The following is a 72,089-nucleotide window of genomic DNA, read 5'->3' on the forward strand; positions in this document are numbered from 1 at the left end:
GAGGGGTCTCAGACACATAAGCAGAGTAAGAGACCGCTTAGAGTCTCCCAATTTTAAGGGGCCCACCTATATTTTATTTTCTTACTTTTTAGGTTATTGAGTTTAGATGGAAAATACATTTGTTGATCCAAAATTTTTGTTGCTAATCTATATACTTTTTTTATTCTAGTTCTATCTTTTGTATGTCTTAACTATATACTTCTTTTAAGTCTAAGTTGTCTCCTTACTAAAAATGAATATAACATCTATGTATTCAAGAAAGTTAATTCATTTTTCAACTATTTTAAATAGAAAAATTAAGTTAATTATTAATAATATGAGATAAGAGATCCGTTTTATATTCATATAGGGCCCATGTTTAATGCATCGCTCATGACCCTTAAATTGCCTGAGACGTCCCTGCCCGAACTTGTATACGTCTCTGTGCAACCTAGCTATTTATATCCATCACTTTGTTCATCATTAGTTAATTAATATGTAAGGAAAAACTTAGACATATTCGATCTTCTTACTTTTATTTCAACATAGTATATTTTTAAATAATCATCATTTTACATATTGATAATTATAAAAAAAAAATTATAAGAATTGATAATTACTAATATTAATGGTTAAATTTATGCATTAATTGAAAAACATGGGTAATATATATAGTGTCCTAAGAGTATTCTCTCTGTTTTTTCATCATTCTCACTTTCCTGTGCGCGTCTCCCAATGTACAACTTTGAACTTCAATATCTTTCATTATATATTAGTAAAAATTACAACGGTTGAATATTCATAAAGTAGTAATTGAAATAAATCAAACAAGACCCCACATGATTATATTTTCTCTTATAAATTGAGAAAAAAAATTCAGAAGATTCTCTTTAAGTATGAATGGTGTCAATATTCTCTTTAATTAGAATCTTCAATCAAAGAAAGTTAACGATATATCGAGACAACATAATACTTCGTATTTAATTTATAGAGTTCAAACAATATAGTTGATTAACATTTATAATTGTTAAAGAACTATATTAAAGTCGCTGCTAAGGAACTATTAAATCATCGACCAAATTTTGCAGTTACGGTATTGAACATTTAAAAATCTGTCACCTTCAATTTAAAAAGATAATAACATATACAAAAGAACCTCAATAATTTACATCACTACCAAAATAATCTTAGATAAAAAAATTATATCAATTCGTATATATTTCTATTATATAAGGGAAGGAGGAGCTATGGTATTTTTATCAATTAGTAATGAATATTTTATAGGAAAAATTGACAATAGAGGTCTGAACTTTGGGCGATAATTTTTAAAAGGTTTGAACTATTGATTAACCTGTGTAGGTCCCAACTTTAGGGGGTCTTAATTTTTAGCGGGCCTCGGTGACTTAAAACTGACGATTTTTTAAAAAATCTCACCTAGTTTCTACTTTCCTCCCTCAATTAACCCTTCTGGTGTGACCCAATTTTTACAAGTTATGACCTATTAAGCCAGTTTCAAGTCACTAAGGCCCGCTAAAAGTTAATACCCCCTAAAGTTGGGACCTATACAGGTTAATCAATAGTTCAGACCTTCTAAAAATTATCACCCAAAGTTGAGACCTCTACCCAATTATTAAAAAATAATAAAAATATTGTATAATAGTGGTGTGGTGATGAGAGAGAAAAAATAGTTGGGTAGGATAAAAAAGTAATTGGGTAAGAAAAATTTGTTGAGATTTTTTTTTTGGTTCATTGTTAAGAAGAAAGTGGGAAAGGATTGTGGGATGTAATTTTTTAGAGAAAGAAAGTTAGAAAGAGAGTAGGATATTATCTTATTTCTCAATCATCAATAATGGTGCTCTAACAACCCAAAAGTACACCAATTCGAACAAGATTTAACTTAATTGTTAATGTTGTTTACTGAATTATGAAAGATATATGCCAGTAATTGTTGATGAATTACAGTGTTTAATTACTTTTACATATTTCATATGATAAGTAAGCACTTTTTCGATACGAAATATACTTTTTTTGTCCCTAAATATAGTTCCAATCCTTCCATTTATGTCAGTCCAAAATAGATTTTTCATTTTCTTTTTTAGTATGGATCCACTAATTAAAATATTATTGAGCTTTTACTTTCTTATATTACTCATTTCCCCACATTCTGTCTTCTCAATAAACAATTCATGAACAGTGTTCCAACTTTAATTTTTGATTATAAATTAGTATAGCTAAGGTCTTCTCACTTATTATTTATCCTTAATACTTGTGCCAAAAAAAATTGAAAACTCTATTTAGAGATGAAATGAATATTCATAAAACTTGTAAAATGTGCTATTTTTGTGAGAGTTGTGCACTAAAAGCAAAATCACATTGCAAATGGGCCAATAATTATTTATGAAAGAAGATTAAGAAGCTCTTTGCATAAAAAATATGATGGAAAAGTTTCAAAAAAATATGATGGAAAAGTTTCAAAAAAATATCTTTTGTAACCAACTTTTTCCAAAAAACTATATTTAAAAAATTTTCTTTAAAAAATGGTAATATATTGAGAGAAGTTTGTTATGTAAGGTAATTTTTTACAAGAGAATTTTTAAAAGGTAGTTTTTTGAAAAGAATTAATTATAAAAACTAATGTTTTTGAAAAACAAATTGATTATAAAAATTTATTTTATGATTTTTTTCAAAATATTACTCCCTCTGTTTCATTTTAATTGTTACACTTTGGTATTTTACACTATTCACAAATTTCACCTTGACCATCATTTGTGATTTATACGCGGATGAAAATATAGTCATGTAGGATCTTGTTAGATTCATCATAACATGTATTTTATTAATATGTACTTTTTATATTTTTACAAATACAAAACTAAAGATATGTATCCTCAAAGTTTTGCATCTGCAAAAGGAATGAAAAGTGTAAGTGTGTAGATTAAAATTAAACTGATGGAGTATTGGTAAAACGTACTATTTTTGTATGTGAAAATTGTGCACTAAAAGCAAAATCACATTGCAAATAGGCCAATAATTATTTATGAAAGAAGATTAAGATCTTCTCATCAAAAAATATTATGTAAAAGTTTCAAAAAAATATCTTTTATAGCCAACTTTTTCTAAAAACTATATTTAAAAAATGGTAATATATTGAGAGAAATTTGTTACATAAGATAATTTTTGCAAGAGAATTTAAAGGTAGTTTTTTAAAAAATAATTATTAAAAGTAATTTTTTGAAAAAAATAAAATAAAATAAAACTTTTATGAATTTTTCAAAATATTACTATTGGTAAACTTTCAAGGAAAGCTAGAAATGTTAGGTGAAGATCTGCAAAAAGAATGAAGTGGAAAATGGAGATGCGGGGTATCGAACCCCGTACCTCTCGCATGCTAAGCGAGCGCTCTACCATCTGAGCTACATCCCCTATTTATTATGATTTCCGAATGTTAATTATATTTCCTTAGAAAATAATCCAATCAATGACTAAGTCAAACCAAAAGCGTTCTAGCTTGCCTCGTACTGCTTCCTGTACATTCCTTTCGAGTTTCTTGTACTGCTAACATGCGACAAATTTATGAAAAAATAAGGTGAGTGCTGATGAAATTTAACATATGTCTATAGCTTTTTTAGAATGTTGAAAAGGGCCAAGCTTAGCAGATTGTCTCATCCATGAACAACTCTAATTGCGAAATTTGATTATATATATATGGTTAAGAGGAAATATGGTGTTCGGATATGAATTAAATTGCCTTATTGAAGACCTCTGAACTCGAAAGGGGTCAAAATTATTAAGATTAAGCTTGTTTCTTATCTTGCTAATTTGCTTGTTGTCATTACAGCGCTCCAATATACAGCAAATAGAGCCGAAAGGCCAAACCTAAGTGTTAAAATAAAGCCCATATGTGAGTTAAAAATAATTGTGCTATATTAAAAAATTAGAGAGAGAATGACTAATATATAGATTCGTGGTTTACTCCACCTATCATCAATTGGTTTAAGGATGAAACCCTACCAATCTTGTATGTGGTCACTCTTTCCTCTGACATGGGCTTGTGTATCGGCCCAATGAATTTTATCACTAAGTATAACGAGCAGCTCACGCACAGAATACCAACCTAATACAATATTTTTTGGTAAGTTCGTGAAAGATTGGTTTGGCAGTGATATGAACAACCACAATTATCACAAAGTGGACTGCCTGACTGTAAAAATCCCCAAGAGAGCTGCATTACCAAATTTACCATCTGATAACCGAGCTTGTTTGGTGTATAGAACTCACCTTGTCACTTTGAGGTAATAAGTTCGAACCCCACTAACTACTTGTACTTGGTAGTGGCGATTCCCTTATATACTCTACTCTTCAAGCGTTAACCTGTGTAGCTAGACTGGTTGACCTGCAAGAAGCCTTAGTCCTATAGGGTCCTTCCTCTTATCAAGGGGTTCCCAGTGGGAGCTCAAAAAAATATTACCATCTGATTTTGGCACAAGCTGTCAAGGGATCAACTCAACAAGAAGTTTAAGCTAATGATCAGATTTTTTAGATTGATTGTGTATCTATCACAAGTAACAGCAATAGACCAATCCTCCACTTCTGCAGAAAAATGGGACAGTAGTGCTTCTTGGTTGTCTAGCAAATGGGAGAAGACCCAACCCAAGCATATGTTATAAACTTCTGCCTGTTTGAACAAGCCATGTACTATAATAAATGAACTCTATGAAACATTCTTTCTGTTCTCCCTTTGCTAGACGTTTATATATGCAAAAGCAAATGTTTATCAAGTCGCTTATTGCAGGACATGAGATTTAACTTCATAGAAACCTACAAATTGAGGGGTCAAGTTTGTATTTATGTTGTTACATAGCAATAATCTAACCAGTTACATGAATCTCTTATAGGATGTCACTCAAAACATTTATTCGGATGCTTCATTGTTACAGTTAATACATTGTTGGATAGCTGCAATTGTTGAGATACATTACAAAACAGTACTCAGAGTGCTCTATATGTTGCAAAATCTGTCAAAAACAATATGAAATCTAGATTAACTAGCTTGATCTAACCTTTCTATCTATTGAACTTGCGGCAATCTAACAGGACGTAATAGTGTAATACTTATGTACATCATTCGCAAACACGTATTTTTCTTCATAGATTTTCATTATCAATCGAAACCACCTCTAAGTGGTAACGGGTGACAATTAAGATTTGGGAAGAAAAAGAGGTATTCGAGGATGGACAAGTATTACCATGGACATCAATACGTGATTTTTTTCACAAAGTTCCTTATAACTATAACCAAAAAAATTAGTGCCTGCCAATCAAGTCGTTAATGGAGATAATCTTCTGCTTCTGATTCTAAGATGATTCTTTCAGAAATTCCTATTCCTTACAATTAATTTACTTCTTACAACCATTTGTAGAAAGAAGCAATTTAATTAAGTCAGTACCATACTTCTTTTTTACCTTGAATCTACACTCTTCCTCTTAAACTTCTGTGCATTATCCTGAAGAAAAAAAGAAGCAGAAACCACAATACTATTTTAGCTTCCAATGAACAGCATAATGTTTCCTGAATGTCTGCTGATCTTCATCTTTTTTCGACCTGTGGGTTCTGAATCATGAATAATACATACATACATACATACATACATACATACATACATACATACATTCATACAATTTTAAAAAGTAGTTGGTTCCATAAAATAGTATGGTTCATCTTACAAAGATACAGAACAAAAATTTCTCATTCAGAATCATCACCTTGACGAGTTGGACTAGCTGATGATTTCATAGGAATTTTAATCTCTAAGATTATGTCATTTTTAGCTGTTACCTCAGTCTTCTTCCAATCTGCATTTTCTGGTAATTCGATCCTTCGAACAAATCCAATTTCCCACCAATGATGACTTCTCCAATCCCTCGCCTTAAGATCAGTGTGTTGCTTCCACTGCCCACTAATCTCAAGAATCTTTCCTTTTTCCACACATACCTGTACAGAAGATTCTTCTCCTGTTCCTGTATAAGCATATCAGTTCTGTTATAATGGCTTCTTCTCCAACTTTCTCTATGCAAGATTAATAGTGTATAGTATTACATGAGCAAAGTTAAAGTACCAGGCAGCATCAGCATAGTTATCTATGTGTTTGGTAAATTATCTAATTTGTTTGGTGTTAGTAGTTGAGAAGGAGCTAAAACTGAAAAGAACTCAGAAATAGCTGAAGCTGATAAGTGATAAGTTAACCAAATGCTTGAACAGTCTGGTAAGTGGTAACACTAGCTGTTTAATAGCTGAAATTTAAGATGCAAAAGAGGATAACAAACATATAACGCCAAACCCCTAAATTATTTGGTCGTCTGCATTAGTTAAGATTATATCTCCCGCGGTTGTCCACAATCCACATAGGACTTTCGTCTCAAGTATCTTTTGTCAAGTGTTATATGCTCTCGCAAACCTAATTTCTTCTTATCATTCTTGATGTTTCGCCTATAACTTACTCTTATCCATATTAACGTATCATCTAGGCAACATTTACCATGCCCAAATTAAGGTAACTAGTTCTATCTTATCTTGTTATACTCCAACTTTAATATATCCATGCCAAATTCTACTTTCTCAAAGTGCTCTTGCACATCTATCTCAAAATTCACACCTCTTCGACTCCGATCTTCCTAATATGATCCTACCTAAACGCCCAACACTCAGACCCATGTAATAACAGTAAGTGGTCTAATAACCGTCCTACAAAATTTTCCTTCTAACCTTAAATTTTCGCTAGTTGAACACTAGTTATCATGAATGAGAGACTATTTATTGTGTATACATGTCCATGTTTTACATTGTTGGAGATTTAGAGTATAAGATTAGTGTATTTCATGGTGCATAGTTGAGTTACTTGGTAATGGTGTTTGTGACTCAAGCTATACATACATTGTACCATGCATTCAAGTCTCGCACAAGACTCTTAATCTCTCTCGCACTCGCACAAGGAGAGAGGAAGTTACTGGTCGCGACTCGCGACCTACGTCGCACCTCGCGACAGTACTGGAACAGACGAAGCAAGACAGACGCACCTTCGCGACTCGTGAGCATGATCGCACCTCGCGACCGTACAAAGTCGCGACTCGCGATGGTTAGCTCGACTCGCGACGAGCGTCTGTTGTTCGCTGCGTGGTTTGTTGATGCTGCGTGTTTTTGGCGGTTACTAAGTAGCGATTCAGTTTTATGCCTTGGTATATATATATATGATACTTCTCATATGATGAAAACAGAGAGAAAACTGATTATTCTCTATTATACAAACTCTTAAAACATTAAATTCCAAGAGATTCATCATCATCATAAATTCTCACAAATTCATTTTTAATTTGATAGTGTTCATAGTAAGCGTGACCACTATTGTTTTTCTTCTTTGTATCTCGAAGGTGAATTCCGTGATACCCGTGCTTTACGAATAGGGTCGGAATATTACTTTTGGGAAAGTGATTCACGCCTAGAAGATTGTTCATCTTGTGATCCTTGTTTCATTTCGTAATTTATTCTAACAATCCAAAAGTAATATAATTCTTCAAGATGACTACAATTCGTGAAATGTCTGCAAATTTTCACAAACTTGACAAGTTCGAAGGTGTTGGATTTAGAAGATGGCAAAAGAAGATGCATTTTCTTCTTACTTCGTTAAATGTGGCATATGTTTTGAGCACTCCCAAACCCGAGGAAGTAGATGATGAAACTGTTGAAGAAATTCGAAGGAGAAACAAATGGGGAATGATGACTATATATGTCGTGGCCACATTCTTAACGGTATGTCCGATGCTTTGTTTGATATTTATCAATTTGTTGAATCCGCTAAAAGTCTTTGGAATGAACTAGAAAGTAAATACATGGCCGAAGATGCTTCTAGTAAGAAGTTTCTTGTTAGTAATTTCAATGCCTTTAAAATGGTAGACACTAGGCCGGTAATGGAGCAATTCCATGAAATTCAAAGAATTTTAGGAAGTTTTAAGCAACACAACATTGATATGGATGAGACCTTTGTTGTTTCCTCAATAATTGACAAATTACCACCCGGTTGGAAAGATGTTAGAAATTCTCTTAAGCATAAGAAAGATGATATGAATGTTGAACAATTGGGTGCTCATCTTCGGATTGAAGAGGGCATTCGGGTCCAAGATGGACAAAAGGATGTCAATCCTAATCCTTCTACCGTTAACATGGTGGAGGATGGTAAGTCAAAGGAGTCTTCTAATCCTAAGAAGAGGGCTAACAATTTCACCAAAGGCAACAATTGGAAGAAGCCTAAGTTTGGTGGAGGTGCTCAACGAGGTTGTTGGGAATGTGGCAAGCCCGGTCATTTTAAGAAGGATTGCACCATTTGGAAAAAGAAGATGAACAAAAAGAATGGTGGGAATGGCGAGTCAAGCCAAACCCATGCCAAGCAAGGTATGAGTACACAAGTTTCACTTAATTCAAATCTGAATTTTGTGTGTATGATTTCTGAAATCTTTTGTGTACAGGATGATTGTTCATGGTGGATCGATTCGGAGCATCAAGACATGTATGCAAGGAGCGATCTCTATTTAAGACTTTCAAAGAGGTTGAAAATGGAGAAGTTCTTTACATGGGCAATGATTCTACGGCTAAAGTTCTAGGTGTAGGACAAGTAGAATTAGTGTTTAGTTCCGGAAAGCCTCTTATTTTAAGAGATGTATTGTATGCTCCGGAACTTAGGAAAAATTTAGTCTCCGGTGCTACCTTGAATCGATTAGGATTTAAAATGGTGTTTGAAGCTGATAAATTCATATTATCTAAGGGTGGAACATTTGTAGGACTTGGTTATCTTTGTAATAGTATGTTTAAACTTAGTATTTCAAATGCTTTGAAAGATACTTTGTTTGTTGTTAATGACAATTCTTCTCTATGGCATAATCGACTTGGTCATGTTAATTACAAGAAGTTATGTTCAATGTCTAAACATGATTTGATTCCTTCTTTTGATCCAAGTATAGAGAAGTGTAGAACATGCATGTTAACAAAGATAACTAGAAAATCCTTTCCAAACAATGTGGAAAAGGATACTTCTTTGCTTGATTTGGTGCATAGTGATTTATGTGATTTCCATAGCACTCCTTCCTTAGGGAACAAGAAATACATGATAACTTTTATAGATGATTACTCTCGATTTTGTTATGTATACTTGTTGTTTACTAAGGATGAAGCCCTTGATAAGTTTAAGATCTATAAAAACGAAGTTGAATTGCAACTAAGTGACAAACTTAAAAGATTTAGAACCGATAGGGGTGGTGAATTCTATGACCCAAGTTATTTTCAATCAACTGGCATTATACATGAAACACAGCGGCGTATACACCACAACAAAATGGTATAGCCGAAAGAAAGAATCGAACTTTGCAAGAAATGGTAAATTCGATGTTATCCTATTCAGGTTTAAGTGATGGTTTTTGGGGTGAAGCTATGTTAACAGCTTGTCATATTTTAAACCGAGTTCCAATGAAAAAGAACGAGGTTACCCCATATGAACTTTGGTATAAAAGAAAACCAAACTTGAGTTATCTCAAAGTTTGGGGATGTCGGGCCATTGTAAAGTGCCGGAACCCAAACGTAAAAAGTTGGGTGAAAGGGGAGTTGAGTGCATCTTTATAGGGTATGCTCTTCATAGCAAAGCCTATAGGTTCTATGTTATAGAACAAAATGACTATTGGTCAATTCACACAATTGTGGAGTCAAGAGATGCCATATTTGATGAAAATAGATATTCATCAATTCCTAGACCAAAGGACATTACTCCTAATACCAATGTTCAAGAAGTTGATCAATCAAACATGGATCAAGGAGTTGAACTTGATCAAACTAACATTGATCAAGAAGTTGATGAACAAGCTCTTGATGAGAATGTTGCATCAACATCATCACAACCTAGGAGAAGCAAAAGGGCGAGAAAAGAAAATCTTTTGGCCCAGATTTTCATGTATACTTGGTTGAAGGATCAAGGAGTTCCATAGTGACTAAGTTTCCATATATATTTAATGTGGAAGAAATCCTTTAACGTTTAATGAGGCTATGAGGTCTCAAGATGCCGCTTTTTGGAAAGAGGCAATTGATGATGAGATGGATTCCATCATGGGAAATAACACTTGGGTTCTAGCTGATTTACCTCCTAAGTGTAAACCAATTGGGTGTAAATGGATTTTCAAAAAGAAAATGAAAGTAGATGGGACTATTGATAAGTTCAAAGCCCGTCTTGTAGCTCAAGGTTTTTCACAAAAACCGGGCATTGATTATTTTGATACATATGCACCAGTTGCTAGAATCTCCACTATAAGGTTATTAATAGCTCTTGCAGCTATTCATAAGCTTGTGATCCATCAAATGGATGTTAAGACTGCTTCTTGAATGGAGAACTAGAAGAAGAGGTTTACATGCGACAACCGGAAGGGTTTGTTGTGAAAGGTCAAGAGCACAAAGTGTGCAAGTTAATTAGATCTTTGTATGGGCTAAAACAAGCACCAAAGCAATGGCATCAAAAGTTTGATGAGGTTGTGTTGTCTAATGGATTCAAGTTGAATAATTCAGACAAGTGTGTGTATAGCAAATTTGATGACAACGGTAATGGTGTCATGATTTGCTTATATGTAGATGACATGTTGATTTTTGGAACGGATTTGTCACAAGTTGAATGGACAAAATCCTTTCTATCTTCACAATTCTCCATGAAAGATTTGGGAGAGGCGAATGTCATCTTAGGTATAAGAATTAAGAGAGACAATGGAAAATTGACCTTGTCACAATCTCATTACATTGAGAAAGTGCTCAAGAAATTTAATGTTAGTGATTGCTCTCTTGTTTCAACTCCTATGGACCCAAGTGAAAAATTGTTACCAAATGATGGTAATGCCGTGTCTCAACTTGAGTATGCGAGGGTTATAGGATGTTTGATGTATGCTATGACGAGTACTAGGCCGGATATCGCATTTGCGGTAGGGAAATTAAGTAGATATACTAGTAATCCTAGTATGGAACATTGGCAAGCTATTCGTCGAGTGTTAAATATTTGAGGAAAACCATGGATTATGGTTTGTCCTACAGTGGATATCCTTCAGTTTTAGAAGGGTATTCGGATGCGAGTTGGATCTCTAATAGAGAAGATCATTCCTCCACAAGTGGATGGGTATTCCTCCTTGGGGGAGGTGCAATATCTTGGGCATCCAAGAAACAAACTTGCATTGCAGATTCATCAATGACTTCTGAGTTTATAGCTCTGTCATCGGCAAGCAAAGAAGCCGAGTGGTTAAGGAATCTCATGTTTGAGATACCTTTGTTGCAAAAGCCAATATCACCTATTGCTATACATTGTGATAGTGATGCAGCGTTGGCAAGAGCTTATAGTCAAGTGTATAATGGCAAGTCAAGACACATTGGTGTGAGACATAGCTATGTCCAAGGACTTATCAAAGATAGTGCCATTACTGTTGACTATGTAGAACTACGTATAATCTAGCAGATTGTTTCACAAAGGCGCTAGCTAGAGATACGGTAAAGAGGATGGCAATCGGTTTAGGATTGGTGCCTTTTGGAAATCACAAGTGAGGAAATCTTAACTTAACGCCCAATAAGACGTTGGGTCTTGAATTCAATAAGATTAATTTCCTTATTTGATGATTGAAAGAACTTATATAATCATCCAAGGTAAAGTTCTTTAAATCTGTGATGTTTAAGAGGTTGTTTAATCTTAATAGGTCTCTTGACATTGTGCTTTATCACAGGAGCATGTTTTCTAAGAGATCTACCTATGTAAGTGCGAAGTTTGGCCGCTTCAAGGAGCTAGTGAGGCATAGCTTTGATGCACTTATGAATTGATATGGACACATGGCGAGTTAGTGTCAAGTATATATTGAAAATGAGTAGTTAATCTTGTGTGTATAATATCTTCAAGTTTTCATTATGTGTTGCTAATGGTTCAATCGTTTATCGACACCATTTGGATACGAATGCTTGGAATGTGTATTATACTAAGTGGAAGTTCAAGTCTTTGTACACTTTCATTTATGCATAAGATTGTTTTTGTGATGATGTTTGTGGATTTATTTTGTATACTCTAAATGGGGGAGGATTGTTGGAGATTTAGAGTATAAGATTAGTGTATTTCATGGTGCATAGTTGAGTTACTTGGTAATGGTGTTTGTGACTCAAGCTATACATACATTGTACCATGCATTCAAGTCTCGACAAGATCTTAATCTCTCTCGCACTCGCACAAGGAGAGAGGAAGTTACTGGTCGCGACTCGCGACCTACGTCGCACCTCGCGACAGTACTGGAACAGACGAAGCAAGACAGACGCACCTTCGCGACTCGCGAGCATGATCGCACCTCGCGACCGTACAAAGTCGCGACTCACGATGGTTAGCTCGACTCGCGACGAGCGTCTGTTGTTCGCTGCGTGGTTTGTTGATGCTGCGTGTTTTTGGCGGTTACTAAGTAGCGATTCAGTTTTATGCCTTGGTATATATATATGATACTTCTCATATGATGAAAACAGAGAGAAAACTGATTATTCTCTATTATACAAACTCTTAAAACATTAAATTCCAAGAGATTCATCATCATCATAAATTCTCACAAATTCATTTTTAATTTGATAGTGTTCATAGTAAGCGTGACCACTATTGTTTTTCTTCTTTGTATCTCGAATGTGAATTCCGTGATACCCGTGCTTTACGAATAGGGTTGGAATATTACTTTTGGGAAAGTGATTCACGCCTAGAAGATTGTTCATCTTGTGATCCTTGTTTCATTTCGTAATTTATTCTAACATACATAAGCATACAGTAATCAAAATAAAAATGTTTTGAGAAAATCATAAAGATACTAACCTGGTAATTCTGCTTTCAGTACATACTCTTTATCATTCTGATTCCAATCAACTTGATTAAGGCCAGAAGCTCGTAAATTCGATAACAAAACATCAGCCTCAAACTCCCACAGAGGAAAAGCATCAGATGGATCAAAAAACTTGCCAAACAACATAGGACTGAAGAATGAACCATCACCAAAAACTTTACGTATTGCTTGATTTCCTCTTGATAGGAAGGCTTGGAATTCGTCCTCTGTAAGGGGAACGATCCATTTATGTGGTGTTCGATCTTCTAAAAGTACTTCAATTTGTCTAAGACCAGCCATCATAGAATTAAGGTTGTATAAGAAACTTTATTTAAGAGTATGAAAGTAAAACTTGCTATTTTGTTGTATGGTAGTTTTAGTTTTATTCTTCTTATAGTATACTGAAGAAAAATCCTTTACAAAAGTAAAGAGAACAAATTCCTTGAGAATCTTTGCAGGATTGCAAAGATAACAGAATATTTCTTTCTCCATCACTTTTTGATCGATTGGCATGTTGCAATAATGCAACTTGTGTTTTGGCTCTTGATGATTTACATGCACACATTTCTATATTTGCACATTCAAAGGCTGAATATCATTTTACATGCTTGTTGTCTTCAACTCTTCTTTTTATGCTGTTGCAAAAGACAAAAGCTAGAACTAATTTGGACTTTAATCTTTAATGGTACCTCTCCATATGTGTTCTCTGAGCTTCACCCGTGAAAGATAGAAGTAGTTAATGTTTATATTAGTGAGAAAAAAAAAATGTTAGAACCTGAACGAGAGGTGGGCATGGGCCGGGCCAACATGCGGGCCGACACGATTTGGGCCCGCCCAGCACGAGCCCGTTCGAGGCCCGGCCCGTTGTCCGTTGCGTGGGCCGTGGCATGTCATGGTCAAGAAATTTTATTTCAGACCCGCACCGGCACGAGCCCGTCTAGATGGTTTGTCCCCTTTCCTTTGTTTTTTAGCCTAAAATTGTTAAGAATCCAAAAAAAACAACATAAAACACGGGTCAATCCCGCGGACCCGTGGGCCTGGGCCGGGCCGTGGACAAGATCTGGAAATTTCATGCCCGGCCTGGCACGACCCGTCATTTCACAAAGCCCACGGGCCGAGCCCATGAACATGCCCGACCCATGCCCAAGTCTAACCTGAACACATGCCTTCAATGGAGGAGAGTCTGACCACAAACAAGCTCATTGAGTTAGGGAACATTATCCTAAAATGCGTTGGTAATATACAGGTGTAGTAGCCCACTAATCTACTATATTAGTTAATCTCCTACTTCTTCAATGTAGGATGGGTAATGGTTTACTTTTAACATAGTCGTATCTCAAGGAAAGTCATGCTAACCATTATTCACCATCACATGCTTGTAAGTTGTAACAAGAATCTCTGGATGAGTGGTCCTTGTGAGGGCAATTTGGAGGAAATCCATTTTTTACCACGGGTTTTTGAAAGAGGGCCCCAGAAAAATTCTAACCCAAATAAAGTTCAGCTTTGAGATTAACTCAAATAAATGCACCCTTATCCCTTTGTATACACAAATTTGGGAAATAATATTCCTCCATTCATACTAGTTTTGTTCATTAAGAAGCATATATATATATATATATATATATATATTATATATATATATATATATATATATATATATATATATATTATATAAATTATATATATATATATATATATATAGCTAGGATCTGGTGAGAATAGGTCTCTATGTGAGAACACTTTCTTATGTGAGAATGAATCTCATCCGTAGGTTTAGGCTTAATCAGGTAGCTCACGTTTTTTCAAACAATAGAAACTAAACTAATTTTCTCTCTCATCCAAAATAGTCGGCCCAAGCAATTTTTTTCTCTCTCTCACGCGTTCATCTCTCTCTCAATCATGTTCATCTATCTCTTCCTAGAATCAAGAAAACGACATTGAGCAACTAAGCCTGCAAAACTATGAGAAAATATCATAGTGACCATGTGTTATATCATAATAACCCATCTATCACATGTTTAAAGAAATTAGTTAAGAAAAAATAATATTTACTATTTCCATATCATGGTGACCCTCTGCTATATGATAGTGACCCTCTGTTGTATCATAGTAACCACACACACTTTCACTCAAAGCTAGAAACCACTTTTAATTTGTCTTTGAAGTAAAGAACTTCTTTATCATAGTAACCAACACACTTTTACTCAAAGCTAGAAACCACTTTTAATCTGTCTTTGAAGTAAAGAACTTCTTTCTCTCTTCGTTAAGCTTTTCTAAATCGAACAAAATCGAACAAAAAGGCCATTGAAATCAGAAAGAAAATCGAACAAAAATTGGCAAGTCAATAAAATCTAATTTAAAATTTCGAATAATACATATTAAATTATCGAAAGAATAGTGTGGAATCCGCAAAAAATCGAACTAAAACTTTGAAAAATTACTCCATGAATGACCCCATAGAGGAGAGAGAAAGTTGTGCAAAACTTAGAGAGAGAAAAAAAAATGTCGTGAAAGTTTGTGGGGGAAGAAGGGGAATAAGGGTAAACCTATATTACAAAAATATCATTACTCATAAGTGTATTTAGAATAGTTAGATTAGATAAGATCTAAAGGTCCATATTTGTTTTCACATACATAAAAAAGTGTTCTCACATAGAGGAGGTGTTCTCACAAGAACCCTCCCCTATATATATATTCATATGAGAATGTATACTTACATGAGAAATGAGAATGGATTTTACACGCTATAACTCTAATGGACAAGTGATGTAACTCCAAAAAAAAAATATTAGAACAAAAAAATTCAAACTATATAAATAAAAGTTGATAATATTATGAAGGACACTACTGAAGTGGTACCTCGTACGGGTACAACCATCCAGGTATGCAGGTCAGACTCCTTGGAGAGAGGGGGATGGTAAGGGAAACCTCACCTCCAAAGAGCCCCTAGTGGGATTTTAATTGATCCCATGATCTTGAAATCATGAGGCCAAAAAGTCCAAACCTTTACCACTAGGCCAAGCCTTGCTTGGTGGAAGCGTGATATATATACAGACCTCATTTCTTATAGTGAAAGTATTGGGTCAGACCATCTGATGTACTGTTTACTGTCAGACCATCTGATGTACTGTTTACTGTCAGACGGGCTGAGCCCAATACATCTTCTCTCTGCTTCACTTTTTAGGTCACCACAATGGAAGTCTGTTATTAGATCAACCTCACGTTGCCAATTCCAAGTTTGCTAACCCCAAATACATCAATAAACTCATAATGTGTCCATCTTCAGTGCTCACATACAAGCACATCATAACACAAACAGAGTAATCATAAGAACCCAGTAACTACTTCCTCTCCACAACTGAAAGTCCTGAACTCCCTGCTGACTTTTGCAGTCTTTGAGATGTATCATTAACCATAACTTTGAAGATTTTCATGAAATTCTTAATGAAGATAAGACTTGGAAGATTTTCATGAAATTCTTAAGTTCTTTCATAAATCCTATTTTTCATGAAATTCTTAATCTCAGTCTCCATTCTTTATTGATCTAACAAAGAAGAAAGAAATCAGCTAAGAGGAATGAACAAGAAGGAGAAAGTGAGAGGAAAGCAGAGGTTAGTGTTTTTTTTTTTTTTAATATTAGTTAGTTGTTAAATGAAAGAATTATAAAACTAAGAATCCCAAGTTACTTTCATTTAGACCTAGCTTACTTTCATTTAGACCTAAGTTACTTTCAGTTAGACCTAAGTTACTTTCAGTTAGACCTAAGTTACTTTCATTTAGACCTAAGTTACTTTCATTTAGACTAACTGAAAAAAAATGAAGACTAACTGGAAAAAAATGAAGACTAACTGAAAGAAAGTTAAGACTAACTGAAATTTTTTTGAAACCAACTGAATTTTTTTTGAAACCAACTGAAAAAAATTTTGAAACCACCTGAAAGTCGTCCGACCAAAGATTATGGTCGGACAAGTCCGACACAATACGTTCTCTTTCTTATATAGGCTTCAATTAATGTATCTCTACACGTTATTCAGAATTTTTTGCTACATGTGGAGTTATAATTGGAAATAATTGATATCTATTAGATTTATCATATATGTTGGTATCACTATCTCTTCCAATTAATATCATCAAAGTTACGACATAATTAAATACATAATGATAGTACCATTTGCGAGAAATTTGGGTAGAAATTTATTCTTTTTATACGGATTGGAAGAGGACTTGGTACCAATATAGTTGTGCGAGATACCAACTTGCAGTATCGCACGGATAGATACCAAGTGTCGTTTTTCCTATATGTGATCATCATGAATGCATGTTTTGCCATAGAGACATACAATGTGAGAACAGAATATTTTTATGACTTTATTTTTGAAGTGTGATTATGATCATTAGGCATCTTCTTGCATCTTCAGTTACTTTTTCAATTGACAATCTAGCTTATGAAGAAAGTGATCAAGTATGGCTGTCTTTTGTTTTTAGCATCTTATAATTACTTTTTGCCAAAAAGGAGGGTTAGGATCAGTTTGATAGATGCTTTGTTTTCATGGCCTCATGATATATGAAGTGATCACTTTTGAAGTGGTTATTAGTGCACCACCAAAATGATTGAGATCAGGGATACATAGGAGGTAGTATCCATCATAGTATATGACTTTTAACACATATCATAACTTGAGGTAGTGGAAATTCTTTATGAGTCACTTCAATTTCCTTTTTCCCCCTCCTTTTCTTTGGTTTTGTTGGGAGTAGTTTGTGAGTTTTTTTTAATATCAAATGCTTTTTATCTCATCGGAACTATGAAAACATTTGTATAGCCTTAAGGAAGGCTAGAGGGAAGAATTAAGAAACCTTAATACCTTCCACATCCAAACTTCCTCTTAACAAAGTTTGTGAACTCTAAATCTGTTACTCCACGCATCGGATCCATTCACTGTCGTCTGTGATCTTTGTTATGAGTTTGCTACCTTTCGTGTTTCATTGCTCTAATTTCGGTTCTTCTAATGTTATTTTTCGTTTTTACACCTTCGGGCCGAAAAGGCGATAACTAGAGGTGCTAATAGAGCGAGTCAAGCATGAATTTGGTTATACTGACTCAACTATAGAAATATTCAAGTCGAGCCTGGACCGAAATAAGTCAACTCTAGTCGAGCATTGACCTCGTTTTTATCGAGTTGAGAACATTTGTTAATATGAAAAATACAACTAATTTATTATTTTCTATTATTATTGCAAGTGACATTTCACTCCTCAAACAAATTCTAAAATAGGTCTAAAAATTTAAGAAGTTGAGCTCAATTGGTATTCTTGAGAGGACACACCTCCCATATTAGATTTTTTTTCAATTAGGAAATCATATCTATTTTAAATTTCTCCAAAAAAGTGAGATCAATTTCTTACAAAAAAGTGAGATCAATGAAATGGACATGGCTAAGGGCATGTTATTCAACTTGAATTTCCGTGAACCTATCTTATTTTTTTGTAACTTCTTGTACATCTTAATTTTTCTCAACTTCTCTTAATTCTCTATACTTTTTAAATTTTTTCAAAAAATAAGTAAAAAAATAAATTGAACTGAACCGCCTCTCAGTATAGGACATTAAGAGTATCTTCTGACTTCTGTTCACCTTAAAAAATTAAGTTTCAGGTCCAATCAGTTCAGTTCAATTCAATTCAGTTCAGATAAGTTTCAATCAGGTCTATAAGTTCCGATCAAGTCCATTTAGTTCCAATCAGGTGCAATAAGTTTCAATCATGTCCAATCAAGTCCAATAGGTTCCAATAAGGTCCAAATAGTCAATGATTAATAAATTTCAAATAAAGTACAACTATGATTATTATATAGATTATAGAATTACATTTGTATTATTGTCTACTACCCCCGTTTCCTAAAGATCTTCCTTCTTACTGTTACTACAGATACCAATGAGAATCAAGTTGTGTGGGGGTGTGGGTGAGTAAACTAGGAGAGAGAAAGGGGTTAAGATAAATAAACAAATAAAAAAGGGTTAAAGTAGGAGAGAGAAAGGGAGTAAAATTGAATTAATAATGTAGTGGTGGACCATATGATAGGGACATGAGAGGGTAAAAAGGGAAAAAAATTCCAAATAAGGAATAAAGTAAAAGAGGGAAGATCTTTTGGAAACGCACTTAAACGGAAAGAAGGAAGATCTTTAGGAAACGGAGGGAGTATTATTTTATTTAATATATTACTATTAACTGATTATGTTTATTATTAAAAACTTTAATTAGAGTACCACTATAATTATATAGTATTATATTTACATTATTATCTATTATTTTATTATTCATATTACTATTAGCTGATTATGTTATTATTAAAAAAATATTACAATCGTGGTCAAATAAGGTTAACAATAATAATCATCATAATTACAATATTTTGCAATTTTTCTAAAAATAATTAGAGATAACAGGTTTTCGTTACAAATAACAATGAAGGATATAAATGTTATTAACTGATTTCTTACTAGTGCTTTATGAAACCAAAGCAAGACCATTAGATATATTAGTGGTGAAATTGTGTATAGGCAAGCATATAAATAATAATTTTTTTGTTAAAACATTAATCATAAGAGATAACTAGTAATTATTATTTTTTCAAAGGATAAATTTTAATAATTATTACTCTCTCCGTTTCATTTTAATCTACACACTTATACTTTTCACGCATGCCGATGCAAAACTTTGAGGACATATATCTTTAATTTTGTATTTGTAAAAAATATAAAAAGTACATATTAATAAAATACATGTTATGATGAATCTAACAAGATCCCATATGATTATATTTTCATCCGCATATAAAGTGAAATTTGTGAATAGTGTAAAATATCAAAGTGTGTAGATTAAAATGAAACGGAGAGAGTATGTCATAATAATAAATTTTGAGGGATAGTATTTATATTAAGGATATATTTATGTTATTATCCATCATACTTTTTGTCAAATAAGTTCCAATAAGGTCTAATAAGTTTCGACCAGGTCCAATCAGGTCTAATAAATTTCAATCAAGTCAATAAGTTCCAATCAGGTACAATAAGTTGAATCAGGTCCAATAAATTTAGTTCAATTCAGTTGCATGAAAGTTATTCAGGTGAAGAAAACGCACTATAAATTGTCATCGTCATTTTTTCCATTAACAAATTTACAACCAGAGAAGTCTCCCGTGTAAGGGTGCGTTCTCCTCAACTTAAAAAATTTAAGTTTCAGGTCCAATAAGTTAAGATAAGTTTAGATAAGTTCAGATAAGTTGCAATAAGGTCCAATAAGGACAATAAGGTCTAACCAAGTCTAATAAGGTCCAATAAGTTTCAATCGGGTGCAATTAGTTCCAATCAGGTCTAATAAGATCCAATAAGTTCCAATAAGGTCTAATAAGGTCCAAATAGTCAATGTTCAATAAACATTTGTATTATTGTCCATTATGTTATTATTAGAATTTTAATTAAAGTACCACAATGATTATATAGTATATACTTGTATTAGTGTCTATTATTTTATTAAATATTTGTATTATTGTCTATTATTTTATTATTCATATTACTATTAGCTGATTATGTTATTATTAGAATTTTTATTAAAGTACCACAATGTATAGTATCATACTTGTATTATTGTCTATTATTTGATTATTCATATTACTATTAGGTGATTATATTATTATTATTACTAAATAATATTATAGTCATGGTCAAATAATTAAGCTTAACAATAATAATCATTATAATTACAATATTTTGCAATTCGTCTTTAAATAACTAGAGATAACATATTTTCGTTACTAATAACAATGAAAGATATTAATATAGAGTAAGAGATAAGGAGTTAATGCATTCTACTACCTTTACATAAATGAAAGTGGGGTGAGAACTTTTCATATATGCCAATTTTAACTTGTTAGAAATAAATGTTAATCAACTTTTGATTTTCCACTAGTGCTTTATAAAATCAAAACAAGAGTATTAGATATATTAGTGATCAAAGTTATCTATAGGCAAATATATAAATATATAGTAAATTTTTTTGTTAAATTAATTATCATAAGAGATAATTAATAATAATTATTTTTTTAAAGGATGAATTTTAATAATTATTACTTCATAATAAATTTTGAGGGGTAGAATTTACGTTAGGGGTAATATTTATGTTATTAATAGTCAATTTTTTTTGTCTAATAAGGTCAAATAAGTTTCAATCAGGTCCAATAAGATCTAATAAGTTTCAAATTCCAATCAGGTCCAATAAGGTCTAATAAGTTTCAATCAGGGCCAATAAGGTCTAATAAGTTTCAATAAGGTCAACAAGTTCCAATAAGGTCCAATAAGTTCCAATCAGGTTCAATCAGGTCCAATAAGTTGAATCAGATCCAATCAAATTTAATAAGTTCCAATAAATGCAGTTCAGATAAGATCCAATAAATTCAGTTCAGATAAGATCCAATAAATTCATGGGCAATATGTTAAAGAGAACGCACCCAAAAACCAATTTAATCTTGGACCCTCCTAGTTCCTACGAAGCCCGAAAATGTTTGTAGTGGAACCTTGGTGGTATTTAGGCGTCCCATTTTCCGCGTTGTTTTCGGTCCTCTTTCCTCAGTTCAAAGGAAATGAACATAGATTCTCGTCGAATTTTCTTTTGATTTTTTAAAACCCCCAAAATATAGGGAGTAAAAATTTAGGGGAAATTAACAAATATCTGAACCCTTTTGATTTTACTCCCCTTTTACAATTACGCGGTCAATTTTGTGTACCCAGCTCAACTTTACGTTTTTTTTTTCAATTGTTAGATCTAGTCAATTTTCAAATATCAGGGTCCAAATTTCAACTTTCATTTCGGCCAAATTCTTATAATTTATCAGAGAATAAAACGGCATTATTCTTGCTGAAACGCATGCAGAGTGATTAATTCAATTGATTTTCTCAATTGGGTTCATTTTATTTGGAGATTTTTCTTCATTTTAGGCCAAGAAATTTCTGTATTTTCTGGGTATTGCTCAAAGTTTAAATTTTTGAGGATTTAGGCTTTGAGGGTCAACTTAGAACAAGTCAAATTGCCTCAAATTTGGTAACTTTTGGGATTTTGTGGTAAAAATTGAATTGGGTATGTGGAGTTCTGCAAAAAGGTGAAAATTTTGTTGCATTTTCTAGAAAAAAATTGAAACCCTTTATAGGGTTTTATGTTGTTTTTATTGGCTTTAGTGGCTGGGAATTTAAAGGTTTTGGGTTTATTGATGAGATGATTAGGATTCTTTGTGTTTGTGATGGTGAAGCTACCAAAGATGCGTATAAAAGATGTGGGTCTTTCGATGGTGTTTGTTCTTCTATTATGGTCTTCTTTAGGGATGACCCTAGAAGATAGGAAGGTGATCAGGGAAATACTTTCTGGGTTCGACCTCGATTCGGGTTCTGAAGACTCAGATGAAAATTTGGTATGAAATGTGCTTGTGTTTTTTTTTTTGTTGAGCTTATTTGTTGATGTATCAAACTTCTGTTATATACTATTTTTTTATGTAAATAAGTTGTTCAATTAGATTAGAGATGCTTGTGGAGCTGTTCAATGTCTGATTGTTCTGTGATTCATGCATATTTATGCACTTTTATGAGTGCATTATGTTATGTTAGCAAGCTCAGAAGATACTCCCTCTGCCCCCTTTGTTTTCGAAATCTAGTTTCGGTTACATTTAAACTTGTTTGTTGGGTGGAGTTGAGGAAAGACATTTTTGGTGGTACCAAAATAAGGGAATGTGAGAGTGAAGTTGTAGATTTGTGGTTGCACTTTGAGATAAAAAGCTGGGATGAATGAATCTAGAGAGAGTTGTATCTATATTGTAATTGAGAGTTAGCCGCTTAATGTTAGAGAGATGAAGATATTTTCTTTATATCTTTATCTTTCTCTCTTTTCTGTTTATTCCTTTCCTTCAATTTGCCATTTTTTTTTCCATTTTCTTGTTAACTACTCCAATTATCTTATATACATACATTCCCTTGAGGTGAGTGTTCAATTCTTTTTCAAGTCCAGTTTTTAACTCTGTTTAGATTAGCATCCATACTTGGGAAGTTGAATTAATTAGTTAATAAATTGATTAGCTGTTAGTTTACTGATAGATGATTGATAATTTGTAACTGCCAAGTGATAAGTGTTACGTTTCTATTGTTAATTCTTAATATCAATTGTTAGTTTCCATTGCCAATTGCACTGGTTGTTTTTTCTTTTCAACTTTGTGCTAATTCGATTCTTCATCATCTATGTGGTTTTAGACTTTTAGTTGATGAAGTGTGGACATTGAATTAGTTATAATATTACATATTTGTTGTTGGAATTATGACAAAAATAGAATGATGGGATGACAAAAACATGAAAGCCAATATGGCTTTCATAATTTGGCAATTGTTAGGCTGTGAATTGTGAAGGATAAGAGTTTGGAGCATATTTGGAAGTCACAAGAGTCCTTGATTTCATGTTTCCCCCAATACAAAGGGAACCTCCGGTAGGGAAAAAAAAGTGAAATTTCGAGGAACACGCATGGGTGAAACTTTGGGCAATCTGGTTCTTTTCTTAGCAACTCTGAACCTACATGGCTAAATTCCTAGATCTGTTTCTGCACATGTTATTTTTGCACTCCCACATTATTCAATAGAAGAGAAAATGATCACCTTATAATCTTAGGAAATTACTCCTTCCGTTGTCAATTATGTCTAAGTTGCATAGAGACGGGTACGGGTTCGAATTTGGGTATGGAGAAGGGAAACGGCAAGATTTCGACATTGTGAGACATGGGTACGCATATCCGTACATGATGAAACGTATCGTATCAGGTACGTGACCTAGAAGAAGTACCCATGCTAGAGATTGCAAGTGGTCCACCTCTCCGGCTCTTTCACCGGCAGCCTTGGCCCACTTGTGCTCTTATTAAACTTAACAGGTAATATGATGTTGTGTCCCTTATCTTTTTTGTATTGAAGGCACTCTTTTGGGAACATCAAGATTCCTTGCACAATTTCTTTATCTATCTGCCAAGTTGTGAGCTTCTGATATCTAGAATGTGAGTCATGAGAATGGTTAGCAGTTGAGCATGTGAAGATGTTGTAGAGAGGTCATATTGGCTTCTCTTTTGGATTATTCTCACTCATTGCATAAGTAGTAAAATACATTAGGAGTGTCAGTTTCAGTTTGCTGGTTTAGTTTACTTTTAGGCCATTATAGTAGCTTGATGAGAATCTTTGGATATCACTATATCAGTAATTTGCTGATTGCTTGTGCTTTGCTTTTCTAGTCTTTACAATTCTTCTCAAGTTTATATTGGTAATTTAGTTGAACTTAAGTATAAAGTTTATATTTGTAACTCGTGCACTTGAAACTATTGGTTTTACTAGTATTCCCATCGCTTTCTATATTTCTAATGGACTACTTTCTCAAAGTTTTATTTAAAGTCCCTTTGGCTTTAGCTTCACCTCTGATGTTTTAATTTTCTTAAGTTCTTACCCTTTCTCCCGCGTTTCCCTTCAGCTCCCTTTCCTTTGTGCTGTTTATTTCTTTAAGTTAAAGAGGAATGGGCTCGCAGTTATTCTTTGAGATATTTATGCTTTCTGTGAAGTTAAGATATGAGCCTTTGCATACTGCAGTACCTGACTGTATGATCTATCTGATAATGTACCATGGCAGGTGGAGGTACTCGCTATTAGTTGCAGGCTTGAGTTGTTGCATGTGAATCAAATTTATGGAGATCTTGGTTTTAATAACCCAGATGCTTCGGTCGCAAGAACTGGAAAAAATCTAAACAATCAGGTGTTCACAAAGGAAAATGTTCGAAAAGCTCTCAGCGTTCTAGAGCCACAGAAAAGGAAAAATCTTTTCAAATGCTTCAGGGAGAATTATCTCATCTCCCCAATCTCTGGTGAAGATGTCAGTCCTGTTAGTTGGCTCTATAAAAATCTGGATACCCAGTTCCCAAAATTGAAGCCCACTGCCGACTCAAGAAGGCTTTTGGCTGAAGCTCCTTCTCGTGCCCCTTCACCTCGTTCCTCTCGATCCAAAGGCTCTGGTTCAAAGCACAAAGCCCCACCTCCAGAAGACAAGTTTTCCATTCCATTTCATGTTCCCGACTCCCCACCGGGTGCAGATTCTGAGTCAGACTCAGCGGCAGACAATGGTAGTAGTGGGCACAGCGAGACAACAATTATTGCTGTTGTTGTTGTTACTGCAGTTGTAACATTTTTGGCTGCTTTGATTCTATTTTTATGCTGCCGCAAAGCATTGGGTGGAGGTTCAAAATTGGAACATAAGGATGACAGGCCCCTTCTAAGCTTAAGCTTGAGTGACCAAACTGCTAGTGAGTTGTTTGAAGGTTTCTTTTCGGAGTTCTAGTCTCGATATCTTAGTGATATACAGATATACTGATGTTTGCCATTGATTTTTCAGGTTCTTCGTCAAAAACTTGGGCTTTTGAAAATTCTGTTCACAATGAAAAGATCAGCAATGACAACTTGAGTAGCTCAATAGGTGCTATATCTTCAGACACAAAGTTTTCGATGGAAACTGCTAACCATGTGATTGTATCTAGCAACAGTAACGCATCAGAAGCACTGAAGCCACCTCCTGGAAGAACTGGTGTCCCCACCCCTGGGATGCCTCCTTTGAAGCCTCCCCCTGGGAGAGCAGAGCCCTTGCCACCTGAACGTCCTGCTTCCTTGAGGCCAGGTCCAGGCACAGGAAGCCCGTCACCTCCTCCTCCTAAACCTCCAGCAGCTGCTCCTCCCCCTCCTAAAAAGTCAGGTCCACCTCCACCTGGGCCTCCACCACCACCACCAGCTCGTGGAGGGAAGCCTGGCCCTCGGGCGCCACCACCGCCGAAGAGTGGGGCATCCCGTCTTCCACCAGTTGCTGTCAAAGCTGGTGGTGCTAATGCAGATGATGCTTCAAAAGCAAAGCTAAAACCATTCTTCTGGGACAAGGTTCAGGCCAATCCTGAGCATTCAATGGTTTGGGACCAACTTAAATCCGGGTCTTTCCAGTGAGTTTCCTACTTCAATTATTTGTCCTTTTCCTGGTCTATAATAGTAATATAAATTCTTCTACCAACTTTGCAGGTTTAATGAAGAGATGATAGAATCGTTATTTGGTTATGCTGCTGCAGAGAACAAAGATGGCAAAAAGAAAGAGTCTTCCTCCCGCGATCCACCATCACAATTCATTCAACTTATAGATCAGAAAAAGGCTCAAAATCTATCTATCCTCTTGCGGGCATTAAATGTGACAACAGAAGAAGTCCGTGATGCTTTGCTAGAAGGTGATTCTCTTACCTCTTTTCGACAACCAGATACTGTGGAAGGGGAAATAATGTTTTAAAAAGCTAAGAATTAAGCTCGTCATTGCCATGTACAGCAGTACAGTAAATTCTAGCATGACTAATTTCAGCAAATAAGGAGAGGCTTATGTCATATTCTAATTTCAGGATGTTATGTGGCTTGGTTTTCCATTCTCTGCTAACAACACTTTATCTTATGTGACTGCTTACTTTTGAGGATTATGCAAATTTATGCATCTTAATTTTGCTAGCTTTGCACATCATCCTTTGATTGAGATTTTCAACCTGCATTTGCATAGGGTTATTTTTTTCTTCTGTTTAACAAGGACATGTTTATCCCTTAGACTCAAATCCAAACTTCAGACTGTGCCTCATCAGCTTTCTACTAATTTTTACCTACTTTTTTCTTCAAACTCACTCTAGATTCATTTTAGTTTTACACTTTATCCCTCATACTCTCTACAGACGATTTAGCATATTATTTTATATTTAATGTTTTTGTATTTAATCTATTTAATGTTTTTGTTTTTATAATGTTAATTACTTAATATGTCATGAGAATATATAATTCGAATATTTACCGACTACTATATCATTAAAATTATAATTGTTGGATAATTTTTTAGAGTATAAAATAGTTTAAGAGAGAGAGAAAATTGATATAGGAGAATTTGGATTAATGAAAAAAATAATATGCACAAAGAGTTATTTATAAGTATTTTGACAAAAGAATTTGGGTATAATTTTTTTTTTAAAACAAAAAAAAAAAAACAAGTATCACATTTAATTGGCAACTTCAAATATGTGGGCCGTTGGTTCCAACTTCCAGCACTTCATTGTCCAAGTTTATATGAAAGTGGAGTTGCTTTGTCGTGGGAATTGGGACTCACTAACAAGAGTCTCGGAAACCCAGACCCAGACTCCTGCAAGTTTTCCGTCCTTCCAATTAACGCAAGTCTGGAACCAAACTCAACAAAGTTTTTGTACAGACTTGCGTTATTCACACCCTAAGAATGTTGTTCTATGTAAATATTTTATGTAAAAATACCAGTGCTGACTGCTGAGCATGTGAAGCTCCAAAACAAACACAAGATGAACATTTTGCCTACATAAAACCGCTTTTAAGACTTTTCCCGTCCCAGTCCCAACCAACAACAAAAAAAAGTGTGGTGAAACATGCATTCTCACCTTGAAAGGAAATCTGATTTTCTTGATTGTCCATTTTTCATTAGGGAATGAGCTTCCTTCGGAGCTCCTTGAGACTTTGTTAAAGATGGCTCCTAGTCCAGAAGAAGAACTGAAACTGAGACTATTCAATGGTCAAATTTCTCAACTTGGACCAGCTGAGCGGTTTTTAAAGGTTTTGGTCGATATCCCATTTGCCTACAAGCGACTTGAGACATTACTCTTTATGGGTATTCTTCATGAAGAAGCTACGACAGTTAAGGAATCCTTCATAACTCTAGAGGTCAGTAGTATCCCTTGAATATACCGACAGGGTTTTGATTAAATTTCATTGCTCATTCTAATCTTACCTTCTATCTACATTTCTTGCACAACTGAACAGGCTGCTTGCAAGGAACTCAGGAACAGTCGCCTTTTTCTGAAGCTTCTAGAAGCTGTGCTTAAGACGGGCAACCGTATGAATGATGGAACATATCGTGGTGGGGCCCAGGCATTCAAGCTGGATACACTATTGAAATTAGCTGATGTCAGAGGGACAGATAGCAAGACCACACTTCTCCATTTTGTTGTTCAGGAAATAATCCGCTCAGAAGGTGTGAGGGCTGCTCGTGCTGCTCGAGAGATGAAAAGTGTGTCTAGCATTAAATCGGATGATCTTTTGGAAGATATCCCAGATGATTCTGAGGAACACTATCGGAGTCTTGGTCTTCAGGTTGTTTCAGGAGTAGGTGACCAGCTAGAAAATGTTAAGAAAGCAGCATGTTTGGATTCCGATAGCTTGACAAGATCTCTTGCCAGGCTTGGAAATTCTTTGCTTAAAGCACAGAATTTTCTTAACAAAGATTTGAAGGAAGTGGAAGAAGATACTGGATTCATTGAAGCCCTTAAAAGCTTTATAGAGCATGCTGAGGGGGATATCATGCGGTTATTGGAGGAAGAAAAGAGGATTATGGCCCTTGTGAAGCATACAGCTGATTACTTCCATGGAAATTCTGGGAAGGAAGAAGGGTTACGTTTGTTTGTTATAGTTCGGGATTTCTTAATAATGCTGGATAAAGCATGCCGAGAGGTGAAAGAGAAGCCAAAGTGGCCTACTGGTAAACAGAAGAAAAAAGACCCTCCTTCGCGGCAAGCGTCTTCTACTGAAACACCTCGAACACCAATAACCCCTGACTTTCGCCAAAAGCTTTTCCCAGCTATTGCAGAGCGGCGGATGGATGATGGTTTCAGTTCAGATGATGATTGAGGGAACAGGTTCTCTTGTTTCGATAGGTATGTTGATTTGTTTGATAAATTTTTATCCTTCACCTTACTTTTGCTGAACTTATTTAAACCAACTTATCTAGCATCTTATTGGAGCTTATGTGAACTTATCTTAGAACTTATTAGATTTTATTGGAATGTATCTTAACTTATTGAAACTTAGCTGATCCTATTTTCGTGAAATTTATTTTGTCAAGGTGAAAAGTTCACACGCTTAGTATGCATTCTCTTTTTCTACTGTTTTTGTTTTCTTTTCCCCTAAAATTTATGCAGTAAAGTACTGATGTACTGATACAAGCTTCATTTCAAGAGTAAGAACTGTTTTTGAGTTATTTATTGGTGCCTCAACTGTTAGTCTTAATTGCTAATGAAATTGCAGTGAGGTAAATTTCATTGGACCTTGGGATCAGCAGAGAATTGAGGGCTTCCATCTGAAATCCCAAGACTGAGAAGATCAACATTCGGCGTTCACATTCCTTCTGAAGCTAGTTATCCGCATTCCTCCTGAAGCTAGTTATCCCCGTCCCTTCTGAAGCTAGTTATTCAGAAGCTCAGACGACTTCGGAGCATATAGAACGCAATATCTGATCATCGGTGCCACAACTGTGTATCATGTTCACGGATCCCCCATGTAGAATACACCTTCAGATCTTACTGACTCATTATGATTGTTTTTTCACCCTGTAATTTAATTTATTTCATTGTTATGGTCAATTAATTTTTGGAAATTTTGTTTGTTTAGCTCCATCATTTCCTTTTATTTAGAAACTACTACAAAGAGTAGGTTTAGACATAAATTGAAATATTAGAAATTGTGTACTCTTTATAATGTGGAGTATAGTTTTTTCCTCCATCCGTCTTAGTTTATATAACACCCTCAATTTCATAATGTAAAGCATGCACAATAACAATACCTTCCTGAAATACGTGGAGTATAATAGTGATGTGAGTATGTGAAAATATAAGTTTATGTACGACTCACTGTTTTCTAGTACGTAGTTACAACTTTTTAGTCTCTAATTCATAATCTAGTTAAGTCTACCTATATACTACCCGATAGTATTCATTGTACATTCAAAGGTTTTTTTCCTCGTTTAGAGCTCTACTTATTGCGAATTTTGAAGGTTTCAAATGAGCGCAAAAAGTTCCATAATATATTACAATAGCCAAAATGCGATTAACCTTATCCTCCAAAAGGAACATTCTTAACTTTTTTGGAATATGGTGAAATACTTGGTCTAAGAAATATCCGGAGATTCTAATTAAGCACTGTAACAAAAACTTCAACAAGAAGTCAAATGTTTTGGCTAAGCCTTGTAGGTCCATTGATGTTGAATGTGTTTTAATTAGGATTATCCCTAACCCCTAGTTATTGTTTGCAACATTTAGTTTCAGATTACAACTCTTTAAACTCTCTAAAGTAAAATGTACTAGCTCCTTTGTTACCAAAAAGAAAATGAGCAAAAAGAAATAGCATTAGATGTACTACCATGCTTGTATTACAATCATACAACCCAACCACCCAAATGTATGATAAAAGTTGAAATAGTAAACTACTTCGGATATTTTCCTATAACGCATCACAAAGGTGGGAACTGACTATCAGATTCTTACCCATAAATCAACTGAGTCCGGATCACCCCTTGTTGCCCAACTTCATGCAAATCAGCAGCCACTGGGTTGGTTCACACGCGCATACGAGCACCGACCACAGCAGCAGGAAACTATTACCAATAGAGTCGGACAGACATCTCGATGTGATAGAGCCTTTTCTGTTTAGTTGGGAAAGAACGGCAAAGTCCATCCAAACCATCCAATGAAGAATAAGAAGAGAGCAAATCGCATGCACATTAGACACACAAAAAAAATAAGTGGAAGAGAAGCAGCCAAGCTCATTCCCAATACTTGATACTCAGAATACCAAGTTAATCCAACTTTTGATTCTTTTACCAAGTACCAACTTTCATGTTTATCAATATCAACCTGAACAAGAACATTTTAAGTTTCTATTGGGTCATAAATTTTTGCACAACTTTCTCTTTAGCAGTAGTCACTAACTTTCGATGTTTAAAATTTTATATAGGTAGGAAAATTTGAAGTGAGAAAAAAAGATTCAATTTCCATTGTTTGGATATTACACGAGCAAAAGATGAATCTTGATAGAATTCAGCTCGCCATGCTAACCAAAACTATATACTTCCTTCGTTCCATAATAAGTGAAACACTTACTATTTTAGAACGTTTCAAAATAAGTGAAACATACCTTAAATGGAAAAAAGAAAGATATAAAATGCCAAGAATACCCATCACAAACTTGTGTGGTTTGCTTTTCTCTCTCCTCCTTTTGATAAAGAAAAGGGTATTTTATGACTTTTTGGCTTTTGAGAGTGATGTTTATTAAATCTTGTGCCCAATCCCTATATTTCACTTATTATGGAACGAAGGAAGTATGAGACTTTCATCCCGTTTAGCTCAAGCAAACACACCCAAATACTAATTTAAATTAAAAGGGATATGTAATAGAAAGTTTAAAACTCTTTCGTTTCAATATCACCAATATATTGGCTTACCTTAAATCTTACACATACTATATTACTATTGTTGATCCAAAGAAAATAACTAATAAACATTGCACAATGTTACTTCAATATACGTAGATTATAAGCCATCCAAAAAAAAAAACATGTACCAACCAAGATGTAGAACAGTGAGATTTGGATTAACCTCCACAAATTTCATTGATGTTTCATAAAAATTGTCAGGGAAATCAGGAAACAAGAAACTTATACACATTAAAAGTAGGTAAAATCTAACCAAACCCCCCTAATATATTAAATATTAACCCAACTAAACATTAACCCCAACCCCCCACACAAATAAGAACATACTGATGATTACTTCAAAACCCTAACCCTAACTAAATCCTATAATCTTCGTAACGAAAATGCAACAAATTTTTTTCAAGTTTCCAAATCCAGATTTCCTCTTTCATTGGATCATCATATTAACTTAAGAGTCGTCGTCAGCGGTCGCCTTGCTACCTGCCTTCTTTGGGAGAAGAAGGTTGTGAATGTTAGGCATCACACCACCATTGGCAATTGTAACATCTCCAAGCAATTTGCTCAGTTCTTCATCGTTTCTCACTGCTAATTGAATGTGCCTTGGCACGATTCGAGTTTTCTTGTTGTCTCTTGCTGCGTTTCCTGCCAATTCCAATACCTATACACAAAAAAGAATTCAGCTTGTCAATCAACAATTGATCATTGATTAACATCAGAAATTAACATGAATTCCTTGCTCAATCAAGGAAACAATCTAAAAACTAGTTTTTTGAAATATTGTTTCCATAACTAGTCTTAACTTCTGATTGCGTTTACAAATTAAGAATTCAATCAAGAGATTCAGTCGATTACAAACTCAAATTCACTGTATAATAAGGAAAAATAACTGCAATTCAATGTCAGATTTTTGAAGATCCTAACAAAGATCCAAACCCTAAGTTCAACAATATCAATCAATTAAACGACGAAACCGCACAAATCGGAGTAACTTAAATCAATTCCATACCTATTACAGAAGGAAGTGAAATTAAGAACAAACCACTACAATTTCAAACCCTAGATCTACGAAAAACTCGCAAATTAAAAAACATCAAAAATCAGGTAAAAATTCAAATCAAAAGAGAGGAGAGAGAAAATACCTCAGCAGCGAGATACTCAAGAACAGCGGCAAGGTACACCGGAGCTCCGGCACCGACACGCTCAGCATACTTTCCAGCCTTCAAAAAACGAGCAATACGACCAACAGGAAACTGCAAACCAGCCTTACTACTACGAGATGTAGCCTTCTTCGCTGTACCAGAACCTAAGGTTTTACCTCTACCTGCCATTTTTTTCTTTGTTTGCAGAGGTTTGAAGAATTTGAAGAGAGAGAAAATGGCAGAAAAAGATGATAAACTAGAAAAGAGAGGAGAGAGATTGGAGTAGTCGAGGAGAGAGAAATGAAAGTATGTTAGGTTGATTGAGAGGGTTCGTTATGGTTTTATAGGGGTGTGGGGGTTGTTTGAATCTTAGCCAATCATGTTGAAGTGCACGGATCGAGATTATTTGCCGTTAGATTGTTTATGGATCGACGGTTGTTGGAGTTGGATTGTTCTCTTTTTACGCTGTGATGATTTTTATATTTTTGAGTTTTTGAGCGCCAGCGCCTAAATTTGTATTGTAGCATTTGTAAAGACTAAAGAGTGGTGAAGTGATGTCAACTTTCTAAAATTAAGAGGAAAATTCCAATTTCCCAAGGTTCCTTCCCCCCTGTTTTTTTTTATTTTATTTTTTTTAGAAAAAGGAGTAGCATTCATAATTCATAAATTAAACCTGAGTAACTCCTTCCTTTTTTTTATTTGCTACATTGTTGCTTTGAAAATAAAACTACTAACTTTGATCAATTAATTTGATTATTTTACAAGTAAATATTATAGTCATGTGTGATTTTGTTAGATTCATCGGAACGTGTAGATTCATAATATCAAGTTTTTATAATTTTTACTTAAACGAAATAAGAGATATTAAGAGTTAAATAATGCCTTGAAAAAGTGCATAATAGTGTACTCCGTATTTTTTACTTGCTAAATTATCCATATATGGGTGTTTCTTTTTACAAACCAGACGTTCGCTCATGTCCCCAAAAAAATTTCATTTTTTTACGAGTGGGTGGTGGTCGGGGCTGCTAGTGGGGTGGGGGAGGGTCGGGGCTGTTGTGGGTGGTGGTGGCAGGAGGTGGGTTGGTGGTGGTAGGAGGTGGGTTAGGCCTTAGGGAAAAGAAAGAAAAGGTTATAAATGTAATTTCAACTTTATTTGGGTGATTTTAAGTAATTTTAGGACGACGAATAGAACTTCAAATAAAGTATTACCATTATATTTGTTATTCTCTATTTCCATCCAAAAGTATTATTTTTTCACTTTTTTCATTATTTTACATTAAATGGCTCAAAAAATACCGTTTTAAAAGCTCGAAAGTGACATTGTCTTAATTATTATGCATTATCAAATGTAGCAAGTAAAAAAATTGCAGGGAGAAGCAAATAATAAGAAACCGAATGATGTACATCAGTATAAGTGTTTATCGACTGGCTTGAAGAAGCCATAGTCGAAGCCACAGTAGTAGAGTTTAGTTTCTGTTGAAGATAAATATCCATACGAGCAGAGGAAGGATAACTCAAATTATATATTATATCAAAACCATCAGTTTTTCCTTTAGCCTCCCTTGCCAAGCTATTTGTTAGGCTATTAGCTCCTCTTCCCTCATAAGATAATCTAACTCCTTTTTGCTCGTAGAGCAACTCACTACATGGTTCAATAATATAAGACAAATAATTATTCAAGCATATATTTTGTGTAATAGCCTTGACCATTGAAAGACAAATCAATGGCAACCGAGCAATGACTCACCCATTTAAGAGCAAGCAATATGGCCTCAATTATGCTTCCAAGGCAGTTTGGGAAAAGGTAGAGACTTGCAGACCCTCAATCCAAGTACCTTTATGATCATCGCAAATTAACCCCAATAAAGCATGTTTGGTTTACATAAAGAAAGAAGCGCCATAGTTGATTTTTAATTGGCTTGTAGGGGGGGTTCCAGGTGGTAGTGGCAGTGAGTTTGGGAGTTTTACCCACCTTAGGTTGGTTCTGGGTAAAGAACCATTCGGTGGCGGCTAAATTTGAGTTTTTAATAAGGACTTCTGACGGGATGTTTTTCTTTTTGAATAGCCAATAATTTCATCTAAACCAAACGGCCCAAGCTGTGAAGACAAAGGTAACATTGCGGGGGAGTAGGGAGTTTTGGGGGTTTAGCATTGTCGGAGGTCATGTTTTTGAACCAAGATCTGAAACGTGTGTTTAGCTGAAGGTGTATACTAAGAAGATCTCATATTTCTCTTGCACGAGGGCACAAACGCAAATCAATATGGTCCATGTCTTCAGACTCAGTGTGACAAAAAGAACAATGTTTTGGAAAAGATTTGATTCTATAGTTAATGTTGTTATTGGTTGTCATTCGATCCCCCCAACTTTTGTTTTGGGTGGCCCAAAGCTTTCCATGCCCAATTCCAATCCGCTGAGTGTGTGTCCTCCCTACTAATGATGGCAGTCGTGGCTGCTTTAGAGTCAAATTAGTCCAAAGAGAGAAAGTTTTATCGGCTTTGACAGAAAAATGGACACTCTAAATCCTATGGACAAAAAGTTTAGGAAGAGCAAAGGAAATGACTCTATAGATATCATTATTTTAGAGCACAATTAGTTTTAAACCAACCTCAGTTAAAGCAAGAGGACCATGAAGAAGGCTTCTCAAACTCTCCCCATTTAACCATTTATCCTCCCAAAGGCCAATACTCTCCCCATTCCCCACATGTCATACCAAACTTTTACTATACTCTTTCCACCCCTCACCAGCACTTTTTCACAGGTGGGATCCTAATTTGAAATTAGTAGGTTGAAACTTGTTGCTAACATATTATTCATACAAGAAGTTGGCAGCCCACATGGTATTATTATCCAGCTTCCAACACAGTTTTGCAAGACCTATCATATTAATGTTCAGGTTGGTAAGACATACCGGCGGCCCAACCCACCCTCCTCTTTAGGACGACAAAAAATGTTTCAAGCAACCCAAATAATATTCTTATTATTATATGACCCATTCTAAAGAAATTATTACAATAGCATCAAGTTTCTTCTTAATGTACATGGTAAAATCAATAATAAGGTGCATGAAGTATCTAGGGATAGCTTGGAGTGTTGGATTGATTAAAATCATTATACCCGCTTTAGAAAGTGCTTTAGCTTTCCATGAAGCTATCTTAGAAGACATTTTGTCGATAATGAAAGATAGTTTATTTTTTGATGGTTTTTGATGACAGAGAGGAAAACCGAGGTATGTACCAAGGTCAGTACTAAGGATGTTTGTTTCTTGTTCGAATTTATCTTTTATAGAGTTGGGGGGGGGGGGTGTTGGGAGAAAAAACATAGCATACTCTTACCCTCATTTTCTTTCTAATCGGATATGGAGTAAAACTCAGAGACAATTCGAGTCATGGCATTGAGGGTTTGAGTATTAATTAGCTTCAGCAAAAAAAATGTCGTCTACAAACATAAGGTTGGAGATTTCAGTTCTCCTTCCTCTAACCTTAAAGGAAGTCCAAAGCTTATTGTTGCAAGCTTCGTGGATCTTCTTAGAAAGATATTCAAGACACATAATGAAAAAGTACGGGAAAAGGGGATCACCTTTTCATATGCCTCGGGTTGGATAGAACATTTTTGTTTTATGGTCGTTCACCTGAACTAAGGTATTGAGGTTGACGTTGTAGAAACACAATTCGTAATAAGAATCATAGTATTTTCAGAGAAGTGAAACATACAAAGGCAATAATCAATAAATGGTCACTCAAGTTTATCAAACGCTTTTTCAAGGTCGAAATTAAGAGCAAAGAGGCCCTTTTTCCCTTTCTTTTTATTCATTGAATGAGAATCTCAGTGACTGTAATGTAATTAACCTCAAATCCCCTCCTTAGAATGAAACTATTTTTGGTTTGGGGAAACAATATCATGAAGGAAAGGTTTTAATCATTGGACTAGGATTTTTGTGACCAATTTGTAAGTTGTGTTCACTAAAATGATTGGTCTAAGATTTTTGATTCTCATTGGATTTTTAATTTTTGGGATGAGAGAAATGAGAGTTGAGGTTAGATTTGCCGGCATTATCTTTGTTTCAAAAATAGTTTTAACCATCTCATAACAATGATTTTTGATGGCTTCCCAAAAATGATGGAAGAAGATGGCATAGAAGCCATCTTTCCCGAAGCCTCACCCCCACCAATGGAGAACACCGCCTCTTGAACCTCATGCACAGAAGGGGTTTTCCCGCAATCATGATGCTCTATAGATATAATTTGTTCATGAATATTGACTTCATTTGTTTTATAAAAGGGAGGTGAAATAATCCACTATAGCATATTCAATAGACACTTGGTCCGTCAAACTATTTCCGAAGTCATTTTTTAACATAGTTATGCAATTTCGTTTACGGCAAAGAATAGTTGAAAGTTGGAAAAAGTGTGTTTCCATCCTCTTGGAGAAGCCAATTTGTCTTTCATCCAGTTTGCCAAAAACATTATTCCTGATCTAAGAGAGTATTTAGTTCATCATTAAGGCTAGACTCAAGATCAAACGGAAAAGTATTAGAGGGGTTTTGTTAGAAAGCTTTTTGGGCTCCCAACAAATTGGCTTGGGTTCTAGCTTTATTTCTAAACAAGTTACAATTTTTATTAGCCTAATTAGGGATGTCTTCGCTTAGAGAGTATAACTTTACTTTGAAGGAAGCCTAGAGTTGTACCCAACCCACTTACATAGGACAAAATGACTGAAGAAGGGGTCAGAAAGCCACAAGGGCTCAAACTTAAAGTATTTTTTCCGCCGATTAATGATATTAGGCTTAAGGGTGATAATATGGGATTATGGTTTGATAAAAGGGGGGGGGGGTTATGGGAAACAATATTGTGGTATTTTATGATCCAACTTGGCGAGGCCCAGCAATGATCCAATCTTTCAAATATGGACTGATGTACGTTTTGTTAAACCATGTGAATTTACTGCCAATGTAACTCAGGTCACTCAAGTTGTATTCACCCATTTTTTTTTTCTATAAATCCTCATTTTGTGATCTTTAGGTTTGTTTCCTCCTATTTTTTCATGTGCATACATAATTTCATTGAAGTCACCAATCATTAACCATGGCAACGAAATACTTTTTGAAGTTTCAACCATATTAACCCAAATTTCAAGTCTACCACTAAACTTAGTATTTGCATATGGGATGACATAAAGAAAAAGGGTTCATTCCATACCTGAATCACTCCATGGATTGCACGGGATTCCCTAGTGGTGGTGAAGGAGTGGAGTCCTTCATTCCACAAAATAAGGATTCCCCCGATGTACCTCATCGGCTCAACTGTTTCAAATGAATTGAAAGGAAGACTCTCAGCAATGCCCTCGATCATTGGTCTCACAACCCTAGTCTCCGTGAGGATCACAATCACGGGGTCGTGAACCCTTATTAACTGGTTAATGTTACGACAAAACCCGGGTCTCGCCACTCCAAGAGCATTTCAAATGAAAATTGACATTCTCATATTAAGTGGCGGCATGCTAAGTATTTTCTCCATCACTAGTTGAGGGGTTGTGGATGATAAAGTTACCATTCCGCCCGCCAAGGAACTGTAAACTATCTCTGAGTTTATCTTCACTTTGATACCCGACATTCTCCCCTCCTTTTTTGAGATTCCCCGCACACATTTGAAGGTCATTTGATTGCAAGGATTTGTTAGGAAGAACCACTTGACGTTGTCGATTGCGCTTAATGCTTGAACCATAAGTCAATTCTTAGTAATCGACAAGGCTTTTCGTTCTTTGGGAAGAACGGTGCGGGATCGCAAAGGAACTCTAATTCCCACGACATTGTGGTGAAGTTTAATTCCCTTGCCATTTGGTGAGTCCACCATAGCAAGAGAGTTTCCATCACTTTTGAGAAGCTGCACACGTTGGATAACTTGAAATGTGAACGGGTACTAATGACATCGGGTGTAACACCCCGATAATTCTCTCTTTTCAGAATTACCTTTATAATATAAAACTTAGAGAATTACCAAAACATTATCACCCGTGTGATAACGTATCGGCTTATTCAGAATTTTCCAGCGGAAAACATATAACTAAACTTTAACCTTTTATTATAAATAAATAAATAAATAAGTATTCAAAACAACCAAACATTCTAAATGAGTCTACTCAAACAAACTCAATAACTTATGTTCTTAAAAATGCAGAAAATAAAATAAATTAGTTACACATTCTCTCCATTCCAGATTCCCAACGATGCACATCTGCGAACCTGTAATGTCAATGCTATATTGAATCTGCTCACCAAAATGGATCATCACAGGATCAATAACGCAAAGCCATGATCACAATCACAAACAAAACACGTAATGAGCAAAGCTGAGTACTACATACTAAACTTAAGCATTCCTAACATGATACTAATAACAACATGCAGGAATAAATAATAACATAATCATATAACATTCTGCAGACAACTTTTACTGAACTAAACTCTAAACATCTTTTTATTACTTAAATGGAATAGTTATTGGACCGAGCTGTCCCACCAACATGTCTTCATTAAGAAGACGAAATACGGGAGCTACCACGTATTCCATAATGACCTGCGATATCGAGGAACTTTTTGAAATAAAAGAGGAATGGGGATCAATCCATCTCCTAGAAAAAGCCATGAGCTACCACCATGTACTTCAACTCCCAATGTCCAACTCTAGACGTGCACAAGTCTAAAGTCTACAACTATTCTCGTCACACTTTACGTTAATTACCAATTATTACTTGTTATGACACACATACAAGTAACATTGAAATAATAATCAAATTTGTCACAACTGAACTTCTTCTATCTTAGGATTTAATAAGTGATCACAACTTACAACCCAAAATTATTTTCTTTTAATCCAATCCATCATATTTGTTGAACCTAGCCAACAATCCAACTTATCTTTACAAAGGTATAATTTATCAACTTACCAAATAAGGCCCACAATCCTCATAAGATAGTGAAAATAATACATAAGGGAACATATGAACAACTTGATTCAATCCCTATAACAAATATTAATTCCTCACGCGAATTGATAAATAAATTCCTCTTCCACATGCTTGCATCAATTATTCCATACAAACATGGAAATCTTTACTAAAATCACATGCTTGCACACAGGCATAAAACATGTAGCAATCAATAATACCAGAAATCATATATGAACTTAACAAGTCCCTATACATGGTACTAAAATTCTTTCTCCTTAAATCATGATACATACTAATCACATAGCACACAGGTATGTACGTACCTTGTGTAAACTAGTCGACATACCACTTTTAACTCTCCTACAGAATATTCTCCGCCTAGAAATCAATATAAACTAAAATCAATACTCTTAAATAAAATACAGCAACTCTAAAATATTTAAAATCCCCTTTAAATATATTCAAAAGTTGATTTTACTATTAACACTTCAATAACTTTCAATTCCTAGTATAGTACTACCATACTAGTAATTAAAATCCTTAAAACTCCATAAATAAAATCCTTTCTGAAATTTCAGCAACTTTTAAAATCATAAAACCCTCTTTAAACATGTATAAACATGATTAAAATCATAATCTAAACCAATCTCATAGTATATAACATGCTACTATGGTTTTCAAGTAATTAAAACCCTAAAAAAATCCATGCTTTATGATTAAAACTTCAATCTACCAATAATAAACAAATCTGAATTTTTATTCTTATAATATATAATATATATGAATCAAATTAACATTAAAAGAAAGCATAAAAACATAGTCTTTAATGGAATATTGAGGAAGAAGAAAAGAAAACAACCAACAAGAGGAAGGACAAGAAGATGCCGGAAGCAGGGGAACACGGCAGCAGCATCAGCGGGTATTCCTTGGTGGTTTTGAAGATTTTGTGATGTTTCTTGTTGAAGAAGAAACATTACTTGAACAAGAAGAAAAGATTTGAGAGAGAGAGAAACGAAAAAGAACGTGAGGAGGAAGAGAGAAAGAAGAATGCTATGAGATTTGGTGAGAGGAGAGAGAAAAATAAATCTTGTGTGGGGTAAAATAATTGCGTATTAGGATATTTATAAAGGGTTTCCTTTTTGGGCTTAGGAAAAAGGAGATAAGGTTTAATGAAAATTGATGATGAATAGGATAACAAATTAGAACTTTAATCATCAATATGACTCTTTTTCTTTATCCTTTTAGGATTTTAGGTTCCTCAAGTCCATTAGACTTCTTTTCCAATATAAATTAGTATTTAAAAATTTTATCAAAGCATGCTTAATTAAAATATTTTTAACTTTCTTAAATCCTCGAAATAATTTCATTTGACTTTTAAAATTAGTCAACCTTTTTAAATAGTCAAATCATTTTAAAAACTAGATTATGTTTAAATATATATATATATATATATTATATATATATATTATATATTATATATATATATATATATTATATTATATATTATATAATATATATATATATATATATTTATTTATTTATATATAATCCTTTAAAATTATGGGGGATTACATCGGGTCTTCTAGCCATATCATTCTCAAGGACGATAAATCTCTGGAATCAAATGTGGTTTGAGTAGTATTTCCCTCAAGGCCCAAGGGTTGACCCGACACCACTCCTATAAAGTGTCTTGATAAAAAAATCTGAATTTGTTCAGCCATACCTTCGGAAAAGTCATATATAATAGAGTTCGAGTTATCACCGACGTCGCTTCAGACAATATAACATGAACGGGTCGTGGATGTGTTGTTAATTTTTTTTAGAACGGAGGAAGTATCAAGATTTTGAAGGATATTGCTGGCTTTGTTGTTCATTATATTTGCTCTTCCAGAGTACATATAATATGTTGAATCGTTGATAAAGAAAACCTTCTAGTGGCACATTCCTACATCTGGATTTGATATAAAGTTGACCCAAACTTTTACTCGGCTTAGTACAAACTGGACTAGTACAAGTTCAATTTGGTCCACAAATTCCAATAACTTGGCCCTTCAGGTAACCAATATTTGTTCTCACTTTTACTGTTCGTGTAGTCCAGTCCATTTGGACTGAACTAATAACTAGTTAACTACTCCTGCCTAACCCATACATGTAATATGGCCATGATAGAATATACTATTGTTATTGTGCTCCTGTAACCCATAGGCCTATATTAATCCTTTATTACTTTCTTCGTTTCATATTACTCGCTATACTTCTCAATTCACGGACTTCTAGATAATTTTTGGAGAAGAGAGAGGTAAAGAGTAAAAAGAAAAGGGACCCATGTGAAAGGAGAGAGATAGACTGATAGAGAGAGTTTATTGCCCAAAAAGAAAGTGTAGCAAGTAATGTAAAACTTCCCAACAATGAAAATTTGTTGTGGGATAGCATTAGGATTTAGGAGGGACGATAGCCTGATTCAATATTAGATCTAAATTTTTAAGTGTAAATATATAAGCTCTTCTATGAACATATTTTCTTTGTTTTGGGACTAGAAATGAAATGGAACTTATATGATATAATTTCTCCCGTTCTATCCTTTCATCTCCTCATTTAGTCATCTCTAAATCCTAGATCGACGAAATATATATTCTCCAAGTTGAAAATAGCTACTTTTTGGCCATTCTTATAATCCTAGCATGTAATAGCAACTTACCAAGTACCAATTTATCTTTAATTGTCACCTAAACTTCTAAAGTTAGGACCCTTCAAAGCTACAACTCTTCGATAAGTTCCATATGTTTTTTCATCTTTCATTCAACTTCACTTACAAAAGTGTTATTTCACTAAGAAACACTATTAGGAGGGTGAATTGTAGTGATGGGAACAATGAGTATCTTTTGCAGAATTTAAGAACAACGAAAGGAACCACGCGAAGACACAAGAGAGTTTACGAGGAAATTTTATAGGCCCAATAGGAAGTGAAAAATCTCGACCACAAGGGTTTGAAACTCAACTCATCCACGAACAATAGGCCAACCCCTAAATTTAACCTATTGCACTTTTCTTCTCTCATTCCACTAGAAATACTATTTCCAACAACAGTTCCCACAATTGTTGTTCCTCTCTTGACTTGATTCAAAATCCTTTGTTTGCTTCACTCAGAGCCCTCTCTTTACCTTCATTGAAAGCTCACTCAAATAGAAGTTTTCACTTGAAATCCCAACCCCAAAATAAATACAAAATATAGATAATTTACTATATATGGGAAGAAGCATAAGCAGTTAGGAGCAATAGCACTGACAAGAACTTGATATGTCATTGATTCGTTGTTTGCAACTTTACTGATTGCTTTAAATATTTTGTCAACTCAAGTCAGACACTATCAAATGATGATTAGAGTGACCAATTTTAGGACTAACAAAAAAGTTGACCTAACCTGACAACCTGATCACTTGAACCTAACCCGAAATAAGCGGGTTAGGGTTGGGATTTGTTGACCCATTGAATTAAATAGGTTGGTACGATTATGACATTTAATTAAATGGCTTAGGTTCAATGTACCACCCGACAATTCTCTATTTTCCAGAAGACCTTTTAATATAAAACTTAGAGAAGAAAATTATCAAAGCATTATTGCCCGTGTGATAATGTATTGGCTTATTCAGAATTTTGCACCGAAATTAATAAATAATGTTGAAATATATTTAACTTAGTCAACCATAAAGTCAACTCCAAACAAAATCAAAATTCAAACCAACTTAAAAATTAAATATTCAAATCATAAATAAAAATCAACTACAAAATTATTAAAGTTAAACACAAGCTCTTCACGAATCCTGAACTCATGATGCATCATCTTCAAATCTGGAATGGTCAATGCACTATTGATCATGAGAGACTGCTCACCAAATGGGTCATCACAGGATCAATAAGGCACATCCATGATCGACCTACATACAAAAACATGTAATCAACAAAGCTGAGTACTACATAATAAATAAATATAAAACCTAACATGATACTAATTTCCCTACCTAATTTCTCCATTTCGCTGTGTGCGCGTACCACCAATCCACCATTAAATCCCTCTTTTATTTTAACTAAATAAACAATCACCCTCCTCAATTTCCACAATGGTAATTTTTTTCCCACAATTTTGGACTGAAAAAACAAAATTCAATGCCGAAAACCGGCATAAGGTAGCTATTAACAACAAAATTATAAAGTAAGGTAGTTTAGGATAACAATTTTTTATATAAGGTAGTTTCTCGCAAAAACTTGAAAGTTAAAAGGTAGTTTGGGACAAAAAATCCTAAATAAAATAATCAAAAGGGAACAACATGATCCAATAACAACATAATTATAAATTATCCCTCATGCGAATTAATAAAATAAAGTTGTCAATCTCATATGCTTGCATCAATCATCCATACAAACATAATACAACCAACATAGGCAACATGCTTCATACAACAACATAAAACATGTAATTCTAGCTAGTTTAATATAAATCACAAATGAACTGTAATAGTTCCTTATGCATGATACTACATCAATCCTCATCTTAAGACATGATACTAGTCTACTAACACATATGTATGCACGTATTACCTTGTGTAGACAATATGAGAGACCATTTTATCAACCTTAGAGATCGCCTAAAGAGAATTTTCCGCCTATCAAATATCAATACAACCACTAATCAATACTAAAATAAATTTCCAGCAACTTTGAAATATTTTAAACCCTCTTTAAAATGTTTAAAATCCTTTTTAATCATTAAATCTTCAACTATTGATTTCTCCTAGTATAGTACTACCATACTAGTCATTAAAAACCCTCAAAAATCTATATTTTGACATTTAAAACACCATCATAAGCAATAATAAAAATTCTAGCAACTTATAATATGTTTAAAACCTTTCAAAACATACTTAAACATAATCATAAACATTAGAGTACTCAATTTTCATAAACTATAATATAGTACTATAATTTCCCATCATAAAACCCTAGAAATTCATGCTTTGATGCTTAAAACCCTTAAACAAAATTAATATATCTGAAATTTAATTACTTTATTATACAAATTATATAGTATGAAATTTATATTTAAATAATCAAAACTACAAACTTTAATCATGAAAATATTACTTCTTCCGTTTTAATTTAATTGTGACACTTTATATTTTAGGAAGTTTTAATTTGGTTGTGACACTTTCATTTTGGTTAATAACTTCTCTCTATCTCTCTCCTATCACATGAGACCATTTTATTTTCTTTCTCTATCTCTCTCATCTCCAAAAATTGCATAGGGTGGTGCCATGGTGATTCCGTGGGGGGTGGGGTTATTTTCGGGGATGCCTTTGGTGGTTTCGGGTGTGGATCGGTGATGGTGGAGTGGTGGTTTCTGGTTGATGGTGGTGGTTTTAGGTGGTGGTTTCGGGTGGAGGGGTTCTAGGGTGGTGGTTCCAGTGGCAAAGTGGTTGTATTCAAAGGTGATGGTCAAGGGTTTTCCATTCTCCCATTTTTAAGTGGAGGGGGTAGTGGCCTAGTGGGGAATCAAAATAGAGAGATTTGGGGGTAATGGAGGGGAAAAGAGGGGAAACAAAACCCCCAAGTTTTAAGGAAATACAATCAACTAATTCCCTTTACTGTAATCCCCTAACCAAAAGCCCCCTAAGTGTTTTAGAGCAGGCTAAGGTTCTCTTAAGTTGGCAGAAATTTTTTCAAAAGTTTGTTTATCGCAAAAAGTGTTAAAAGGTTTATTTGACCACCTTTCCCACTTTATAACCTTTTCTAACATATAAAATATATTTTCCAATAGTCTTTAACAACAAATATTATAGTTTTTAATAATTAATATGCACTAGAACTCTAGAACACCGAAAAGTTAAAATCTATGTCATAACTCATATAGCGCCATATATATATATATATATCTCCTTACATGAGAAATGAGAATGAATATCAACCACACGATTAGTTTAGAGTTACAACACTTATACATTAGAGTTATACCCTCCTAACAAATTTTGAGTCCAAAAAATATTAATGCACACCACAGGGCACATGCCATATGAGAATGCATATGAGAATGCATACTTACATGAGAAATGAGAATGAATTTTATGTGCTATAACTCTTATCAATAAGCGAAGTAACTCTAATGAAAAAGTGATGTAACTCCAAAAAAAAGAATATTAGAAGATTTTTTTTTTTTTGGACTCAAAATTTGTTAGGAGGGTATAACTCTAATGAACAAATGTTGTAACTCTAATCCAATCGTGTGGTTGAGATTCATTATCATTTCTCATGTAAGGAGCATTCTCATGTGATCTTGCCCCCCCTCTCTATATATATATATAGAGAGAGGGTGATATATGACGCACTCTTAGTGCTCGTTTGGTATAAATGAGAATTTAATATTTGTAGGAAGTTTTATTTCCTAGGAAATTACTTCCCTTATGTAATTTATATAAAGTGAAAGTATTGGGTCAGACCGTCTGACCCAATATTTTCGTCAGACGGGCTGAGCCCAGTACTCTAATATACAGCAACGACGGCGGTCTTACTACGCTAAATATGCTCAAACTTTGATCTGAATTCTCAAGGTTAAGACTTAAGAGGAGAAAGAAAGTGAAGAACAACAAAATTGAAAGCATCAAAAGTTGAAGAACAGCGTACAAAATTGAAAGCATCAAAAAGCATCAAAAAGTTGATTTCATCAATCGTCCTCCAACAACCATAACCAGAAACATTGGCATTCCTACGACCCAAAAAAACCCAACACACAGGTTTGCATTTGTGCAATATCTCTACCATCAATCCCTTCACACAACCATTAGAGATGAGAATGGAAAAGAAATTAATTGCTCAAGGATTACAGTATATCCAGCAAAATACGATACAGCCACAATCTCTAACCATCAAATCAGAGATTAGTGTTTGAGACACTACCCCTAAATTGCAGAAGAGATGTTGTAAGACACTACCCCTAATGGCTCAACTGAAACAATTTTGTTAAGCTGGCAGAAGAGGAATGAAGATGAAGGAGAAAGTGAGAGAAAGCAGAGGTTAGTGTTTTGTTTTCTTTTCAGTTGGACTTTGTTTTCTTTCAGTTGGACTTTGTTTTCTTTTCAGTTGGACTTTGTTTTCTTTCAGTTGGACTTTGTTTTCTTTCAGTTGGACTTTGTTTTCTTTCAGTTGGACTAACTGAAACAAAATGAAGACTACCTGAAGAAAAATGAAGACTACCTGAAAAAGAATAAAGACCAACTGAAACCCAAGTAAGTCTAACTGAAGCACAAAAACCAACTGAAAAAGAAGAAGACTAACTGAAAAAAAAAAAGACTAAATGAAACAAAATGAAGACTACCTGAAAAAAAATGAAGACTACCTGAAAAAGAATAAAGACCAACTGAAACTCAAGTAAGTCTAACTGAAGCACAAAAACCAACTGAAAAACAAAGAAGACTAACTGAAAACAAAATGAAGACTACCTGAAAAAAAATGAAGACTACCTGAAAAAAAATTGGAACCACCTGAAAGTCGTCCGACCAAGATTATGGTCGGACGAGTCCGACACAATACGTTCTCTTATATAAATGACCTAAATTTGTTTGGTTGATATCAAGGAATTTGCAATTCCGATGAATTCTGATTCACCCATGAAGAAATTTCAATTTTCCAAGGAATTTCTATTGCACTCATTTTCTCAACTCACTGTCAACCAAACAACTCCCCAAATAAGAAAATCATTGAGAATTTTCATTGTCTATGTAATTCCTATCAATCAAAGGTGCACTTAAGTTCTCTTCCGTCTTCACACGTTTTAATCATAGTATAGATTTTAATTTGGATAAATGAATTCGGGTAATAGCTACTAAGATTTTGGGCCTTATGGCGGGTCTATTAGATATTAATGCACACCACAGGGCACAGGCCATACAACTGCTGTCAGAGAAGCCATATTTAAATTTTTACCACCATCAATTTATTACTTCCAACACCCTTTCAACTTGCAAATTTATGCATAGATTTCCTTCATATTCTTAAATTTTCACTCAAATTATAGATTCTTTCTGTAACCAGAAATTTTGTCTTTCTATCTCTTTCCTATCCGCTCCTCCAAAACCCCAAAAGAAAAAAAACCCATCTCAAGAAATTGCTATGTGCATGTAACAAACAATTTCTTTCTGTTATTTCATCATAATCTAAAAAAAAAGCTTTGATTTTTGGGCAGTTAGCTGTCTATTTTACTGGTATAATTGTTGGTCATGGAATTAGAAAAATCTTCCATAAGAAATCTTATTCAATGGCCAAGTCTGCCAACAAATATACACTTGTTAGTGTAACATTAATTGCAATCTTTCTTTTTTCAGCTCCCAAATTTTGGTGATAAAAATGGGTTTTACTCTTATCTCAATTATAAAAATGATATCTTTAAGCAAATTCAACAAGGAAATCTAGAAAATAGAAGAAAGAAGCAAAAAAAATGGAAGGAGGTGGAAAAAATGGGAAAGGAAAGAAGCAACAAGGAAAAGAGAACAACAAACCAAATGTATGGTTCTCATTGAAGAAATCTCTGCACTGTAAATCAGAGGCATCAGATGTGCATGAACCAAAATCAAAATCATCATTATCAAAGAGTAAAAATCATCATAATCATAATCATAATGATAATGATAATAGTATGATGAATTCAATATTAACAAGAAGAGTAGGAAGGTCAGGTTGTTCAAGGTCAATTGCAAATCTTAAAGATGTAATTCATGGGAATAGTAAAAGACACATTGAGAAACCCCCAAGTTGTAGTCCAAGATCTATAGGAAGTAGTGAATTTCTTAACCCAATTACTCATGAAGTCATTTTGAGCAATTCTAGGTGTGAGCTTAAGATTACTGGGTATGCCCCTTTTGGCAATTGCACTGATGGGTTAGGCTCAATCGGAGGCGGCGGAGGCGGCGCCGCAACCGAAAGAGCTACTGCTGCTGCTACTGCTGCTGCTAATGGAGGAAGGGAGGAGTCAACATTTGTAGGTACATTAAGGCCAGGTACCCCAGGTCCTGGAGGACACCCTACAATGCATTACTTTAATAACAACAACAATAATCCTTTATTTGGTAAAAACTCAGGAATGGGAATGGGAATGCCAAGAAAGTCTTTTAGTGTGGAGAGGGAAACAGAAATCTTTGGAAATGGAGGTAGTAGTAGTGGGATTAATAATTCAAGGAAAAGATTTTCACTTGAAATTGATTCAAATGGTTCATCTCACACTCAACATTTGACTTGTCATAAGTGTAAAGAACACTTTAACAAATGGGATGCTCTTGAAGCTCACCATCTTTCTAATCATGCTGGTAAGCTGCTACTACTACTAATAAACAACTTTTTTTTTTGGTCAAAGTTGCAATTTATGAAATTTAGATGATATAGAAGTATATATACTGTATATTGTTGCATTGCTTTTTATAAAAGTTGTTTGCTTTTAGTGTAAAGTGCTTATGTTTGAATTTACACTTTTTAGGCCTCATTTCTTATTTCAGCTTCAAGACATTCTTCTTGGAATTCATTTTGCTGGTTGATGACTTTGCTATTGAGTTTTTGATCTCTCCTTAATATAGGACCTTATGTTTTTTCTTTTGATTCGCTAATTAACTGTACCAAGCACGCTCAGCCCTCATGAGTCGGGGGTAAGGAGGGGATCTCTTATGTTTCCTTTTCCCATCAATGTGCTTACAATTATTTTGCCTTGATCTGCTGTTTTTGCTGTTACGGCGTGTTCTCTTCACTATGTTTTGCCTGAACTTATCGGAATTTATGAAGCTTATTTTGTGGTGACAGACATCGTTATTGGACTTGAAACTTATTTTTCTAAGGTGAGGAAAACATGCGTTTAGTATAGTTTTTCTAGTAATTCTCACATTTGTCTTAAAATTCATGTCTATATACATTTTACTACCTGATTGCTATATACATTTGTTTTTTTTTTTTTTCACTAGGCCATTAAAAATTTAATATGGTACTACTTTCAAAACTATTTCCTGCATCAATATGGCTCTTCAAATTGACAATACTGATGTTTATTGCAGTCACTGAGCTTGTGGAAGGCGATTCTTCAAGGAAAATAGTTGAAATAATATGCAGAACAAGCTGGCTAAAGTCAGAGAATCACTGTGGTCGAATAGAGAGAGTGTTAAAAGTCCATAATACCCAGAAAACAATAGCTCGGTTTGAAGAGTACAGGGAAATGGTAAAGATTAAAGCCAGTAAACTTGCTAAGAAGCACCCACGATGTCTTGCTGATGGAAACGAGCTACTAAGATTCTACGGGACTACTGTTGCCTGTTCGTTAGGCATTGACGGATCTTCAAGCCTTTGTATCTCTGAAAAATGCTGTGTGTGTCGAATTATTAGGCACGGTTTTTATACTAAAAAGGAAATTAAGAGCGGAGTTGGTGTTTTTACTACCTCAACTAGTGGAAGGGCGTTTGAAGGTATCGAATTCTTTGATGATGATGCATCGATAAAGAAGGCGTTGATTGTATGCAGAGTGATTGCTGGAAGAGTTCATAGACCGTTAGAAAACGTGCAAGAATTGGCAGGGCAAACTGGGTTTGATTCGTTGGCAGGGAAAGTTGGTCTTTACTCAAGTATTGAGGAGCTATATTTGCTTAATCCTAGGGCTCTACTTCCTTGCTTTGTGGTAATCTGCAAACCCTGAAAGTTAAGGATGATGATTGGAATTTTTTTTGAATTCTTTTAGAAGCTAAAATGCTATCTAGAAGTTGTATAATTCTGATTTATTGGCAGTGGTTTATGAACTGTAGGAGAATGCCTAGGATGTAAAAAATCATCCATTTTTCACTGTCTCATTGACAGGGCTTTTGTGGAATCACATATGTTTGTAGTTCTATGTGCAAAATGAGATATCTAATGTTTTACAAGGTTTTATGTTTAGACCTTTTTATTCTTATTTCATGGCTTACAGTGAGGTCATTTGGTGAATTTATGAAGGTTTCATCTTTATTCGTCTGATAGTAACATAATAGTTGCATAGAAAATGACATTTGTCTTTAATTTTGGGAAATGTTACGAGTATTTAAGTTATTCTTTAGAAGAAAGGAAAGAGTATTTTTCCCTCGAATCATCAGAGGTGCCACTGTATTCGCATATCGAAATTATTACTTAAGAGTTTTTCTCAAGTACTCATAGTACATGACTACGGGGATTGTGTTTCTTTGTGAAGTAGTATGAATGTAGGAATCCAAAAAGTATTCCGTGCGTAAGGGATGATAGAGTATAGATATATTCTTGAGGCCTCAACCATCAACTTAAACTTTTGGTTGAGTTGGTTCTTTGACAAGGGAGTTCTAGAACAATTTGGCGTTACATCTTTGATACGCACCGGACTAGGAGCACCATCATTCAGGATATAGGGAACTCCTAAGTCCTAACTCCTAAGGGCACTATATAATGAATGCTTGCCAATAATCTGTTGTGTGGTGAAGATACTTAAAGATGAAAGCAGAACAAAGTAAACAAGATAGAAGCAATTCAAGTACAGATAACGATCTAGTTACTTAAAGTACATGAGTTTTGATTTTCCCAGAATCAAATATTTGAAGGTAATGTCACAGTATTTAGAAGATATTTATGAGGTGGGTCTAACATCAACTTCACAATACTGGATTGATTGGTAAGTATAGTAGTCATTAGTAAAGAACTGAAACTATCAAACAGTTGACGATCTTTCAAGCAACTAATTTTATTAATTATTAGCCACTAGTTTTTACTATATTCTATAGTCAGATAACTTATTTTTGGGGGGTTAAAAATACAGTTGTGGTTAAATTTATTATTGTTGGCAGAAATATTTGAAAGATTTAAGAACATTAAATGCCTGAATGAAAGGACTCATTTTCTAGCACTGTTAAAACTGACCAGCCAAGCACAAGAGTAACATGTGATGGTGCCGCTAACAGTAATACTAATTTACAGTAAATAATTTGCCCCACTCTCTTTTGACTAGGGTGAAGATTATTTTTTTGAAACAGAGGTGAAGAATATAATTAGTCTACTAATATTGTGGTCTGTGATGATCAAATCGTGCATCCTAATTCCTAGATTCTAGTTAATTAATGAGCAGAAGTATCCTGGAATCATAATGTGTCAGGTTTAGAGTACTAAATGATTATTGTAGAGATATGATATAAAATAAATGTAATGAACCCCCCAAAACACACACAACTTTCATAATCTCGGAGTTTTCTTTGTTAATGGTCAAAAAATCTAAAGTTGCAAAATTTATATGGCATTCATCAATTTTTTACTTATTACCGATTCTAAGGAAGGGAGGAACAACTATCATTAATTAAAAATAAGGTTCAATACATCTCTTTGTGGGTCACTAGTGTGCCCTATCAGGTTAGAAAAGCGAGCTAAGGTATTAGGTTTATCATCCAAATAAGTGTTATTACAATACAGGGGAGGGGTACTCAAAATACGTAGGTTGTTAAAACCATCAGTCTTCCCCTTGACATTTCTAGCATACTAGCAGCTAACTTGTTAGTTCCTCTTCCTTCAAACTGCAACTAACCTAATATCACGTCGGTCTTGGAGCAACTCCCTGCACAAAGCAATTTCATTTCATTCATTGTTATTAAAAATTTGACCTTGTAGTATGGCCATAGTAGCTCGGAGACAATCGGTATAAATAATCACAATTTTCGAATTATTCGTCCTTATCCAACGCAAAGCAGAAAGGATTTCTTTCACTTCAGCTTCAAACGCAAATTGGGTAAAATATGATGATTGGAAACCCTCGACCCAAGTACCTTTCTAATCACGACAAACAACACCTAGGTAGGCTTGTTTTGAGGCATAGGTAAATGACGCATCAGTGTTGACTTTTAGATAGCTTATAGGTGGAGGAGACCAAATAGTGTCTTGGTTTGTGTTTTGGGGTGCGTTAGGTGCTTTTCCCACTTTAGGTTGGTTTTGAGTAAAAAACCATTCAATGGCGGCCATCTCGAAGATTATAATAGGACATCTGAAGGGATGTTTTCTTTTGTGAAGATCCAATAATTTTTTCTTAGCCATAGATGCCAAGAGGTAAAGACGAAAATGGCACAGAGAGGCACAAAAGAGATTGGATGGATAGTGGTAGAGGTAATGTTCTTCTTAAGCCAGGTTTTAAAGGGTATTCGGAGTTTAATGTCAATTTTTGTCAGGTCCCAAACCTCATGATCCCGAGGACAATTTCTAAGAATGTGGTTCATATCTTCAATAAGCATAGGGAAAAAGGTACAATTTATTAACGATTCCATTTGATGTGGTACATTTGTGAGAGTCATAGTATCCATCTGCGTTGAGGTCCGCTCCTGGACGTTTTGTGTTGGTGTACATTAACACTGTTAAAAAAATGACTAGTTTTGACAACCCGTCTGAACCTGTGATGACCTGTAACTGACTTGCACCTGAAATTTTGGTAAAACGGATCACGTGTAAGCTGACAATAACTGATACCTGATTGACACAATATTGTATGACCTGAACTTGAACCGTCACCCTCCCAAAGAAGACCGATAACTGACTGATCCGACCTGACAACAATCTGAACATGATGAATAACAAACTAGCACTACTACAAAAGGCATCTAACTAGATGAATTATTCAAGCATTGATTTTCGATAAAATCTTAAATAATGATACAAATTTGAAGCAACGCCACACAAACTTCATGACCCGTTTCGTACTTGAAGGTGACCTGAAACGAAGTATGGCATAACCCAATTATAACACAACGCGATGATTACCGACCTGAACTTGATTCGAACATGAACTAAACAACTATTGTTCTAACCTGATAAGCATCCGACCCACGCATGACCTGATCCTGAAAGAACCCGCTACAAACCTGCAATAAACCCGACCCGACACCTCATGACAACGAAAGATGACATTTACCATAATTGACCGTGAAGAATCCGACATAACCTGAAAGAAGAAACAAATCGAGACAGACATGATCGAATTACGACTGTTCCCGACCTGCACCCGACCTATTTGATTTAATGACCTGATACGACCTGAAATAAGGGGTGTTCATAAGGATCTGATACGTGATATGGTCGATTCGATCCCTTTTTTCGATACCCGATCCGCTTTTTTAGTTATCAGATATTTCGGAACGAAAGTTTTCATTTTCGGATATCCGAAAATATCCGAAACATGGAAAATTTTCGGATATTTTAGGATATCTGATCCTCCGTTTTCAACGCTGAATATCTGATGATCCAATCGAATCCGATCTTATATTTTATTTTATGAACTTTTACTTTGAAAGTTTCAATTTTTAAGGATATCCGTTGATACGATTCGAAATTTCAGATATCTGATCTGAAATTTTTCAGATCGTATTCGGATCACATTTTCCCGTATCCGAAATGAACACCCTTACCTGAAACATATGGTGATCAAACTTGAACCCGACTCGAGTAACCGAATTGATAACTCTAATGTACATTATTGTACGTACACATTGTTTGAAAGTCCTAATGACTTACTTTTTCTTTCAAATAATCCCGGGTTCCTCATGTATAATCTTTACGTGTTAATTCTTCTATAATTGTTTATTATGTGTCTATCTTTGTGTGTGTTATTATTCTTGTTTGATAGAATTAGTAAGTTTTTGATCCTCATAAATGGTATAAGAATTGTTGGCTAAATTTTCTTGACGATAACAATGGAAGGGGTGATAAAGCCGAGGGGTCAATAATTTCCATGATAAAGCATTTGGTTTCTAGAAGATAGAGATTGAGGATTATTTATGCTAGAGGAATCTTCTATTTGCTCTTGCTAAAAAGAAACCTAGTGAGATGAAAAGATCAGAGAAACATATTCAGGGTTGACAAACCTTAAGAGTTATCCGATTGATTTCGATAAAAAATGCTGTTTTTATTGCCATAGATGTGAAAATAAAGCTTTTCCAAACTCTTTCAAATATGTACAACAAACCCCTAGGTAGCCATAAGTTATATGTGATGTATCATTAGGTGATTTTGAATTTTGTAAAGGTGATTCTGCTTTTATGTTTACTCAATTATAAAATACACACATATTTCACATTTACTATTATAAATTTAAGAGACATGATAAACATCAAATTGTAAGTCCTATTGAATATCAATTTAGCAAGTAATATCAAACAGTAATAGAACAACAAAACAACAAAAACAATAAAAGACATAACATAACTTTTACGTGAAAACCCAAGAAATGGGAGAAAAATCACGAATATGCACTAGGAATCGATGAATGTTCAAGAAAAGATTACAAAAGCTCTCCAAGATCTCTCTCTAGCTTTTTCTCTCTTGAATATGAGAATCATAATGAATAAACACTTATAAACGCATTAGGTTAAATCTATTTATAACCCAACTTGAAAAAAGGAATTTTCGAGTCAAAATTAACCACTGCCTGATCAGGCGCCAATTCACCAAACAAACTTTAGTCTCGGGCCCCATCGGGCGGGGATAGCCCGGTCATTTTCTATCACTCCCGATCGGGCGACCCTGCCCGACGCGATCGAGCTACCATGCCCGACGCGATTGGGCGCTAGCTCCTGCTTTTGCCTGCTATACACTTCGTCTCGGGCCCGATCGGACAACACTTTCCCAACCCGATCGGGCGAGGTCTACGAACAACATTTTGATGAGCTTCGTCCTTCACGCAAACTCATCTCCACACCCATACACCACATTGAGCCCCATATTGACTATATGCCCAACAATCTCCCACTTGGAGATAGGTGTAAGTAAAGAACTCCTTATATCATCATCATCCTTTCATTCATCTCAATTCCTAAAGCACCACCTTCATCAATAATTACCGAAGGCCAACTAAGGTCCTGCACAACCTTAGTTTGTCACACCTCACACTCTTAGTAAGCATATCAGCTGGGTTCTTAGCACCCAACAATATCTCCAGATACAACACATTCTTCTTTACTAAACTCCTGATGTAGTGAAAGTGTGTCGAATGTGCTTAGTCCTACGATGATACATGGGATTCTTAGCCAAATGCATCGCACTTTGACTATAACTATAAAGTACCACTTTCTCCTGTTTAATTCCCATATCTTCAAGAAAACCAATAAGCCATTCTATTTCCTTACCTGCCTCCGACATAGCCACATACTCCGACTTTGTAGTAGACAAAGAGATACACTTCTGTAACTTGGACATCCATCTCATTATAGTACCACCTATAATAGAGACATTTCCAGACATACTTTTGCTTGCATCGATATCTCCACTGAGATCAGCATCAACATAACCCTCAACCTTTACCCCTTTCTTCCAAAAACAAAGCCCCATACCTGAAGTGCCCTTCAAGTACCTTAGTAACCACTTTACAACATCCCAATGTTTCTCACATGTATTAGAAACACACCTACTCACAACTCCAACCACAAAATCAATGTCTCGCCATGTGCAAACCATGGTATACGTCGAGCTACCAACCGCCGAAGCATAGGAAACAATGGCCATCCGCTCCTTTTCTTCTTCTGTAGTTGGTGAGTGCTCCCTTGACAATTTGAGGTCGCTAGGAAGCGGCGAGTTTTTGGGTATTGCATCTCCCACATTAAACCTCTTCAGCACCTTAAGAATGTAATCTTCTTGAGACAACTTCAACATACTAGTAGACTTGTCCCTAAAAATCCTCATACCTAAGATTTGTGTAGATTCACCCAAATCCTTCATCTCAAATTTCTATGATAGCTTTCCCTTCACACTATTTATCACCTCCATACTAGTACCAACAATTAGCATATCATCAACATATGGAAGTAAGTAAACACAATCATTTACATACCTCTGAAAAATAGCAATAATGATCGCTATCAGCTCTTTTGAACCCACTGCTACACATAAATGTGTCAAAGTCTCGGAGCCTGCTTCAATCCATATAAGCTCCTCTTGAGCTTTCATACTAAGTTCTCCTTTCATCGAACTTTAAAGCCATCCGGTTGCTTCATGTAGATCTCCTCATCCAGATCAACATGTAGAAACGCGTTCTTCATATTCATCTGTTCTAAGAATAATTTTTCAGCAGTAACAATAGCCAACAAGATACGAATAGTAGCCAACTTCACAACATGAGAAAATATCTCATTGTAGTCTATGCCATCTTGTTGTAGGAACCCCTTTAATACTAATCTCGCTTTAAACCTGCCACTTCCATCAGGATCTTTATTCAATCTGAAGATCCATTTATTGCTAAGTACTCTCACACCGGCAGACAATGCAGACAACTCCCATGTCTGATTCTTTTCCAGGGAATGCATCTCATCTTTCATGGGTAACTCCTACTTGGATGAATCAGTCAAATTTATTGCTTCTTTATATGATTTTGGTTCACCTGCATCAATTAGTAGCAAATAAAACATAGAAGGTGAATATAGATTAGGTGTTCTGCTCATGCACCCACCTTACCCAGAGATTGTCCTTCTTTAAGGCAATTGCCCATACATACCTCCCTAGAGCTGCTTGATTCCAAATCAAAATATTTTTGATTCCAAGACCACCCTCTTTTTTACTACAACATACTGATTCCCAATTTACATTCCCTGAACTTTGACTGTAGTGTTCACCAGTCCAAAGATATGATCTACATATCTTATTTATATCTTGTAAGACTTTCCTTGGGATGATCATTATTTGAGCCCAGTAAACATGCAAACTCATGAGAACTGAATTCACCAAGCATAGTCTTCCTTGGTATGAGAGGTGCCTGCTACTCCAACACCTAATTCGAGCTGTCATTCTTTCCACAAGACCTTCACAATCTTTTATACTAATTCTTTTGTAGCAAATAGGGACCCCCAAATACCTGAAAGGGAAACTCCCCAAACTGAAGCCTGACATATCTAGGAGCCTTTGGACCTCCTGTTGCTTTAACCCCACTGTAAACAGTTCAGATTTTTGTTTATTGGCTTCTAACCCTGAAGTCTCAGAGAAGTGAGTGAATCCTTGAAGCATTCTCAGTACTGACTTGAATTCACCTTTGCAACACATGATGATATCATCTGCAAAGCACAGATGGTTGAGTTTGATACCAGTGCATCTAGCGTGGAATTGGAAATCATCTTTTTCACCTACAATCTTCATTGTTCTACTGAAATATTCCATGCATATCACAAAAATCAATGGTGAGAGTGGGTCACCTTGTCTTAGACCCCTCTTGCCCTTGAAAAAGCCAACTAGTTCCCCATTTATCATTAAAGAGAAGCTAGGAGATTTAATGCATTCCATAATCATCTCCACAAAACTGGAAGGGAATTTCATAGCTTATAGTAGCTCTTCAATAAAGCACCAATCTATTGAATCATATGCTTTTTTAAGGTCCATTTTGATGATACAACCTGGTGCAGCATCCTTCTTCCCATAGTTCTTGACAATATCTTGACAAATTAAGATATTGTGTGCTATAAATCTCCCTTTTATGAAAGCACCCTGATTTGCAGCTATGATTTCAGGGAGAATCTTGCTCAATCTAGAACACATCAGCTTGGTTATACACTTGTATATAACATTGCAGCACGCAATTGGCCTGAATTCAGTGACATTACCAGGACATTTGACCTTTGGAATCAAAGCCAAAATAGTATGATTTATCTCCTTCAATAATTTCTTTGATTGAAAGAAATCCAAGACAACTGTTGTACACTCAACACCAACAACACTCCAAGCATCTTTATAAAAAGCTGCCCCAAACCCATCAGGTGCTGGTGATTTATCACCAGGAATAGAAAAAATTGCCTGCTTCACTTCTTCAGGAGAGAAAGGAACCAGTAGTGCTTGACATTGTTCTGCATTCAGAACAGGACCAGCATCAATCACCTCCTGTTGCACATGACTCCTGCAATGCCTTGGAGTACCAAGAAGCTGAGTGTAGTAATGCAGGAAAGCTTTGTTTACTTCTTCATTACCTTCAACCCATCTCCCTTCAATATCAGCAACACCATAAATAGTGTTCTGGACACCCTTGGCGATTTTCTCAATTTAACTTGAGAGACTATTCTCCCTGTACTAGAACTAGAGACTCTTGGTGGCATGACAACAACACCATCTAAATTACCTTGCTGTGAGTTATCATCAGACTCATCTGAATCAGACCCTGCAGGAGTGTGAACTTCATCTTTATGTTGCTCAATCCATTCTGGAACAATAACATCTCTTCCATCAATGACTTCAGTCTCCATATATAAATTCCTTCTCCTGAACTTCCACTAGCTCAGTAATATTAGATTTATCACATGAACATCCTTATATAGCTTAGTCTCATCAAAAGTGACATCACAATGTCTCAAAATTTTCTTACTTTTAGGTTTCCAACACCGATACCCATACTTCTCAGAACCATACCTAATAAAATAATATTTAACGGCCTTTGGGTATAACTTGTCGCGTTTCTCAGATTGAACATAACCAACACAACCAAATAATTTCAGAAAAGAAAGATTTACCTCCTTCTCACTCCAAACTTCCTCTGGTAGCTTGAACTTCAATGGAATTGATGGTCCCCTGTTGATCAAGTAAGCTGCTGTACTAACTGAATATGCCCAGAATGTTTTAGGAAGCCCTGCATGCAACCTCATACTTCTAGCGCTCTCAGTCAGTGTCATGTTCATCCTTTCCACGACTCCATTCTGTCGAGGTTTCCCTGGAACAATACTCTTTAGAATGATGCCATTCTCCTCACAGAGCTTTGTGTACTTTGCCAATTCATACTCACCTCCATTATCAGACTTTATGCGCTTAATCTTCTTTTCAATTTGATTCTTTACCTCAGCTTTCGACTTCTTGAAGGTCTCGTGAAGCTCATACTTTGCTATTCATGCATACCGACCTGCTGTGGTCATCAATAAAAGTAACAAAATAACGTGAGCCTCCAAGGGATCTGACCGGGGAATGACCCCACAAATCAGTGTGCACCAACTCTAGCTTCTCAGTTTTTAGCTCTTTCTTGGCTTTTGTGAAAGTCACCATGTTTTGCTTGCCATAGACACAACTCTCACAAAATTTCTTGTCAACTGATTTCAACCCTGACAACTTGCCAATTGAAGCTAAAATCTTGATCCCTTTCTCACTCATGTGACCAAGTCTAGTATACCATAACTTAGTCTCATCCATTGTAGCTGGAACAACTATGTCTGTACATCCTGTAATAGTGTATAGAGTTCCCATCTTAGTACCTCTAGCCAAGATCATGGAACCTTTGGAAATTTTCATCTTCCCTCACAAAACAGTCTTGTAGCCACACGAGTCCAGTTGACTCACATAAATTAGATTCTTTGCTAGGCCTCAAATGTACCTAACATCTTGCAGTTTTCAAATTCCCCCGTTCGTAGTCCTGACGACCACATATCCCTTCCCCATGACATCTAAGGTCTTGTCATCAGCAAGATAAACCTTTCCCAACTTCTTTGCTTTGAAGTTATGAAACAGTTCCCTCATAGGTGAAGAGTGAAACGATGACCCCGAATCTAGGATCCACGACTCTATGGGACTATCAACACTTAAGACCAAAGCTTCCTCAATCTCATTCGATGTAGAATAAATCGATGAGTTATCACTATCTTCCTGTTTATCATTATGGTAAGACTTTTCACCCTTCTTCTTGGGATGTGGACACTCCCTCTTTGGATGACCATTCTCACCACAATTCTAATAGGTAATACTAGCCCTGCCTTTTGACTTACTCCGACCCCTTGACTTTGATATTCCCTGAAAATTCTTCCCTTTTCCCTTTTGTTTTCCCTTCCCTTTACCCTCAGGACTATATGCTCCAGATGATTCTCCACTCTCCTTCCTTCGAATACTCTCACTCAAAATCAGATCACGGGCAACATCATAAATCGATTTTCTTTACCAGAAGAATTACTAACAACAATTACTACAATTTCCCAAGCAACAAGTAAGCAAGACAACAAAATTAGGGCTTTCAGTTTATCTTCAAAGACAATATTAACCAAAGATAATTGACTTATTATTGAATTAAATTAATTAATATGTTCAATAGCAGAACTACCATTATTCATCTCTAAATCAAATAAACGGCGCATCAGATATATCTTATTCATAGCCGAGGAATTTTCATACATATTTGAAAGTGCTTTGATCAATCCCGCCTTTTGTTTTGATGTCCTTGACATTGAAGGCCACATTCCGAGCCAATGTCAATCGCACCACCGCTAGTGCTTGCCTATTGAGTACCTTCCACTTTGCCTCTTTAATGTCATCCGACTTCGTCTCAGACAAGGGTTGATACATACATATTCTTCTGATATAGGTAGTCTTCGATTTTCATCTTCTAATACCCAAAACATGTGCCATCAAACTTCTCAATTCTGATCTTCGCATCCTCCATTGTTAATCACTTCTAGATTTAGACAATAATCCAACCTGGCTTTGATAGCACTTGTAAGTCCTATTGAATATCAATCTAGCAAGTAATATCAAACAATAATAGAATAACGAAACAACAAAAGCAATAAAAGACACAAGAGAACTTTTACATGGAAACTCAAGAATTGGGAGAAAAACCACGAATGTGCACTAGGAATCGATGAATGTTCAAGAAAAGATTACAAAAGCTCTCCAAGATCTCTCTCTAGCTTTTTCTCTCTTAAATATGAGAATAATAATGAAAAATTCACTTATAAACGCATTAGGTTAAATATATTTATAACCCAACTCGGAAAAACGCGTTTCCGTGTCAAAATTAATCACCGATCGATCGGGTGCCAATTCGCCAAATAGATTTCAGTCTCGGGCCCGATCGGGCAGGGATCGCCCAGTCGTTCTCCCGGTCGTAGTTCACTATCACCCCGGATCGGGCGCTCCTGCTGTACACTTCATCTCGGGACTGATCAGGCAACACTTGCTCGACCAGATCGGGTGAGGTCTACGAACAACATTTTGACGAGCTTCTTCCTTCACACAACCTCATTTTCATACTCATACAGCACATTGTGTCCCATATTAACTATATGCCCAACATGAATTACTAATTTTGGCCTTACTTTTTTCTTTTGTCGTTGCCTTACTTCAACTACTCCATAATGTTGGAAAAGCCTCGACCGGAATTTACAATTCTTAATGCAACATGAATGTTGTCCCTGAAGCGGAGGAAATGGAGGACGACTATTGTTTGCAAATAAATACTCTAGTAGCATATAGATTCATAAAACCTTAGTAGTGCATAGTAATAAAGATTTCGTTGTCAATTAAAGCATAGTAAGATTTTGAAAAAAAAAAAACCAGTTGCATCATAAGACAAAAGGTGCATGTGGTCCATAAAATAAGGTTATGATTATGAACTTGTAGACTTGTAGTAAAATAACAAAGAATTTCCCATGTCCAATTTGTCTTTACTATGAATTACCTTTGATTTTGAATGATGCTGTAAATTTAATATTTGTTACCTTCTTGGCCTGTGGCTGTCAGGATTACATGGCAGCCAGCCATAGTTTTAAAAGCTAAGGTCAGGTTCCCATGATGGTACCACATCTTTCCATAGATATTCATAAAAAGAGTAAATTGTTATTGGTCCATCATTTTTAGAAGGTGCATTCAATATACCATGCTTGGGAATTAAGTAGTTTTTAAACCTTTATGGTCCTTCTCCAACCTCCAGCTTTCGTGATGTACAATTTATTGAAATCTAACAATCTTATATTTGTGGAACGAAAACTTTTGATAATGCTTGAATATTAAATGCCATGTGCATATATGTGAAAAATGTAGTCCTTTATAAACTTAAAGGAATATAATATATAACGATTAAAAGTTACTATACTACTATGTTGCAATGAAGTATTCAAAAACAATGATATACTTATATTAAGGATGGTAATTGAACGATGAGTCACAAGTTCAAATTCCCTATTCCCTTCTTTGTGTACTTTATACTGTTTTCTCGGCTCATATGGATCAAAAAATGTAGGAAAATTTCCTCAGGTACCCCTGAGGTTTGGTATAATTCCCAAATTACCCCCACATTTGCGGAATTCCTCAGATACCCCGGCCCTGAGGTTTGTGTTTGGGCTCAAGATACCTTTACTATGGACGGAACCCTAACGCCGTTAGGTTTTCCCTTTCTCTTTCCCCAATTTTCTCTCTCCTCCCATTCCCCCACACACTGCCAAACCTCCTCCCCCACTCTAGCGTCGGCGACCCTACCCCCTCTTCCCCATTCCTGATTCCCTCACCCTCGGCGTTGGCGCCGGTCAGAACAGATGAACAACAACCTGGGGCGGTTTCGAGGGCGTGTTTAAGGGTTTGGGAGCGGCGTATCTAGGTGGGAGAAGGGGAAGGGGTCGACTCACAAGGGGAGACATGGAAGGGGGGCCATTTCTAATAGGGGGAAAGGGGGGAGGGGGTGGTGTCGGGGTGGGGTGGGGGAATCGAGAATGGGGAAAAGGAGGGCTAGGGTGGGGTGTCGAGGGTGGGGGAAAGGGAGAGGGTGCTGTTCTGGCCGGCGAAGGGAGCGGGGTAGGGTCGTTGGCACCGGAGTGGGTGGTGGTCGCCAGTTGGGGGAGTGGTGCTGATAGTGGGTGGGGGAATAGGAGAGAGAAAAAATTTGGGGGGAGAGAGAAGGAAAACCTAACGGGGTTAGGGTTCTGTCCATAGTAAGGGTATCTTGAGCCCAAACACAAACCTCAGGGGTATTTGAGGAATTCCCCAAATATGGGAGGTAATTTGGGAATTACGCCAAATCTCAAAGATAGAGGAAATATCTCAAAAATATATTAGGGGCGATAATAAAAGGTTGGACCCAGAGAAATGTCGCTACGTGGTTAGGCCATTAATCCAAAAGACAATTATGTATTATTGATGACCCTCAAAATAATCAAGAATTAGCATGGCATTCGACAATCGTATGCTCTAACAAAAGTTGGATGGAGCACTATACTTATAGCCCATACATAAGAAACAAACAAAAGAGGACGCGAGGTATATATTGTCTTCTAGTGTTTGATGGTTAAAGTTAACTCCCAACTCCTAATCTATAGGATAGGCAATGACGAGGAAAGGAAAAGGCTGATATGGAGGAGCTGATCAAGGAGGCAATCTATAAACTATATTATTTATATGACATGTCAGCAAGTTTGTTAGACAAGTTAGTTAGTTTGTTAGCTTTCTAACTAACTCTTGTATAAATAGTAACTCTTGTAAGAAATGTAAATATCTTCTTTCTTCTGATTTCTTTCCTTGAGATTGTACTGGTTTTCTCTCTACAATCATTTGATAAATCAATAAGATGATTCAAGGTTACTAAATTCTTCATGGTATCAGAGCTCAATTTCTTCACGAAATTGAGGTTTTGTTCATAATTCTGATTTGAGAATTTGATTCTTAGAATATCTTTGCAATTGTTAAAGTACAATTGTACGAAAATCTGAATCAAAGAAGTTTTGCTGATTCAAGAATTGATCAAATTAAGATCAATGGAGGAAAATTCTGAGAATTTGCGTACTGCAAGTGGAACAACTGGAGGTAATATCGATAATGGAGGTAATAATGTAGATCCTCTTTTTATCTCTAGTTCGGATAATCCTACTTCTTCACTTGTTGATGCCATTTTTACTGGTAACAATTTCATGAGATGGAGTAGAAATGTGAGAAGAGCATTAATTGCTAAAAATAAAGAAGGATTTATCAATGGAATATTAAAAATGCCAGATGAAAACGACAGAAATTTTCAGAAATGGAAAAGAGCAGATTACATGGTTATGAGTTGGATCTTAAGTTCTATGAGTTCAGAATTAGCCGATGAGTTTGGATTCATGGATAATTCGTATGAATTATGGTTAGAATTGCAAGAACGATTTGGTCAATCAAATGGACCATTAGTGTATCAGTTGAAGAAGGAGATCGGTTTATTACAGCAAGAAAATCTGTCGATTGCATATTATGGCAAGATAAAGAAACTTTGGGATGAGTTGCAAAGTTTGAGGATGTTTCCTACATGTTCTTGTGGTGCTTTAAGTAGTTGTTCATGTAATTTTGTCAAGAAAATACAAGATCTAGATGCTGAAGACAAGCTGATGCAGTTCTTGCTTGGTTTAAATAGTGGTTTTCATACTACTATTTCTAACATCCTTTCAACAGATCCAATTCCTCCAATAAATCGTGTTTTCTCAATGTTGCAACAAATTGAGAAACAAAAAGAGGTAAATGCTGGTTCAATTGAATTCACTGCAGAAAGTAGTGCTATGGCAGCACAACGTGTTAACAAGGCTTTTCAGACACAGAAGAATGTTTTTAATCCAATTAGAAAAGATTGGAAAAAGGAGAAGATGGAGAAAACATGTGATCATTGTAAAGGAAGGGGACACACAATGGATCAATGTTTCAAATTGATAGGTTATCCTGAATGGTATAACTCTATCAAGGGCGGTAAGAAGGTTAATACAGGAAGTTCTGGACACAAAATGGTAGCTAATGCTCAGGTGGATTATGGTGATACTCCTCTTAATTCTGCTGGCAATCTTGATTCTGATATGGTGGCATTAATATGTCAGCAAGTGATGCAGACAATGAAGTCCAAACATGGTGATGCTAATTCAGGAGGCATTGGTGGACCTAGCAGCTTTGCTAGTTTTGCAGGTAACATCTCATTATCTTGTTCTGTATTTAAACAAAATGATAATACAAACTGGATAATAGATTATGGTGCTTGTGATCATATGATCTTTGATGAAAAGCTTTTGGTTGATAAAGTAGAGTTAAAATCACCAATTAAAGTTGGATTACCTGATGGATCTTTTAAATTGGTGAAGAAAATTGGAAAGGTGATCTTAAGTGCAGATTTGATATTACATAATGTGCTTCTGGTGGAAGAATTTAAACATAACCTGATGTCTATTGGACAATTGGTGAATAAGTCTGGAATAACAGTGTGCTTTGATGGGAATGAATGTTATTTTCAGGACCTCTCTAGTAGATCCCTTATTGCTGTAGGCCAGAAATCAAATGGATTATACTACTTCAATAATTCATGCTTGAAGACATCAAGTGCTTGTGACAATTTACAGACTCAGATTAATTGTAATGCAGCTGTTACTGAATTGTCTGTAGATAATACTGTACTTCCTTCCAAAACAAGTACAAGTATTAAGAGTAAATGTAATAATGATGTTTCTTTAGATATGATTCATGCTCGTTTAGGACATGTATCACTATCTAAAATGCAGCACATAGAATTCTGTAATTGCAAAGGGTTACAAGAGTATAATTGCAATGTATGTTTGCACTCCAAGCAACATAAGATGCCTTTTTCTATTAGTCTTAATAGAGCAATGCAATGTTTTGATCTTATTCATATAGATCTATGGGGCTCTTACAGAATTCCTGCATTAAATGGTGCCACTTACTTTCTGACTATCTTGGATGATCATAGCAGAGTTGTATGGACCTTTTTACTACACAATAAGCTTCAAGTAGCAAAGGTAGTTGCTGATTTCTTGGAAATGATAGAAACATAGTTTCTTAGAAAGGTGAAGTCTATTAGATCAGATAATGGAACTGAACTAATCAAAGAACAATGTTTAACCTTGTTTGCTAAAAAGGGCATTCTTCATCAAAGAAGTGTTCCTCATGTTCCCCAGCAAAATGGGAGGGTGGAAAGGAAGCATCAACACTTATTAGAAATTTCCAGAGCTCTCAGGTTTCATGCAAATTTGCCTAAAAAGTTCTGGGGTGATTGTTTGTTGGCTGCTACTCACTTAATTAACATGCTTCCTGTCAAGATTCTACAGTGGAAATCACCTTATGAGGTAATGTTTCATAAACCTCCTCCTTATGATACATTGAAAGTATTTGGTTGTTTATGTTATGCATACAACATGAACATTCATAAAGATAAATTTGATACTAGAGCAAGAAAATGTATTTTCTTGGGTTACCCTTATGGCCAAAAGGCTTACAAAGTCTATGACTTACACACTCATACTACATTTGTTTCCAGGGATGTGATTTTCTTTGAGAACACATTTCCATATCCTACATCTATTTCATCACAACAGAAAGTATCATCATCATCTCTCATTGATTTTAGTACTTCATTTGATAATCTCACCTATATTCCTAATGTTACTCCTTCTCTCATAACTTCTTCTTCTTATAATCATTCTCCTATTTCTTCTAATTCTCATAACTCTTCTACTTCTACTTCTATTGTTCCTAATTTTTCTGCATCTACTCATGACAATATTTCCACTCATAACACTTCTGAACCTTGTAATAATCCTGAAATTTCTTCTGAAATACCACCTCCCAGAACATCTTCTAGAACAGTTCAACCTACTCTCAAACTCACTGATTATGTTAATACTTACATTCCTCATAAATCTACCCTACAACCATCTGACTCTGAATCAGCTTCTTTTGCTGTTAATTCTCATCTTGTTCTTGAGCCTAGAAATTACAATCAGGCTAAACACAATCCTAATTGGATTGCTGCTATAGCTAAGGAGCTGGAAGCCTTGGAGAAAAATGACACATGGCAATTAACTTTGCTTCCTTATGGCAAGAAAGCGATTGGATCAAAGTGGGTTTTTAAGACTAAACTCAATCCAGATGGGAGTATTGAAAGGTATAAGGCCAGATTGGTAGCCATTGGTTATCAACAGATTGAAGGACAAGATTTTAATCAAACCTTTGCACCTGTTGCAAAGTTAGCTACAGTCAGAATTCTCATAGCTGTTGCTACAGCTAATCAGTGGCCTATGTGCCAATTGGATGTAAACAATGCTTTTTTGCATGGTTTTTTAGAAGAAGAAGTCTATATGTTACCACCTGCTGGCTATGATAAAGCTAAGAAGGGAGAAGTCTGCAAATTACAAAAGTCCATTTATGGGCTTAAACAAGCTTCTAGGCAATGGAACAAAGAATTAAGTAAGTTTCTTAAGAGTTTGGGATTTGTGCAATCCAAACAGGACTACTCTTTGTTTACTAGAAACTTGGATGGACATTTTCTGGCTATACTTGTATATGTTGATGATATGTTAGTTACTGGCACAAGTAAGACTCAAATAAATGCTGTCAAACATTCTCTTGATCAAGCATTTACTATCAAGGATCTTGGTGATTTAAAGTACTTCTTAGGCATTGAAATTTCTAGAAATTCACAAGGAACTTTCATGTCACAGAAGAAGTATATTAAAGATATTCTTGCAGATTGTGAAATGGAACATTGTGCTAGCTCTCCTGCTCCATTACCTACTGGCCTCAAATTGTCTACTGAGATTGGTGATATTCTGGATGAACCAGATGTTTACAGGAGACTAATTGGTAGATTGCTTTATCTAGGTCTCACTGGGCCTGATTTGTCATATTCAGTCCAGCATCTTAGTCAGTTCTTGCATCAGCCTCGAGTCCCTCATCTTAGGGCTGCTCTACATGTAGTAAAATATCTTCAAGGAACATTGGACTATGGTTTGTTTTACCCTGCTCAGAATCAACTACAAGTATCTGCTTATTCTGATGCCGATTGGAGTGCATGTCATTTCAGTAGCAGATCATTAAGCTCTTATGCTGTTTTTATTGGGCAAAGTTTAGTTTCTTGGAAAACAAAGAAACAACAGACTGTCAGTAAGTCTTCTGCAGAAGTTGAATACAGGAGTATGTCAGCAACAGCAAGTGAGCTGGTCTGGGTACATGGATTACTTGAAGATTTAAAGATGATTGTTCCTTTACCTATTACCATGTACTGTGATAATAGTTCTGCTGAGCATCTTGCTCAAAATCCCAAGTTCCATGAGAAGACTAAGCATTTGAAAAGAGATATGCACTACATAAGAGAACAAGTTGAAGCTGATTTTATTCAAACTGCTCATGTTAATAGCTCTGCACAATTGGCTGATGTCCTCACCAAGTCTTTGGCTTCTTCTCATCATCATTCTCTATGTTCCAAGCTTGGACTTGTCTCTCAAGTCAAGCTTGAAGGGGGAATATAAACTATATTATTTATATGACATGTCAGCAAGTTTGTTAGACAAGTTAGTTAGTTTGTTAGTTTTCTAACTAACTCTTGTAAGAAATGTAAATATCTTCTTTCTTCTGATTTCTTTCCTTGAGATTGTACTGGTTTTCTCTCTACAATCATTTGATAAATCAATAAGATGATTCAAGGTTACTAAATTCTTCATCGATCCGTAAAGGTTTGTTCAGAAGAAGAGTGTTAGAATTGATAACAATTAACAACTTATGTAGTTCTCCTCAACTCACCATAACCCGGACCCATCCATCATGCGTGTATATGGTCTACGAGTTCCCTCTAAGTCTTCATTAAACTAGAAGGCTAAGACTCTTAAGAATGGCCCCGTTTGTAAACTAATGGGGGGAAACAACATTCTTTCAGCAAGGGATGGCAAAGCTATGTTTCCAACTTGGAACTCCTCAACCTTCGAAATTCCAGCAATATTCCTCCCGATTTGTGGTAACTTTGATTTTTCGCATTTGAATATTTGGTAATGTACAAACTTTGATGATTAATTCCTTTAACTATCTACTTCTTCCGTCCTAAAATATAGTTTATATTTTCCTTTTTTCACGGTAATTTATGCAATTAGAATCTAGGAGGGTAAAAAAACTAATATGAACCCGGTGCACACTAATTAGTGTGCACCCGATCCATATCACGTGAGTTTATGATAGTGTATATTGATATGATATAGTGTATGTTAAAATGATATAGTGTATGTTAAAATGATATAGTGTATATTAAAATGATATAGTGTATGTTATAATTAGTGTGCACCCGATCCATATCACGTGAGTTTATGATAGTGTATATTGATATGATATAGTGTATGTTAAAATGATATAGTGTATGTTAAAATGATATAGTGTATATTAAAATGATATAGTGTATGTTACAGTGATATAGTGTAAAAATGATATAGTGTATATTAAAATGATATAGTGTATGTTAAAGTGATATAGTGTATGTTAAAGTGATATAGTGTGTGTTAAAATGATATAGTGTATGTTAAAGTGATATAGTGTATGTTAAAGTGATATAGGGTGTGTTAAAGTGATATAGTGTGTGTTAAAATGATATAGTGTATGTTACAATGATATAGTGTATGTTAAAGTTATATAGTGTATGTTAAAGTGATATAGGGTGTGTTAAAGTGATATAGTGTATAGTATAATGATATAGTGTATGTTAAAATGATCTAGTAGTGTATGTTAAAGTGATATAACGGTTCACGTGTCTGGGCATGGTCCACACTATTTTTAGTGTGAACCGGGTCCAGGCAAGTCGGATTGCTAGGAGGGATAGTAAAGATTTTTGTTTATTTAAATAAATGTTATATGAGAAAAGATGATGTTAGGAGAGAGAATGGAGAATAATTGGTGAAAGAGCATTAATTATAGGAAAAAGCTAAATGCAGTCCTAAGGGCTGCATATAAGAAGCTAAAAATGGAAAAAACAAGCATTGACTAATCATTTATTACATAGATTAATGCACACTTTTGTCATAAATTTACAACTAAATTCCATTTTAAACAATGTATTTATGTCTTATATGCAGCCCTAAGGGTTGCATATAAAGCGTAACCCTTAATTGTAACATTTTGGTTGAATAAACAAAGGAAAAATCAAAATTCAAGAAGCAAATAAATGATGGGACACGATTTTTCTAGACAAATTACGGAAAAATGTGGAACTAAATATGAAAATGGAAACTATATTTTGGGACACCTAAAATGAAAACTATATTTTGGGACGGAGGGAGTATTACTTAAAGTCATATAATATATATTTAGACTAAGTTGTACAGAGACGAGTACGTGTAAGGGGTCAATATAGATATGAGGACGGAAAACGTAAGATTTTGATTTTTAGGACATGCGTACGCATATCCGTACCCTATATCATACCGAAAACATATTGTATCGGGTGCTGGTACATGCCTACAAGAAGTACCCTCACTTCTTAGTATTAGGCTATGTTCAGTTCACCTTATTTTTACTTATTTCAGATCTAATCAGATCAGATCAGATCAGAAAAAATAAGTTCAGATCAGATCAGTTCAGATATTTAAAAATCATTATATCTTTCATTACATATTAGTAAAAAATATATATAATAATTGAATATTAATAAAGTACTCATTGAGACGAATCAAACAAGACCCCACATAACTATATTTTTTCTTATATATTAAGAAAAAACTAAAAGATAAGATCTTGTAATCAGATCAGATCAGAAAAAATAAGTTCAGATCAGATCAGATAAGTTCAGATCAGAAAATTTCAGGTGAACTAAACATAGCCTAAGACATATCCAATAATATCTTGAATTGAATGAAATACTATTGATTTTGAACGACTGATAATATTTTTCCAAACTTATAATTGACATATTAATTTAAGATAGGTTGTTATTTCCCAAAACTCTTGTTAGAAAAAAAATTAATTTGCACAAGATATAATGGTATTTGCTTTCTTTATTTTTGGTGTAGCTCACGAAGAAGTGCTAGTAGTGGTTGAGTAATGTGGAATTGTTGTATTGTATTGGCTATGGTCTCCTTTACAACTTTGATGATACATGGTATTTATAGTTACTTATGTCGGTTACTTTTTGTCAACCGACATATTAGAGCCTTAATCTAGATGTTTCATCTAACTAGAGAATTCTAGGAAATCTATATATCAGCTATAGAGTTTCCCCTAGTCTTTCATACTCTAGATTTTTCTAGGACTCTTAGGTAATTATCTTTTCTAGATTTTTTTACATTATTCTAACACTCCCCCTAATGGGAAAAATCTTGAACTCTAAGTTGTCTTCTGAACTGGATGAACTTCTCTGTCGGAATTGCTTTAGTGAATATGTCAGCGAGCTGCTCCCCCGTCTTGCAGAATTGTAGCTCGATCTCTTGTTTGTCAACCAACTCTCGGATGAAATGATGTCGTATTTCGATGTGTTTCGTGCGGCTGTGAAAAACTGGATTCTTCGTCATGGCTATTGCTGACATGTTGTCGCAGTAGATAGTTGTTGGTTCTTCTGTTGTATGTTGTAGATCATTGAGAATTCTTTTAAGCCATACCGCTTCACATGATGCACTTGTTGCTGCTACGTACTCTGCTTCTGCTGATGACAGGGCTACTGTTGCTTGTTTCTTTGATGACCAAGATATGGCCTTGGTTCCCAGCTGGAAGACGTAGCCACTTGTACTCTTCCGATCGTCAATGCTTCCGGCCCAATCGCTGTCTGTGTATCCTGTAAGCTTGTGATTCTCCTCTGTTTCGTACAAAATTCCATAACTTTTTGTTCCCTCGACGTACCTGAGAATCCTTTTTGCTACTGCTAAGTGAGCCTTACTTGGCTCACTCATGAATCTGGATACTATGCTGACATCATGTACTATGTCGGGCCTAGTATGTGTGAGGTAGATGAGAGAGCCGACCAAACTTCGATATATTGATGCATCGACCTTCTCTTTGCCATCATTCTTAGATAGCCTTTCATTAAGTGCCATTGGTGTAGCCAATGGCTTGCATTCACTCATGTTGAACTTCTTAAGTAGGTCGTCGTCTGCATATTTCTACTGTGAAAGAAATATTCTTCCTGGGCTTTGCTTGACTTGCATGCCAAGGAAGTACTTCATGGCACCAAGGTCGGTCATTTCATATTCCGACATCATTGCCTTCTTAAATTCCTTAATCATTTTCGGATTAGTGCCTGTGTAGATTAGATCATCTACATAGAGACA

The 72,089-nt window shown here is 35.3% G+C and overlaps 4 protein-coding genes and 1 non-coding gene across 5 annotated transcripts; 2 read left to right on the forward strand and 3 right to left on the reverse strand.

Moving 5' to 3' along the window:
* Window positions 1-3,329: 3,329 nt before the first annotated feature.
* TRNAA-AGC (transfer RNA alanine (anticodon AGC)) lies at window positions 3,330-3,402 on the reverse strand. The gene has a single exon. It is a non-coding gene; the product is annotated as a tRNA-Ala (tRNA).
* Window positions 3,403-4,860: 1,458 nt separating this feature from the next.
* On the reverse strand, window positions 4,861-13,576 carry LOC104907093 (21.7 kDa class VI heat shock protein). The gene is given in 4 exon segments (XM_010695968.4): window positions 4,861-5,465; window positions 5,468-5,483; window positions 5,816-5,997; window positions 12,873-13,576. Coding segments are annotated over 4 exon segments (597 nt in total). The 5' UTR covers window positions 13,183-13,576; the 3' UTR covers window positions 4,861-5,376.
* Window positions 13,577-21,419: 7,843 nt separating this feature from the next.
* Window positions 21,420-29,385, forward strand: LOC104907094 (formin-like protein 5). Its single transcript, XM_010695969.4, has 7 exons — window positions 21,420-22,333; window positions 24,568-25,234; window positions 25,324-25,915; window positions 25,992-26,191; window positions 27,442-27,677; window positions 27,777-28,666; window positions 29,037-29,385. Exons 1-6 carry the CDS (start codon window positions 22,166-22,168, stop codon window positions 28,638-28,640), a joined length of 2,727 nt encoding a protein of 908 aa, XP_010694271.2. The 5' UTR covers window positions 21,420-22,165; the 3' UTR covers window positions 28,641-28,666; window positions 29,037-29,385.
* Window positions 29,386-31,353: 1,968 nt separating this feature from the next.
* On the reverse strand, window positions 31,354-32,678 carry LOC104907096 (histone H2A.6). Its single transcript, XM_010695970.4, has 2 exons — window positions 32,358-32,678; window positions 31,354-31,876 (listed from the first exon to the last, which is right to left on the reverse strand). Exons 1-2 carry the CDS (start codon window positions 32,544-32,546, stop codon window positions 31,667-31,669), a joined length of 399 nt encoding a protein of 132 aa, XP_010694272.1. The 5' UTR covers window positions 32,547-32,678; the 3' UTR covers window positions 31,354-31,666.
* A 14,603-nt stretch (window positions 32,679-47,281) lies between these two features.
* On the forward strand, window positions 47,282-50,266 carry LOC104907097 (hypothetical protein). Its single transcript, XM_010695971.4, has 2 exons — window positions 47,282-48,650; window positions 49,383-50,266. Exons 1-2 carry the CDS (start codon window positions 47,786-47,788, stop codon window positions 50,012-50,014), a joined length of 1,497 nt encoding a protein of 498 aa, XP_010694273.2. The 5' UTR covers window positions 47,282-47,785; the 3' UTR covers window positions 50,015-50,266.
* Window positions 50,267-72,089: the final 21,823 nt, after the last annotated feature.

The sequence above is a fragment of the Beta vulgaris genome, chromosome 4 (assembly GCF_026745355.1).
Source record: "Beta vulgaris subsp. vulgaris cultivar EL10 chromosome 4, EL10.2, whole genome shotgun sequence".
NCBI classification, from domain to species: domain Eukaryota; kingdom Viridiplantae; phylum Streptophyta; class Magnoliopsida; order Caryophyllales; family Amaranthaceae; genus Beta; species Beta vulgaris.

Coding starts and splice junctions, on each gene's coding strand:
- LOC104907094 (XM_010695969.4), top strand. CDS start 22,166: ATGGTGAAGCTACCAAAGATGCGTATAAAAGATGTGGGTCTTTCGATG. Junction 22,334..24,567: donor AAGACTCAGATGAAAATTTG/GTATGAAATGTG, acceptor GTACCATGGCAG/GTGGAGGTACTCGCTATTAG. Junction 26,192..27,441: donor CCGTGATGCTTTGCTAGAAG/GTGATTCTCTTA, acceptor ATTTTTCATTAG/GGAATGAGCTTCCTTCGGAG.
- LOC104907096 (XM_010695970.4), bottom strand. CDS start 32,546: ATGGCAGGTAGAGGTAAAACCTTAGGTTCTGGTACAGCGAAGAAGGCT. Junction 31,877..32,357: donor TTGAGTATCTCGCTGCTGAG/GTATTTTCTCTC, acceptor TTTTGTGTATAG/GTATTGGAATTGGCAGGAAA.
- LOC104907097 (XM_010695971.4), top strand. CDS start 47,786: ATGGAAGGAGGTGGAAAAAATGGGAAAGGAAAGAAGCAACAAGGAAAA. Junction 48,651..49,382: donor CCATCTTTCTAATCATGCTG/GTAAGCTGCTAC, acceptor TGTTTATTGCAG/TCACTGAGCTTGTGGAAGGC.